This window comes from Spinacia oleracea, chromosome 5 (assembly GCF_020520425.1).
Source record: "Spinacia oleracea cultivar Varoflay chromosome 5, BTI_SOV_V1, whole genome shotgun sequence".
In the NCBI taxonomy this organism is placed as follows: domain Eukaryota; kingdom Viridiplantae; phylum Streptophyta; class Magnoliopsida; order Caryophyllales; family Amaranthaceae; genus Spinacia; species Spinacia oleracea.
Window position 1 is genome coordinate 95142755 of NC_079491.1, and position 72089 is coordinate 95214843.

At 39.3% G+C, this 72089-nt stretch overlaps 3 protein-coding genes and 3 long non-coding RNA genes across 7 annotated transcripts; 2 read left to right on the forward strand and 4 right to left on the reverse strand.

Annotated features, from left to right (window-relative positions):
- Nucleotides 1-11921: 11921 nt before the first annotated feature.
- On the forward strand, nucleotides 11922-15944 carry LOC110799334 (uncharacterized). Its single transcript, XM_022004586.2, has one exon. The coding sequence runs from the start codon at nucleotides 11922-11924 to the stop codon at nucleotides 15942-15944; it is 4023 nt and encodes a 1340-aa protein (XP_021860278.2).
- Nucleotides 15945-22463: 6519 nt separating this feature from the next.
- On the forward strand, nucleotides 22464-24331 carry LOC110799326 (uncharacterized). The gene is made up of 3 exons (XR_002536366.2): nucleotides 22464-22771; nucleotides 22876-22959; nucleotides 23686-24331. It is a non-coding gene; the product is annotated as an uncharacterized lncRNA (long non-coding RNA).
- A 5493-nt stretch (nucleotides 24332-29824) lies between these two features.
- On the reverse strand, nucleotides 29825-34307 carry LOC130460926 (uncharacterized). Its single transcript, XM_056828753.1, has 3 exons — nucleotides 33888-34307; nucleotides 33720-33794; nucleotides 29825-30100 (listed from the first exon to the last, which is right to left on the reverse strand). Exons 1-2 carry the CDS (start codon nucleotides 34221-34223, stop codon nucleotides 33747-33749), a joined length of 384 nt encoding a protein of 127 aa, XP_056684731.1. The 5' UTR covers nucleotides 34224-34307; the 3' UTR covers nucleotides 29825-30100; nucleotides 33720-33746.
- Nucleotides 34308-34428: 121 nt separating this feature from the next.
- LOC130461709 (uncharacterized) lies at nucleotides 34429-36884 on the reverse strand. Its single transcript, XM_056829889.1, has 5 exons — nucleotides 36843-36884; nucleotides 36391-36657; nucleotides 35785-35997; nucleotides 35610-35702; nucleotides 34429-34545 (listed from the first exon to the last, which is right to left on the reverse strand). Exons 1-5 carry the CDS (start codon nucleotides 36882-36884, stop codon nucleotides 34429-34431), a joined length of 732 nt encoding a protein of 243 aa, XP_056685867.1.
- A 4312-nt stretch (nucleotides 36885-41196) lies between these two features.
- On the reverse strand, nucleotides 41197-52072 carry LOC130460927 (uncharacterized). Its single transcript, XR_008921153.1, has 4 exons — nucleotides 51993-52072; nucleotides 47801-47972; nucleotides 42346-42403; nucleotides 41197-41342 (listed from the first exon to the last, which is right to left on the reverse strand). It is a non-coding gene; the product is annotated as an uncharacterized lncRNA (long non-coding RNA).
- A 1926-nt stretch (nucleotides 52073-53998) lies between these two features.
- On the reverse strand, nucleotides 53999-57315 carry LOC130461887 (uncharacterized). 2 transcript variants are annotated; one of them, XR_008921848.1, is made up of 4 exons: nucleotides 57178-57315; nucleotides 56847-57073; nucleotides 55298-55564; nucleotides 53999-54345 (listed from the first exon to the last, which is right to left on the reverse strand). It is a non-coding gene; the product is annotated as an uncharacterized lncRNA (long non-coding RNA). The 2 variants fall into 2 exon arrangements; XR_008921849.1 differs by having other exon boundaries at nucleotides 55293-55564.
- Nucleotides 57316-72089: the final 14774 nt, after the last annotated feature.

Sequence of the window (72089 nt, forward strand, 5' to 3'; positions counted from 1 at the left end):
ACTCGCAGTTAATCGTCAGTCAAGTAAAAGGAGAATATGAGGCCAAGGATGACGCCATGATAAAATATCTGGAAAAGGTCCGTCAAGAAGTTCAGCAGTTGTTTAACTTTGAAATACAACATATACCCCGGTCTGAAAATAACAAGGCAGACGCTTTATCCAAGCTAGCAAGCTCAGCATCCTGCGACACGCCACGTCGTGTGTTTTGGGAGGTAAAACAGTTCAAAAGCATTGACGCCTCGAGAACAGACATCTTAGACCGAACATCCACCTGGATGGATGATATTGTCAACTTCAAAATGAATGGAGTACTCCCTGATGATCCCAAGCAGGCAGAAAGATTACAAAAGAAATGCACCTGGTTCGAGATATGGAACGGGACTCTATACAAAAAAGCCTTCTCACGGCCTCTTCTTCGCTGCGTAACCCCCGAGAAGGGGCATGAAGTACTGGAAGATCTTCATCAGGGATTATGCAGCTCTTACATAGGAGGGAGGGCCGTGGCAGAAAAATCCCTAAGAACCGGATACTATTGACCCACTCTCAAAGAAGACGCTCTCAACTTGGTCAAGCGGTGTGATAAATGCCAACGATTTGCTCACCTAATTCGACGGCCGGCGCAGAAACTGACGCCAATCACCAGCCCTATACCATTTTCCAAATGGGGGATGGACTTATTAGGTCCCTATACGACGGCACCAGGAGGATTGCGTTATGTAATAGTTGCCGTCGACTATTTCACTAAATGGGTAGAAGATGAAGCTTTAAAAAACACTAAGGCACAAGATGTGAGAGCATTCATCTGGAAAAACATCATCATAAGATTTGGCGTGCCTCAGTCTATTGTCTTCGACAACGGGCCACAATTCAAGACGCCCAAATTGGAAGATTGGTTGACTGACCATGGTATAACAGCATGTTTTGCATCAGTAGGACGCCCCCAAGCTAACGGACAAGTAGAAGCATTCAACAAAATCATCTCTGAAGGGATGAAGAAGAAGCTTGATGAGGCAAAGGGCTTATGGGCCGATGAGTTACCCAATGTTTTATGGTCTATACGGACCACGGCAAAAAATTCCACTGGAGAAACACCATTCTTGTTAGCTTATGGGGCTGAAGCCGTCCTACCCATTGAAATGTGTGAACCAACTCTGCGCGTCATGTTGTTTAATGAAGATGCCAATTGGGAAATGATGAAGGCGGCCTTGGATTTCTTACTAGAAACAAGAGGAAACGCGGCTCTACGACAGCAGCTATACAAACTCCGAATGACGAGGGAGTACAACAAAAGGGTTTCTAGAAGAATACTAAAAGTCGGAGATTTTTTTCTTAGAAAAATGGAAGCCGTCGGACGCGCCAATGAACAAGGGAAACTCACTCCTACTTGGGAAGGTCCATATGAGATTTACGAGGAGGTTCAAGACGGAACATACCGGATCCAAGACATGCAGGGACGTCCGATCTTATGTACATGGAATGTGGATAACCTCAAGAAGTACTTTTTCTAGATTAACACTTATGTTATCTTGATTATATGTTTTGTAAAGACGTCCAGAACCTAGACGCACCATGTAGCATGCTTTAAACATTAAATGAAAAATTCCCTGTAAGCCGGCCTTGCTGGGAAATCTTTATGACAAATATGTTATCAAATTCCTTGGAGAAATGCAAACTAACGTTCTCCCAAGAAATAAAGACTAGTCGTTTAAAGGCCTAAGAAGTGGCCCAGATTAGCACCCTCGCTAGGCTGATCACCTAGAACACAGGGGTCATCCATTTCTAAACATAGCTATATAAAGTAGCTAAAGACCTCGGCAAAAAGACCAGGGCAGGCATCTGACGTCTCAATTCAGAGGCGTCAGATATAATCGTAGAATCAATCACAAAAACAGATGACAAAAGCTAAAAAGCAATAGGACGTTCAAGAGACGCCATGTCATTCCAAAAAATTAGTCATAATTACAAAAATTATGCACAATGCCACTAAGCAAGGCGTCACAAAAACAAAGTTCAAAATAAATACATGACACCTAGGAGCTCTCATTCCTCATCCTCGCTGGGAACAAACTCAGGAGGAGTGCGTCCTTCCTTCTGAGCCTTCTCCACCTCAATCTGATAGGTGAGGAACTTCTCGAACCAGCTGAAGGGACGTTCACTGGCAAATTCAGCATTCCATGCAAGCTCCATGCCCCTTCGGGTTGATTTCTCACCTAGCATGGCCGACTGGTCGAGAACACTCTTTGACGAAGCAACCTACTTGCGAGCCGCCTCCAGCTGGACCTCCAACTCCTTAAACTGAGTCTAAAGACGAGAAAACTCAGCTTCCTTCTCCTTGATTTTCTTAGAAAGGTCCTCCATTTCAGAAAAGTTCTGATCAATTTGCAAGAGACGAGCCGCGTTCTCAGCATTTTGGGAAGCCAGGGCGGTGGTCACAGCGTCAATCTCCTCCCGCCTGTCAAAGCGAAGTTTCTGCAGCTCAGCAAAATGCTGATCGCCACACTGACTGGCCAGAAGACGGTGTCGAGCCTCTTCATGCACCAAAGCAGTGCGCCACTTCTTCAGCGAGTCCAGCAGAATGAACATCTGCACAAAAACAGCAAGAGTAAAACACAAGAGAAACAAGAATATGTAAATAGTAAAGGCATAATGAAACTCACATCCAGTGCCGAGGATTGCATAGCGGCAAGCATATTCTCGGCCGCCTCGGGAAGAGTCTCAGCATACTTGGGAGGAATGGCATTGCGCATCAACGTCATTATCCTCCTTCGGTCATGAGAGTTGAACCCGCCTGAAGAAGGGATCTGATCCAATTCAGCATCAATGTCTTTCTGAGGGTCGGGAATTTCTATGGGAAAAACAACGGCCTTAGAATCCCTGGGAGAGACTATAGAACTGCTAGACGAGGAACGGCAGGTGGTTACGATGTTGGAGTAAAATTTACCCCCAGAATTCCTAGCTCTTTCCGCCGCCTTCAGAGGAATATTCCGGCGGACAGCTTTAGGAATCCCCGCAAGAGGATCGGCCGTCGCTCCAGCTTTCCGGAAGCTAGGAGAAGCGGATGCAGCCTTGGGGACGGCAAACACCTTAGGAGCCTTCGAAGCCGTTGACTTGAAGACGGGTTTTCCTATGCCGCCAGCCCTGCGCTTAGAAGAAGGTGCCGCGTCCGTGGCCGCCTTCCTCGCCTTCTGAAGAAATGAGAACATATAAGTTGCAAAGAATAAAGGGAATTACATAGGAAGGCCTGATCAATACCTTCTCCTCAGCAGGTGGGGGAGCCATCTGCTCTGGGACGGCTTGCTCGGCCGCCTGCTGACGCTGCCAAGCCTTATAGGTGCTGGCGTCAAGTACCTTTGCCAGCCAGGACAACATATCCACTTGGCCTTTGGAGGCATCGTCTAGCTTATCCATGGCCTCGTCTGAAAAAACAAATAAAGACATTAGTATAGTTTTGATGAAACAGTGAAAGATTGGAAGTATAAATACATTACCTCTCGGCATATACGGACACAAGCCTACAGCCGAGAGGAAAACGGGATCGCCCAGCTGATCCAGATGAGGCAACCACCCCTCGGGTATGTAGGCCGTCTTGTCCTTAACTATGAGCGGCTTGGCCTTGAACAAAGACGAGATCCGTTCCCAGAGAGCGGCGGAGACCGGAGGGAAAGAGCTGCCCTTTCCAACCAAGTTGGGCTTGACGTTCCAACGTCTCATCCGCTCGCACATCTCCAAATTTGTGGTTTTGATAACCACCCACTTTTTCCTCCAGTGATGCCATTTGGACGCCTTTCCCACGTCCGATAAGCTCCCTTGTAAGTAAGAATTACCCAACCCGCGGCGGCTTTTGAAACTTGGGACATGGAGGCGATCCTTAGGAACGCCAGGAAGGAGGGAGTGATACCGTCGAGCTCACAACGAGCGATATAGCCGAACACACCCGCCCAAGAGTTGGGAGATATTTGGTTCAGGCCAATGTTGAAGCCATCCAGCAACTCCACCACAAAGGGGTGAGGGGGGAATCTCATACCAAGCTTCAGAAAAGAGCCGTACACGGAGAATTCCCCTTCCACCAGTCCAAAGCTGGTGCAGTCCATACCAGCTGGCATACGAAACTTATATTCCGAGCCTAGATTCAGAGACCTCCCATAGTCCTTCCCCTTGAGGGTGAGGAAGTTCAGCCACGACTGAAGGGGGAAGATTGCGCTGGGGTGAAGGTGACCTTCCTCCCCACCTGACGTGCTCGTCGGCGCGACATCGGCGCGCTCAGTGACGTCCTCCTCTATGGGAGAAGAAGATTCCCCTTCGAATTGCTCTTCGTCCTCTATTCGTGCCATGAAATCCCGCACAGGCTGAAGACTTGGCTCAAGACACGGGGCATTACTCGAAAAGAGAAGGCGTCAAAAGGACAGGTTGACGCCCTCAGTTTGACGTACCCCTTGCATAGTTAAGAAAAGAGAAGTGGGAAGGATCAAAATCAACAAACAAATTTTCCCAAAAGAAAGCATTACCTGATAGATCAAAGGGAGTTTGTGAAGAACTTTGATGAAGAACTGCAAGAACAAGGCTTTGAAGATTGTGGCGGCGCTACAGTGAACTTCGGTGGATGTAAAGACGCCGGAAATCGCCTCCTCTTATAGCTCTCAAATAATCGCTAGAAATGAGGGGGAAAGTCACTCAAAATGGCCACTTATTTATAGAGGGGTAAGAAATGATTATCCATGCCACGCGTCGTCATCCCATTAAACACTCCAAGAGCAGTGAAAACTAACGTCTGTTTTCACTCCTCATGAGGGGCAAATGATGTGGGCTTGAATATCTCCACCATAAGGCCCAAAGAAGCCACAATGACCAATACAGGCCAGCTGGGCCCAAGTCTAAGAAGTAGGCTCAAACCTTGGTATCTAAACGAAATAAGAGCACGACCTCATTATGGAAAGCCCATCTTCTCTGGGAAGCCAGGTCCAATTTGCAAAAGGCTCATCATTGTTAGCCAAATGACACGTGTCCTAAATCCCCAAGGGGCACGCACCCCACAGCTAGGGTTGAGGGATCAGTTCCCAAGAAACCCTAGCACTATAAATAGCTCAGATCCCAAGGTAAAGGCAATCAATTCATTCCCACCAACCAAGAACTATCTTTGCTCTACCATCTCTCTACAAATTACTTATCTCTCTAGCCTATACTTACTTAAGCATCGGAGGGAATATTCCTACGGGAATATTCTTGTTTTGCAGGTTTCCAGAAGTTCGTGCCAGGTCATACTTGATACCTCCGAGGAACGCGTGCCACGTCAGCACCGTAAAAGATCCCACAACAGATATATTTTTCACGTCCACACCCGCTAAGATAGGTATATATCTTCCCTCAAAAAAAATTAATAAATAAAAATAAAATAAACAGGTATATATCTAAAGCCGTACCTGCTCGGCTGCTCCACCATCCAAGTGGATATCCACCAACTAGTTTTACCCGTCTGTACATGCCTGTCACCTAGTACTAGAGCACTAGCTTTTGGGGCCTAGGAGAAGCCCGAGTTATTACATTAATAACATTCACATTTATTTATGTATTTTCTCTTTGCAATTATAACATGAAACATGTAATACTTTAGTGGTAAATTTTTTATTATTTAAACTCAAAGTCAAGGGTTCAAACCTTACTCTCAAACCATGTTTACACATATCTTCTATGTTTATGAAGATTACATAGAGCGAACAACTCATAAACAGAGCGCCATACTACAAGAAAAAGGGTTTTCGTGGTGATTATTTTGGCCTATTGTAGCGAATATATTAGCTATGAAAACATTCCACAACAATTAGCTATTCGAGGCGATAGCCACCGTTGCTATAGCCGTTAGTAGCGATTATTACATTCAATGGGGTAGACCAAAATAATCGATACGAAATACTATGTATAATAGTATCGCTTATTGTAGCGATTATAATCGTTACAATTCCCTTATTTCACATACCAATCACATTAGTTTTAGCGGCAAAAGAATCGACGTTGTTGGTAGCTATAGTAGGGAATGCAATAGCTGTTATAAGATACCTATCGTATTGATTATAATCACTACTATACGCTATTTATTGTTGCAAATTTAAGTGATATTATTAATTTCATAATTGATACATTTGTTAGGATAACAATCCAGATTGACAGTCTATAGCAGCGATTATAATCGCTACAAAATACTTTATAATGGCTTGTCAAAAGTTGCCGCTATCAAGCATATTGACAATTATGATTATACATGAATATAAATTTAAAATCCTAGATAATTATAAGGTAAAAAATAATATCAGAAATAAATAACTCATATATTTAAGTCATAAGTCATTACATAGGTGATATATAATTGTCTAATAGTCTTAAAAACTTAACAAAATGTTGCCTAATAATCTCCAGATGGCAAGATAAATAACTAATCAACTACTACAATGTAACAACGAAACAACTAATATAGTATAAGTCGATAACGTCATGTGCGTCCCCAAATAAGTCAGACTTCATCACTGCCAAATAAGAGTTATCTGCAAGTCAAAAAAAATGTACGATAATTAATATCATTTTTATGGAAATATTTCTCTATAATTAATACACCGCAACATACAATACAAATAGCAAGCCACCCAAAAAAGGGGCAAAATTTCAATAAACAAAGTAGCAAACTAATACAAATTTGAATATTAAAAAATAAAGGGTAATTCCATAATCTTAATATAGGAAGTAAAGATCAATGTATTAGTATGAGAAATCCATGATAAATAACCGTTTATTTGAATTATCTATCATTCATCAGCAAAAACTTCACAAAATCATGAATATATTTAGAAGTGATTTCGTATGGAGCAACATTTCTACCACAGTTACAAGTAGGGGATCAAACGCTCAAACGCTGAAGAAAAGTTGGTCCGAGATTCAGGCAGACGAATAGCATAGTCCATTAACAAAAATCAACTACTTGTAACTGATCTAACAATAACAAATACAGAGCACAAGTCAATGAGACTGAATCAATAAGAGGAGAGAAAGAATGGCACTTAGACCTCACCAGAAATCCCCCATGATTCAATTTCTTAAAAATAAACAATTTTCAAAGTCATAAAATAATTTTCAGGAGTTAAGCTAATAAATGGGGTCTAATCTTTTGAACTTTTCACCGTTTAGGACCTATACCTTTTTTTTTCACCGTTTGGGACCTCATTCCCTTTTTTCGGCCAAATTTAACTAGAGTACATTAAAAAGTTAGGTCCTTGGGTTAAAAGGTTAAAGTAAATCAAAAGTTTGAGGACTAACCTTTTCGTTTTTTCACCTTTCAGGACCTGAACTTTCTTTTTTCACCTTTTGAGACCTCATTCAAGTTTTCATGCAATTCCAATTCAATTATTAAAGTTTCTAATCATTAACATATAATAAGTTCAAATTGAAATAATATGTAGCTTAATTCATAAATTTAGCCCATATATAAATTGATTTGGGTATCAAATAATCTAATGAAATAAAGAAGCAAATAATTATTTACAAGCTGATCATATTTTATATATTCGGTTATGGTATCCAATGACAATAGAAGAATTAAGAAATTTATATAGTAGAGTACGATATTCATACAATTATACTCAAAGGTTTAAGGGGATGGTGGAACTAAAAATACACTACGGAATTTTCCGCCTCGGGACCCAAGTTGTTAGGAAGATCCGCCATTGATGGTATATCCTCACAATTATTTGTGGTTTGTTTGAAGAATATTAATAATGTCCACACAAAAACGTAAAAATAATAAAAATAGGTTAATTTTAAACGAATTATGATTTTGATCACAAGTTAATATATCATACTATTTCTTGATTGTTTTATGACAGTAAAGACAATTGGATTATTGATGCTCACATTTGATGAGGTACTTAAATGATTTATGCTTAACTTGATCAAAATTAATCAGCAATTTCCGAATTAAAATTTCTGACCTCAAATTTTCTATAAACATATTCAAATCAGTTGTTATTGGATTACGTAAATTAAGTTTCAACTATTAAAGGTCTTATGAATGAGTAAATATTATATATGATGTTTGGAGAAGAGTACTATGTAGTTTTAATTGTATGATGGGGTTTGAGAAAGATGAATTATTATTATTATTATTATTGTTAAATATATTAATAACAATTATTACATAATAATTAATAAAAATAAAAATATTAATAACTATTATTATAATTATTAATTTGAGCGATAACTCTTTTTTTTTTTTTTTGCATTTTCTGAATTTTTTTATAGTAAATAACGTTGGTATACAAAAAATGGATATGAGGTCCCAAAAGGTGAAAAAAAATATTCGGGTCCTAAACGGTGAAAAAATCAAAAAGTTGGACCCTAACCTTTGTCTTAATTTATTGTTTGAGTGATAGTATGGTTAACGGTGAGTTAAACTATGATTAACTGGCCGGAAAATGAACATGAGTCCCCAAAAGGTGGAAAAAAAAGGTTGAGGTCCTAAAGGGTGAAAAAACCAAAAGGTTGGACCCCAACCTTTAACTTAACTCTAATTTTCAGCAATAAAGAAGCTCTAGAATATTCAATTTTCCATACTGTTCAATGCTTTTATATCTAGTACAAAAATTCTCATTTGCGTCGCCATAATTTCCTCGCTCATTGTAATGTAAGACCCAAAAATACTAATTTAACTTTAAAATATCACTTACGTCGCTGTTTTACTAACCTATGACGCAAATGTAACAAATGCGAGAATTTTTTGTCATCTACGTCGCTGTTTTGCTAATCTACGACGCAATGTACCTCTTTATTTACGTCACACCTCATTAACCTGCGACGCATAGCTAGGAATCTAGGATACTCCGTTAGGTTACAGAACCTCTCCATCACAATATCTCTGCCTCCCCTCTCTTTCTCTCTCATGTTCCTCTCTCCAGATCTCCATTGTTGAGACATCAACCTCTCTTTATGTCTCCTAGATTTGAAATCTCCTCTAACCATCCTATCCCTATTTGTCTATTTTCTCGGAACAATCAAGCTCGAGAAGAGGTAAACTCCTAGATTCCGCCGCCACGTCTCGAAGCAGTAAAACTCGGGTTCCAGTGCGTCGCCATTTGCTGCAAATTAGTTATTCGTCATCAAATCGTATGTTTATAACAACAAGTATGGTGCGGATTCGTTTAATGTTAGAGTTTTTGGATGAAAAATTATGGTTTTATTGGGAGAAAATTCATTACTCTTTACTTGTTGGGTTGTATGTTTTAGGGATTTTGGCTGGCAATTTTAGGTTTAATTTGTTGTTTGATTGAATTTAGGGCAATTTCGGACTAGTAATTTAATTTTTGTTAATTAAGTTTTGGATTTGACTGATTTGTGTAGCATACATAATCTTTTTCTGATGAACTGTTATTTTGCACCATTACAGTGCGAGAGAAAGAACAAGAGAAAGGCGAAGGCCCTCGGGCTGGGATAGGTAGCAAAATTGAAGTTGGTTATGGTTATCATTGTAGCTTTTAGTACAAAAACGTGCGACTTGTAAATCTGTAACACTATTTTATATCAAGTATAATTAATTACTTTGAGCCTTTCTTCCCAAATTCTGTTTCTCTGTTCTTGAAAATTTGATTTCTACTCGCGTATGTTTGTAAAAAAAATCTGCTCCAATAGTAAAAAAGAATCATGTTCGGGCCCCCCCTGTGGGACCCACTTTCTACACAAATTACCGAAATACCCTTTTAGGGGAAATTACTGAAAATGCCATCAAACACAAACCTCTTGATGGGCTCAGAACAGAAGTTAGGAGCCCATATCTCAGCCTCTTACAGGCCCAAGACTCCATACCCCTATACTTGCCTATATTTACTAATAATGCCATCCTGCATTACTATAAATATGTCTCACCTAATCATTACTCAGGTATGCAATTATTCCTACACTGACTCTCTCACTACTTTCTCTTTCTACAAGAACTGACTTGAGCGTCGGAGAGGGTTTTCTCGGGAACCCCCCCGAGCCAGTTTACGTTTGCCGTTTTTGTAGGACAAAACACAATCGATTGGAGGAAAACGACAACCTGGTTGAAGAGGCTTCCCCTATTTTCACACTTAGCATTTTCTTCGCAGAAACAGTTGGCGCCGTCTGTGGGGAAGTCAACTACAAGCCATGGTTAACACTCGACGAACCAGGCAACAATCATCCTCTCATCGATCAGAGTCCCATCCTAATTATGTGCTGATGCCTACTCCGGGGAACGGAGATGATCATGATGGCGACCAGGACCATGAGAACCAGCAACCCCATGTTGAAGGCGACCTGGGGAACTTGGCCACCCAAAAGGATCTGGAACATTTGGCTGCTCAGGTCAATGAGGCTATTCACAACCTCCAACGGAGGGGAGAAGGACCTTCAAGGAAACATCCAAACCACCCTACTAGCTCAAGGGTGAGCACAACATCTCATACCATCCACAGGGCACAGCCTCGAAGTGTGATGGACATGCTAGGAGACAGGGGTGGGGCACAGCCTCGCCCAAATCAATCAAGGGCCAGTCAAGATGCACGCCGGATAATTGAAGAGCGACGGTTGCACAGAGGAGACCTCGATGCTCGAGACCTCTTACACAAGAGGCGCCTCGAACAAGCCAGAGAAGCCATCAGGAATGATAGGATCACCCGAGGTCTACCCCCTCTAGTGTCAGGACTACGGTCTCTGCACGAGACCACCCCACTCCTTCAAAGCAAGTCGAGCCAATCGAGGTCAGCTCCCGAAGGACATCTCCCAGGAGGCAATCACCTTCTCCCACAAGGAGGCGGCACTCACTCCCTAGCCGGACTAGAGGCCATTCCCCCAGGCCAAGGACTTCCCTCCCTGAACAACATCCAAGGGACCATTCATCCTCTCATCGCCCTAGACCTCGTTCACCTTCGAGAATAGAGAGGAGCCCTCCGCGCCGTGAGCGAACATACTCGCCACCCCCAGAGAGCAGAGGTAGGCGTACCTCCCCAAGAGGAAGGTGGGACTCCCCCCAACCAAGAATTGATAGGCACAGACCTACCTCATCATTGCAAGAAGCCCTCACCCCATTCTCCCAAGAGATAATGAACACCCCCCGCCGGGATAAAGTGAAGGTCCCTACCATTGAAACTTTCGATGGAACTACTGACCCAGAGGAGCACATGGCTGCCTACGCAGCCCAAATGAGCGTCCAGACCGGGTGTGGAGCCACTTGGTGCAGATACTTCCCTACTACCTTGAAGGGTCTGGCCCTTATCTGGTTCAACAAGCACGTGGCAAAAGGAAGTATCAAGAGCTACAATGAACTTGAAAGAGTTTTCATCAGCCAATTTGCGGCGGGTCGGAGACACCAAAACACAAGGGTCAACTTAATGGCAGTCAGGCAAGGAGATACGGAGACCCTTCGCAATTATGTAAAGAGATTCAATGAAGAAGTCCTGAAGATACACAACCTTAAGGACGAAACCAAGTTCACAGCCCTCTTGGCAGGTCTCCAACCGGATGACTTCAAGTTTGAGCTGATCAAGTCTGGGGTGTCGAACTTCGAAGAAGCCATGGAAAAAGCCCAGAAGCACATCCAGGCCACAGATGTGTGTAAAATCAGTTGGGGAGGTGAGCGCAGTACAAGGAAAAAACAAAAGCCAAGTTGGGGAGAGGCCTCGAAATCGGAGAAAAAGAAAAATGGCAGCCCCGATCGAACTCAACCCTCCCTCAAAAGGCCAGTGATAGCCGAAGACCATGGCGAGGATCCGAGGTACAACCGCAACAGGCGAGAGATTTACCTTTATCTAAAGGGAAAAGACATTCTTCCCAAGCCCCCTGCAATCCGAACGCCTGAGGCAAAGCGAGACAAGTCGCAGTAGTGTGAGTTCCACCATGAATGCGGGCACACCACGAAGAATTGTAGGGAGATGAAAAGGGCGCTAGACCACTTGGCTGATCAGGGCAAGCTGAATGATTACTTAAGGAAGAATCCTACCCCGAAAGGAAAAGCCAAGGAAAAGCAATCCGCTAGTGAAGATACGGGGGATTACATTGGAGTGATAGCTGGAGGCCTAGCCGCAGGCGGGTCTGTTAGCAAGGCAAAAGACAGCTTATGGGCACTTGAACACCAAGTCTTGAAAGTATCATCGGCTTCTCAGACAGCACCGGTGATGATCTTTGGCGGGAGCACTGGCCGGCCAATCCAAGAGTCCCATGACGATCCCCTAGTAATCGAAATGAAAGTTGCCAACTCAACAGTCGGGCGAGTGCTGGTAGACAGTGGGTCGTTTGCCGACATTATCACTCTGAAATGCCTAGAAGGGCTCAAATATTCCAAGGATGATCTGAAAACCATCTCCCAGCCGCTCATTGGGTTTGGAGGACAAGCCGTGCATCCCCAAGGTACCATCAAGCTACCTGTCAGGTTGGGTCCTAAGAACAAAGGAAGACGACTACTGGTGGAATTTCTTGTCGTGGACATCTCCCTACCATATAACATCATCTTGGGCCGACCTCTACTAAACAAAGTAAAAGCCGCAATTTCTGTGTACCAACTTCTCATGCAATTCGAGTTGGAGGATGGCACTGTGGGAAAGATCTTTGGAGATCAGCAAGTGGGTAGAAGATGCTATGTCAACAACCTCAAAAGGGTGTCAGACACCCCCCAACCCCCAGCCAAGAAAGTCAAGCAGGAAGAGACCCCACTAGTCCTATTCACCGACTGTCCCTCGGGATATGATCGCCCTAAGCCAGCAGAGGCAGATAAGGAAGAGGTACTGCAAGAGGGTACAAATCGGATGGTCAGAGTAGGCACAGGCATTGAGGAAGCACTACGCAATGAAATCTTGTCGGTCCTGCGAGAATTTAAAGATGTCTTTGCTTATACAGTGGAAGAGATGCCGGGGATAGAACCATCCATCATGACCCATCACCTTCACATCAAACCAGAATATAAACCCGTCAAGCAGAAACTAAGGCATCAAGGGGTGGAACGCAATGCCGCAGCCGTAGCTGAGGTAAAGAAGCTCCTAGAAGCCGGATTCATCAAAGAATGCCAATACTCAGAGTGGCTGGCAAATGTGGTGCTAGTCAAGAAGCCGACAGGCGCTTGGAGGATGTGCGTCGACTTCACCGACCTTAACAAAGCCTGCCCGAAAGATGACCATCCCCTACCCAAGATTGACAGGTTGATCGATTCAACAGCCGGCCACGCCTTATTCAGTTTCATGGACGCTAATGCGGGGTACCACCAGATCCCTATGGCTGAAGAGGATCAGCCCCACACGACCTTCATCACTAGCCAAGGCGTCTGCTGCTACAAAGTCATGCCCTTCGGTTTGAAAAACGCCGGAGCCACATATCAAAGATTCATCAACAAAATCTTCGAGGGGCAGTTAGGTAGAAACGTCGAAGCCTATGTCGATGATATGATCGTGAAATCAAAAGCCAAGGCTGATCATGTCAAAGATTTGAGAGAAACCCTTTCAACACTTAGAAAATATGGCATGAAGCTCAACCCACAAAAATGTGTTTTTGGAGTCAAAGGGGGGAAATGCCTAGGCTTCTTGGTGGATGAGAGGGGCATCGAAGCCAACCCTGATAAAATCCAAGCCATACTAGACATGAAATCCCCTCAAACCGTCAAACAAGTCCAAAGGCTAACTGGATGCATAGCAGCCATGGGGCGTTTCCTCTCAAGGTCGGCAGACAAGAGCTTATCATTCTTCAAAACTCTCAAGGGGAGTTCATTTCATTGGGATGCAGAAGCCGAGATAGCCTTCCAACAACTCAAGGATCATCTGTCCAGCCTACCGAAACTTGTATCCCCCCTACCAGGAGAGCCCTTATACTTGTACTTGGTCATGTCCAAATATTCATTAAGTGTTGTCTTGGTGGCTGAGCGAGAAAAGACCCAACACCCAGTGTACTTTGTCAGCCATGCCTACAGAGGAGCCGAGTCCAGGTATTCTGACATAGAGAAACTTGTATTCGCCCTCGTAATGGCCAGTAGAAAGCTCAAACCCTACTTCCAAGCAAACCCCATCAAGGTTCTCACAAGTCAGCCAATTCGGAAGATCATTGAGGGGAGGAATCGCTCAAGTAGAATGACTGACTGGGCTGATCAACTCGCAGACTTCGGATTAGAATATGAGCCGAGAAGAGCAATCAAAGCTCAAGCCCTGGCAGACTTCATTGCTAAATGCACCAACCGCCCTGAGCAAAGCCTCGATTCCACACCTTGGATCCTGAACGTGGACGGGTCCTCCTCCAAGTCCGGTAGTGGAGCTGGTATCCTCATTGTGTCTCCTTCGGGGGAAAGGTTCGAATATGCTGTGAAGTTCGATTTCAACGCCTCAAACAATGAGGCTGAATATGAAGCCCTCATCCTTGGCCTAGAGTTATGTCAAGTGGCTGGAGCAAGCGCCATACATGTTTTCTCAGACTCACAACTCATTTTGGGACAGATGACGGGGGAGTACGAAGCCAAAGAGGATAGCATGCGGATGTATCTAAACAAAGCCAAGAACATGAGCACCGCACTGGCCGAGTTCCAAATTCAACATGTCCCAAGGGGAGAGAATACACAGGCGGATGCTTTGGCAAGGATGGCTAGTTCGGCTGAAGGGCTTACCCCAAGAACCATCATGTGGGAGGTGTTAAGAGAGCCAAGCATTAACAAGCCCGCGGTCAACTACCTCGACCGATCCAACACTTGGATGGATCAGATAATAGCCTACAAGAGAAGCCAAGAGTTGCCCGAAGATGAAAAAGAAGCAGCCCAAGTAAAGAAACGAGTTGAATGGTTTGTATGGTATGAAGATAACTTGTATAAAAAGTCCTACACACACCCACTCCTCAAGTGCATTACCCCCGAGGATGGTGATTATGTGCTAAGGGAGATACATCAAGGGGCGTGTGGAAGTCATCAAGGGTCTCGAACCACCGCTGGAAAGGCACTCAGAGCCGGGTTCTATTGGCCCACTCTCCAAGCAGATGCGGAGAAGCTAGTACGTCATTGTGAAAAGTGCCAAAAATACGCTCAAGTCCAAAATCTACCCTCCAACAAACTAACAGCCATCATTGCCACACTACCCTTCGATCAGTGGGCTATGGACCTCCTAGGCCCTTTTCCCGCCGCAACGGGGCAGAGAAAGTTTTTGTTGGTCGCCATCGACTACTTCACCAAATGGATTGAAGCCGAGCCCCTTGCCTCAATCACAGACAAACAAATTCAGAAGTTCATTTGGAGAAACATAATCACTCGCTTTGGCGTTCCTAGGGCCTTGATATCCGACAATGGAAGGCAGTTCAACAGCAAGCCCACCGTGGCATACTGTAAGCAATTTGCTATATGCACCTACTTCAGTGCTGTATCACGGCCACAGACAAATGGTCAAGCAGAAGCCGCAAACAAAATCATACTCCATGGACTCAGAACCATGCTAGAAGGGTCCAAAGGGACATGGGTAGATGACCTTCCCGGAGTACTCTGGTCTGCCCGAACCACAAACAAGGACGCCACAGGGCGGTCCCCCTTCGAGCTTGTGTATGGAAGTGAAGTTGTTCTCCCTGTAGAGGTGGGCATTCCAAGTCCAAGGGTAACGTTCTACGACTATGAGGAGAATGAGAAAAAGAAGAGCCATGACCTAGACTTGCTTCCTGAAATAAGAGGTGATGCCTTGCTCAGATCCATTGCCCAAAAAAGAAAGATGACAAGGCACTTCAACAGAAGGGTTAAGCATAAGCCCATCAACCAAGGAGACTGGGTGTTGAGGAACATCGAATCAACGGGTAAACAATCTGACATGGGAAAGCTAGCTCCTAACTGGGAAGGACCCTACAAGGTAACTAAACAAGTAAGGCCAGGAACCTTCCGCCTCGAAACCCCTGAAGGCAAGGCTCTCTCTCGACCATGGAACGCCGATAATCTCAGAAGGTTCTATGTCTAAATCTCATAGATGTTCCCGTTTCCCTAAGAAGTACTTAGTTTCATAGCTCTTAGCCGTAGTTTTCAGTGATGAACATGGGGGCATAGTGTATGTAAGCCCGCCATGGACTAAATAAACATCCCATCATTGTAAACAAAGCTTTATATCTTCAAGGCAATAGTAAAGAGCTCGGCTAGTAATATTGCTTATCGAAATCTTGTTTCTAGAATGTTATAAGCAGAAGCCAAATATCGACCAGGCAAGTGCCACCCGCGTCAAAAGGGAAAGACAAGCCAATCTCAGGCACATAAGCCCATACTTAGCGAAATAATCTAAGTCATTTACAAGAATGGCGCCTCATAGTTCGCCCAAACATGGGGCTCATTAGTCCCTTTGGAGAACGACAGCCCATTCCTATACTTAGTGAAATAATCTAAGCCATTTTCAAGAATGGCGCTTCAACGTTCGCCCAAGCATGGGGCTCATTAGTCCCTTTGGAGAACGACAACCCATTTCTATACTTAGTGAAATAATCTAAGTCATTTTCAAGAATGGCGCTTCACAGTTCGTCCAAGCATGGGACTCGTTAGTCCCTTTGGAGAACAAAAGCCCATTCCTATACTTAGTGAAATAATCTAAGTCATTTTCAAGAATGGCGCTTCACAATTCGTCCAAGCATGGGGCTCATTAGTCCCTTTGGAGAACAACAGCCCATTCCTATACTTAGTGAAATAATCTAAGTCATTTTCAAGAAAGGCGCTTCACATTTCGTCCAAGCATAGGGCTCATTAATCCCTTTGGAGAACAAAAGCCCATTCCCATACTTAGTGAAATAATCTAAGTCATTTTCAAGAATGGCGCTTCACAGTTCGTCCAAGCATGGGGCTCATTAGTCCCTTTGGAGAACAACAGCCCATTCCTATACTTAGTGAAATAATCTAAGTCATTTTCAAGAAAGGCGCGTCACATTTCGTCCAAGCATGGGGCTCATTAGTCCCTTTGGAGAACAACAGCCCATTCCTGTACTTGGTGAAAAAGCTAAGTCATTTTTAAGAATGGCGCTTCAACGTTCGCCCAAGCGTAGGGCTCATTAGCGAGTTAATCTAAGTTCAAAAACAGAGAAAGTTGAACAGATGGAAAGACTAAGTGAAAACAACATCAAAAGCCAAACCACGGCCAGACATGTTCAAAAGTACAACAAAACCCAAATCAAAGGCATAACAAGTCAAGATACATCAAACGCCGCACCTACGGCGAAATCCGAGAAAGCAAATAACATAGTAAGAAAGCAAAAGCCTAGAGATGAAAAGGCGCGCACGCAGGCGGCATGACAGAAACTACTCAGAAGCAGAAGAACAACCAAGAGAAACACCGGGCTTCCTCACGTGGTGCAGAGCCTCTCGATCACTTCGAACCTTCTTCGGATCACCCCGAGAGGTACGGGTCGGAGGCCCCTGGGAAGAAACCACTCTAGAAGAAGGCTCCGCAGCTGGACCTCCAGCCTCCGCTGTCATGCTCTCAGTCATGGTCCCAGCAACGTCCTCCCTAGCCAATCGCTCCTGCTCCTCCCTGAGCATGTCAGACATAAGAGCCTCCTCCTCGGCAAGCTTCATGGCGCGATAATCTTCCTCGAAAGCGGCAAAGTTAGCAGAAGGAAGCCTGCGCACAAACAGCTCACGCATCTTGTCCAAAGTGGACTCCTCCCCAAGTGTAAAAGACTGCTGACCCACACTAGCCGAGTAAGCCGCCCCGGCCTCGGACTCCTTCCACGCCTCAATGTAAGCTGGGCCATCCTTGGGCTCCTTGTTTTCCTCCTGGGCTACAAGTAACTTTTCCTCAAGCTTATCTACCTGCTCTTTCTTCTTTGCATAAGAAGCCTTACATGACAGGTATCTCGCCCTCACCTTGTCATGAGAATTCTTCCACTTAGCCGACTTCTCCTCCGCCACCTCAAGCTCGGACTCCATCCTCGGATTCTCAGCCTCAAGATCAGACACCTTGATTGAAAGCTCCTCCTTTTGCTTCCTAAGACCATCAAGCTCAACCTCCATACTCCTAAGGTGATGCTTGCGTCTAGCCATAGCAGCCGCACGAACGGAGAGCTACACCATCAAAACAAAAGAGTTAACATCCAAAGCAAAGTTGAAATTTTTAAGAGAGATGTTCAAGTGCAATTACCTCAGCCCAAGCCATGTGAAATCCATCTAACTCCTCATCCTGCGGAATCCCCTCAAAATACTCATCATCAACCGGGGTGAAGAGCACGTCCAAGCTCTTAGTGAGGCGCTTGAAGCGATCTTTCTCACTAATCAACATATATAAAGGGAGGATCGTCAGAAACCCAGGGCTGACCACCTCCTGCCTTCCTTTTCTTCGAAGCCGGGGATGAGTCATGTCCCTCACCAGCAAAAGCCGGCTCAGCACCATCAGCCTAGAGGGGAGCAGCATCGTCCTCCACCATATGATCATCACCCTCATGATCCGACTCCTCAACATGAACAACCGAAGGAGCCTTCCCAGCAGGAGCTTGTGCTCGCCTCGGGCCCTTCTTAGAATCCTATGAAGAAAAACAAAAATAAACAAGAAGCCAACGACGAGTTAGAAAATGCAAGATTCGAAAAAATAAATAAATAGATGAATAGAACAAAAGCCCCGTAGTCGGCAAAAGAGAACTTACTGCTGGTGGCAGGGGAGCCTTCAAAGCCCCCGACGCCATCTTGGCCTGAATCTGTGCCCTCAACAACTGAACCTTGGTGATATGACTCGCCATGGGATCCTCACACCTGGTTAACTCTACAAATACCAAAAGAGAAGCCAAAATGAATCATATAACATGCATCAAAAAATAAAAACCAACATACAACAAGATGTTCAGGGACCCCTCGGCACCATACCCTTCGAATAGCGGTAGTTTAGACCGACAGCACACATAAACTCTTCGTGTTTCAACTCTCCTCGACCAGGGACCCAATGCATAGGAAGAACACTCACTGTGCCACAAGGCTCGATGATCATCCGACTCCGAAGGTACAAAGCCACCAAAGCCTCAGTATCATCCATCTGACCCACTTGACGGTTCATGTGCAATTTAGGCTCAAGTAACGTAGGTACCAAGGCGAAGTCCCAAGTGTCAGGCTCCTGATTATATACATACACAAACTCCCCCCGGAAAGTGTGCTGATTGGATACCAACCCACTGATGACCTTGTACCCCTTGCGAACAGAGAAACTCCACCAGCCATACCCATTCGGATCTGCCACCACAGGCCCCAGACGGAATAGGTTCCGCCACAATCTCAAGGTGGGCCTAACCTCCATCATATCGCAGATTATAAGGAAGCAAAGGACAAAGCCCCAAGAATTGGGAGAGCCATTACAAATGGCCAACCCATAACAATTCAACAATTCTGGGATAAAAGGGTGCAGAGGAAAACGTAGACCCATCTCTAAGCTAGCAATATACACAGCTGTACAACCCGGAGCAGGTGTAGTAACAGTACCCTCCATACCTGGCTCCACCAACATATAAGGGGGCTTGATCCCATACTTGGACGCAAGACCAGACAAACGACAACTTAACCCATTACGAAAAGGCGCACGAAGAACGGTGGTATGAGGACCCACTACTTTTACACCCCCTCCCCCACCAGGCGGGGGAGGGTCATCACCCGCACCCGCAAGCTCATCAGACGCCATTATTGTAACTACATTGTTTAATAAACATGAATCAAAGCAACTCCTTTGGACTCGGGGAAAAGCCACCGTTACCTCTCTAGGGCCCGGGATCCGATCCTCGTCGCAACAAATTGAGCCCGACGAGAAATCGGAGATCACAACTCCATCAGGACGACCGAGGGGTGTGAATAATCTAAGTTTATTACTATGGCAGGTTCCCCCAACAAACCCCCCTCAGTCCACATCATAGACTGAGGGGAAGGAGTGGGGGATGTGTTCGACTCCGATTGGGGCTTGGAATTATTATCCATCTACAAGCCAAACCCCAATGGCCTACACTTATTCAAAACAATAAAGAGGAGGCGAAATCAACGCATACCTTGGCTAAGTAAAGAAAATTCCGAAAAACAAGAGCCAAGTCCACCGTCCCTCACGCCCACAAATCTCGTGCCCACGTGCAACAAGCGTGCGCTACACCAATAACCACGCCCGCCCTCGTCCGAGCTAACAGCCGCGCGAAGACACCCCACCAACAAGGATAAGCTACGGCAGCAAGACCCAACCCTTCTTTGCGCGAGCAAAATCGAAGCCACGCCCAAAACTCCTTCGCCCCCTTAACTCCCACAGCAACCGCCCAATAACAAAAAAGAAGCCCTCCCCTCACAAAGTTTTTCAGAGCTTCTCTCTCTACTTTCTCTCTCTTGGAGTTTGTAAATGTGAGATGTGAAAATATAGAAGAGGAGGGGTGCTATATATAGAGGGAACTCCAACATAAGGAGGAAACCCTAACCCTAACTACAATTGGGCCTCACACTAAAAAGCCCAACTCATAAACAATCCCTAAACACACAAACAAAACAAAAAAACCAACAGCCACGATTCTACACACGGCTCATTTCGAAAAAAAAAAAAAAAAAACAGCAGCCACGCCAAATGAAACCAACAGCCACGCCCACCCGCGTGACACTCGGCACCAAGGCTCTGCGAGAGAAGCAGCCCAAGGCATTCACATATCGGAGCACGCCAGCCATACCTTGCCAGAACCCGACTGACAACCTTAGGCAACGAGCGCCTAGACTTGGTCCACTCGCCTGGCCCTTCAAGGCCTGGCACGCAAACGATCGCACTCCCGCAAAAAGCAACAGCCAAGCCACGGCTGTCCAAAAAAAAAAAAAAAAAAGGACAGCCACGCCCAGTGAAACCAACAGCCACGCCCGCCCGCGGATGGTTGGCGCCTCTTGCTCGGCCAACAAGGAAAACCACAGCCCAGCCCCGCGCACCATTCGCTCGCACACCCGCGCGCCGCGCACATGACAAGACAACAGCCCCGCCCAAGCGTTGCTTGGCGCCTAGTGCATACACCTCCGTGCTCCTTCATCCGAAGAAAACAACCGCCACGCCTGCGCGCATACTTGCCTTTACCCGCCCACCTTGCGCACATCCGTCACTGCTCGTCACAACATGCCCGCCCATCGCATGAGTATCACTCGCCCCTCTTGAGCGGGCAACATCGCCCAGAGCGAAAAAAGAACCAAAGTGTTCGCCCAGAGTTGGGGCTTGGCATGCCCTCGCGTGCCCAAGAGCAGCCCACGGCAACACTACCCCGCACTCAACCTGCGCGCCATGTGCAAGAGGAGCAACAGCCACGCCCGTGCAGGAAACAACCGCCCATTTATGGGCTGGGCGCGATCTCATGCGCGACGTACAAGGGCAGCCACGCCCACCCCTGCGCCCAACGCGAAAAAAGAGCCAAAGTGATTGCCCAGAGTTGGGGCTTGGCATGCCCTCGCGTGCCCAAGAGCAGCCCACGGCAACACTACCCCACACTCAACCTGCGAGCCATGTGCAAGAGGAGCAACAGCCACGCCCATGCGGGAAACAACCGCCCATTTATGGGCTGGGCGCGATCTCATGAGCGACGTACAAGGGCAGCCACGCCCATCCCTTTGCCGCAAAACAACAGCCAAGCATGCGCGTCATGCATAACAAGCGATAGACGTCGAACACCCGCCCGGGACCACTCATGTGCTTGCATTGTAAGACAAAGCGTCATCAGTCGAACGAAACACCACGCAAAAACACCAGTGCCGAGGTTCTGTTCCGCCAAACTCCCGAGCCTTCGACCAAACTCACAAGTTTGGCGTGGGGCTAATGTTCAGGCCCCCCTGTGGGACCCACTTTCTACACAAATTACCGAAATACCCTTTTAGGGGAAATTACTGAAAATGCCATCAAACACAAACCTCTTGATGGGCTCAGAACAGAAGTTAGGAGCCCATATCTCAGCCTCATACAGGCCCAAGACTCCATACCCCTACACTTGCCTATATTTACTAATAATGCCATCCTGCATTACTATAAATATGTCTCACCTAATCATTACTCAGGTATGCAATTATTCCTACACTGACTCTCTCACTACTTTCTCTCTCTACAAGAACTGACTTGAGCGTCGGAGAGGGTTTTCTCGGGAACCCCCCCGAGCCAGTTTACGTTTGCCGTTTTTGTAGGACAAAACACAATCGATTGGAGGAAAACGACAGCCTGGTTGAAGAGGCTTCCCCTATTTTCACACTTAGCATTTTCTTCGCAGAAACAAATCACATATTCGTAAATATTCCCCAATACTAGGATAAAAATTCTCCTTTCTCATGGTTTATTGACTCAAGTCCTTACCTGAAACCATAAAACCAACTTATTAAAGGGTGTAAAACGATATAATTTCGCCTAATTAAAAATCACTAACCTAAAACATCAGTCTTTTTAGTATTTGACTGGCTTTTTATTATATTTGTTGCCTTTTAAAAAAATAAGTGTTTTATAACGTAAGAAGTTAAGAATCTTGTTTTTTTGTCCCAAAAAAGTAGCAACAAATTAAAGAATCAAAGCTTGAATCGGCATAAGGGGCAAAAATGAGTCCTCTCAAGCCACTGTGTGATACAGTCCGTAGAGTATATATGAGCACAGGGTAACCTTATCACCTCCACACCTTCTCCAATCTTTTCCAAACAAATCGAACATTCCCTCTCCTCCCCAAACTCTGTAACTCTCCTCTCTAAATGTCTTTGTTGTAGTATCTACTGATAGGTGCCTTTCAATTTGTAAATGTCTTTCAGATCATTGTTGCTTGCTGCTTGCTGCTTTGAGGCAGTTGTTTATTGCAAAGAATATAGGTGACTTAATTCATTCCTCAGTCTATATAATATGAAACATGTTTTAATCTAAGTGAGACCTTTCTGAATTAGTCCCTGAAGATCTTGTTTCATCCATTCTTTAGGTTGCGATGTCATTAATTTGGGGATGGGTAATGGTGCTTTCAGTGCTTGAAACGGTCAAGGCATTTGAGAAGGCAACAGGAAAGGTAATATTCTGTTTCATTTTTGTCTTAATTAGTCTCATAACTATACAATTCCTGTTATATGTGTTTTTATTTATATGATTTATGCAGAGTTACTTATTATGCGGTATGTTAGAATCAGAATGCATGATATCACTTGTTAATCAGTGTGCTTATGTTTGATTATACTTAATCAGTGTGCAAAGAAAAGGTTCCAGGTAAATAAACCGTTCATCCAAGAATACATTTTCAGGTGTTACTTTTTATTATGTTTAAGATGAAATTTTGATGAGCAACTGGAAAATTAATACACTGGAAAATGAACTTTGATTGATACACTGGAAAATTACAGAAATGAAGGTTAGATTCCAAGCATTCGAGTGGCTTGGAAGTGTTGGCACACTCCCAAGATAATACACTAAAAGTAAATTTAACTTCATAATCTTTAGTCTTATTGATTATTTAATCTGAGAGAGGGAAGGATGGACAAAGCGTTATTAATAATTAATAATGATCTAATATATTGAACTCAAACCCTGTGTTGTTTCTGTACATTTGAATCTTATGCATTCCGTCCCTTCATTTTTGGGCATATAATTTATTTTTATATTTTTTTTGGGAAAGAACTTAGTTCCTTAAATCATCGGATGAAATGATGAATACTCAAAGTCAATGTAGCATTGTTGTAGCATTGTTTTTGCCCCGTCTAGCTTCACTCAAACTTCTTTTAACATTTCTTTCTGTGTGCAGCCTGGACAGAGTTCAGAGCATCAACGTCAGATGACGTTGCTAGAATCTGGTACCCCAGGAGTCCCTCCTTTTGGTGCTTTGAGTTCTGGCTTCACTAATCACTAACCAGACTGCTTCTCCACCTATTCAAGCATATGCTGGCCACCACCACCAACAACATCCGATGCCACAGCATTGGTAATCCTCATCATTCGCATTTTCCAAGACAGAATCACACTGCCACTCCAGAGCAACAAGCCTTTATGCGTCTTCAAAGAGACCGGAAGATTCAGCAAAGACTGTTGCAGCGGCAGCAACAACAACAACAGCAAGAGCTTCCCGCATTAGGTGCATTGATGACACATGCCCAAACTCCTTCCCAGCTACCTGCATCATCTTCTGTGCAGAATGCTTACCAGAATTACCAACTGCTTCTCAGCCGAATTCATCCTAATTTCTCTCAGGCTCCCATTTGATGTAATTTCTTCTTCTTTTTCTTCCTCTCTTTTTTTTTCCTATTAATTTTTTTTTATAATGACAGAGGCTTTCGAGAATTTCGAGCACATGTTTTCTTTTGTGTAGTTTGTGTTTGCTTGCTTGATGGTTTTACTTGATGATCCTCTTTATCGGTAGAGTGTTTAATGGGAAAAAGAGAGCTAGAAGAGTAGATATGTTACTCTGCTAATAAAGTGTGACTGATATGTTGCGATCTTGAGAGGACAATCCCAATCTTGCGATCTTGAGATTAGACTTCGTTTGATAGGTGATTACCTGAGCGTTGCCTTTATAGCCTCCTTTTACGGTGCGACGGTTGGTCAACGTCAAAGTAAGCAGTTCTCAAACAAGTAATCTCAAATCACTCAGGTATTGAGGATTTAGTGTCTAATAATTTTAATGAAATTTACTTATGACAGATTTTCATCTCTTACAGTAAAGTTTCATAGGTCTGTCCGATACTAGTGTTCCCAAAGTAAGTATCTATGCAAATGATTACGACATTGCCATGTCCACATAGTTCAAGAAACAGAACTACTAGTCATCTTGCATTCTAGTCGTCTAACGTTTTCTATGCGTCCATCTTTATAGAAAACTCCGACCAGGGACCATTTTCCACTTTTGACATTCAAGTTCACTTGATAGACATTTCTTAGTCACAGGACTGGTCCTGACAGTCTATCTTGAATATTTCGTCAAATTGAAGGGACTCATCATTTAATAAACCACAAATTAAATGGAAAAATGAATTCTATTCATTTATTGTGAATGATTAACCAATAATGTTTTACAAAGAATTAAACTCTAAAACTTTAAAACATTAAACAAGGACATCAAAGCCATTCTCCAATACGCTTGATTCCCATAGCTGCAGTGTGCGAGTTGTGCTTCGCCTGCGGCAGAGGTTTAGTCAATGGATCTGAGATGTTGTCATCAGTTCCAATCTTGCTTATCTCGACTTCTTTTATTTCAACGAACTCTCGTAGAAGGTGAAATCTACGAAGTACATGCTTGACTCTTTGGTGGTGTCTAGGCTCATTTGCCTATGCAATAGCTCCGTTATTATCATAATATAGGGCTATTGGTCCTTTAATGGAGGGGACTACACCAAGTTCACCTATGAACTTCCTTATCCATATAGCTTCCTTTGCTGCTTCACGTGCAGTAATGTACTCCGCTTCCGTTGTAGAATTCGCAATGGTGCTTTGCTTAGCACTTTTCCAGCTTACTGTACCTCCGTTGAGGCAGAAGAAAAACCCAGACTTACAGCAATGTACACGCACTTTTCCAACATCCGTGCGTGTACATATCATAGCATACATTATTGAACCAATCAATGATGCATATGGAATCCCATTCATTCGTCTACGCTCATCATGTGTTTTTGGGCACTGAGTCTTGCTTAGAGTCATTCCATGAGACATGGGTAGGTAGGCTCGCTTGGAGTCTGCCATCTTGAACCTTTCAAGCACCTTATTGATATAAGTGCTCTGACTAAATCCAATCATCTTTTTAGATCTATCTCTGTAAATCTTGATGCCCAGTATGTACTGTGCTTCTCCTAGATCCTTCATCGAAAAACATTTCCCAAGCCAAATCTTGACAGAGTTCAACATAGGAATGTCATTTCCAATAAGTAATATGTCGTCGACATATAGTACTAGAAAAGAAATTTTTCTCCCACTGACCTTCTTGTACACACAAGATTCGTCTGCGTTCTTGATGAAACCAAAGTCACTGACTGCTTCATCAAAACGTATATTCCAGCTCCTGGATGCCTGCTTCAATCCGTAGATTGCTTTCTTTAGCTTGCATACCTTTTTAGCATTCTTTGGATCCTCAAAACCCTCAGGCTGTGTCATAAACACAGTTTCTGTTAAAACGCCGTTTAAGAAAGCGGTTTTGACATCCATCTGCCATATTTCGTAATCGTAATATGCAGCGATTGCTAACATTATCCGAATAGACTTTAGCATTTCAACTGGTGAAAAGGTTTCATCGTAATCCTTACCGTGGACTTGCCTGTAACCTTTTGCAACCAATCTAGCTTTGAAAATTTCAAGTTTTCCATCCTTGTCCTTTTTCAGTTTGAAAACCCATTTGATTCCTATGGCTTGGTAGCCATCTGGCAAATCGACCAAATCCCATACTTGGTTTTCAGACATGGAGTCTAATTCAGATTGCATGGCTTCATGCCATTGCTTGGAGCTAGGGCTCATCATAGCTTGTTTGTAAGTCGCAGGTTCATCACTTTCAAGTAATAGAACATCATAGCTCTCGTTCGTCAAAATACCTAAGTACCTTTCCGGTTGAGATCTATATCTCTGCAATCTACGTGGGGTTACATTTCTAGATTGTCCATGATTCTCACCAGATACTTCTAAAGATCTCTGAGTTTCATCCTGAATGTCATCTTGATCATTCTCTAGAGTTTGTTGTTTGACTCGAATTTCTTCGAGGTCTACTTTTGGAAATGTGATTCTTTTCCAAAAAGATACCATCTCGAGCAACAAACACCTTGTTCTCAGATGTATTGTAGAAGTAATACCCCTTTGTTTCCTTTGGATAGCCCACAAGGATACATTTGTCAGATTTTGGATGAAGTTTGTCTGAAATTAATCGTTTGACTTATACTTCACATCCCCAAATCTTAAGAAAAGACACATTTGGAGGCTTTCCAAACCATAACTCATATGGAGTCTTTTCAACAGCTTTAGACGGAGCTCTATTTATAGTGAGTGCAGCTGTATTTAGTGCATGTCCCCAAAATTCTATTGGAAGTTCGGCCTGACCCATCATTGATCTAACCATGTCTAGCAAGGTTCTGTTCCTCCGTTCCGACACACCGTTCCATTGTGGTGTTCTAGGAGGAGTCAATTCTGATATAATTCCACATTCTTTCAGATGGTCATCAAATTCATAGCGCAGATATTCACCGCCTCTATCAGACCGCAGTGCCTTAATCTTCTTGCCTAATTGATTCTCTACTTCACTCTGAAATTCCTTGAATTTGTCAAAGGATTCAGACTTATGCTTCATTAGGTAGACATAACCATATCTACTGAAGTCATCAGTGAAAGTGATAAAGTAGCTGAAACCACCTCTAGCATTTGTACTCATTGGTCCACATACATCTGTATGAATTAAACCCAATAGTTCAGTTGCTCTTTCTCCAACTTTAGAAAAAGGTTGCTTTGTCATTTTGCCAAGTAAACATGATTCGCACTTACCATAATCCTCTAAGTCAAATGGTTCTAGAATTCCTTCCTTTTGAAGTCTTTCTATGCGTTTCAAGTTAATATGGCCTAATCGACAATGCCACAGATAGGTGAGATCTGAATCATCCTTTTTGGCCTTTTTGGTATTTATGTTATAAACTTGTTTGTCGTGATCTAATAAATAAAGTCCATTCACTAATCTAGCAGATCCATAAAACATCTCTTTAAAATAAAACGAACAACTATTGTCTTTTATTAAAAAGGAAAATCCCTTAGCATCTAAGCAAGAAACAGAAATGATGTTTTTAGTAAGACTTGGAACATGGAAACACTCTTCCAGTTCCAAAACTAGCCCAGAGGGAAACGACAAATAATAAGTTCCTATAGCTAATGCATCAATCCGTGCTCCATTTCCCACTCGTAGGTCGACTTCACCCTTGCTTAACCTTCTACTTCTTCTTAGTCCCTGTGGATTGGAACATAAGTGTGAGCCACAACATGTATCTAAAACCCAAGAAGTTGAATTAGCAAGTATACAGTCTATAACGAAAATACCTGAAGATGGAACGACAGTTCCGTTCTTCTGATCTTCCTTTAGCTTTGGACATTCTCTTTTGTAATGGCCTATTCCATCACAATAAAGACAGCTTGATGTGGACTTGTCCTGCTTTGATTTAGCATTGCCCTTGGACTTTCCACCTTTCTTGAACGGTCTCCCTTTAGCCTTGAGTATATCTTTTGCTTCACAGTCCAATATTATCTCAGCCTTTCTGACAAGGTGAACAAATTCTGCAACTGTTTCTTCTCTTGGTTCACTTAGGTATAGTTGCTTGAAGGGACCAAACCCACTGTGCAGTGAATTTGAGCAAGATATAGACTGCCATCCTTTCGCTTATTGGTGTTCCTAGCAGACTTAGGCGATCAAAATATGAAAGCATAAGATCCACATGGTACCTTAGTAGGACGCCTACCCTTTGTTTAGTGCGAAGGAGCTGAACATGTGTTTCTTGGACCTCCATCCTATAACACCTGTTGGGAGAACTAACCTTTAGACCAGACATTGATTCAATCAACTCATGGACGTTCAGGTTCCTGTCCTCCGTGCTTCCATGACAGATATCCCTCAGATTCTTGATGAACGTAAAAGGTTCGTAAGCTACAAACCTTCAAGCCCATTCATCAGGGATATTGTTTAGCATGAGACTCATAACCTTTTTGAGATCCGCATCCCAGACGGCAAATCTTTCAGGGGTCATGTCTCTGGCATAGTAGCTTGGCATGGGATGTAATAGTACATACTCAAGTCCATTGAGTCTGACTATTTCAACTAGCTTAGCTTCCCATTCAAGAAAATTTGTTAGGTTCAGCTTGACCATAAGCTCAGAACCCATGATGATGTTTTGATTGTTGTTTGCCATAGTAAAACTACAATTGAAAAAGAATAAACAAATAAATAATCATTCACAGTTTCTCTTAATAAACTTAAATTCTAGCATACATGCATAATTTAATGTTCATTAAGCATTTTATTCAAGTTATGTGTTCCGGCAGGTGTGAATAAAATGATTCCAAGATCCTAAAACCCATTGAAGAATTAAGCACATTATGTATTTAGACTCAATTCTAAAATCTTTTAGGTAAGCAAAAGCCTTTTGCTAATAGTCTAGAAACTACTCTTGGTTAATAGGTACGTCTAAGAGCTTATTAGGTAAACCTATCAATTTTGCCACGACATAAAAGGACTCCTTACTTATACCGTTGAGTTTCACCAAAACTAACATGTACTCACAATTATTTGTGTACCTTACCCCTTTAGGATCATTGTGACGCTTTTTGGGACAAATTGCGACGCTCTAAAGTGTCGCTATTTCACATAGCGACGCTTTGGGAGAGGGTCGCTATTTTCATTGCCGCTATTTACTGACACTTTAGAGCGTCACTATTTGCAAAACAACAATGTATTTCTCCGTCGCTATTTGGGATATAGTGACTCTATAGGGAGTCGCAATATTTAGACTATATAAAGCGTCACTATTTGCACGCGTATAGACACATTTTTCCGCCACTATAAACCATATAGAGACGCTTTAGACACCCGAAATATATAGACTCTTATTAGAGTCACTATATGTTTACTTTCGTGCGAGGTCTCCCCATTCCCTCCAAAATAATTTAGACCCTTTGAAGCGTCACAATTTGCATCCTATTATTTTTCATATATACGTAATAATTTAGAGACCTTGGAGCGTCACAATTTGCATCATATTTATTTTCATATATATATATATATATATATATATATATATATATATATATATATTATTTTTCATGAATTATCTATAAAAAAATATATCGACCATAGATAATAAATCATAATCAAATACAAATATTAACTTACTACGTACGTACTATATATATATATATATATATAACATCATGCTATGATTCATATATATACTTAAGTAGTTAATTTAGAAAAAGTGATAAAAATCATCTATACATTAAATTAATTCGCAGAGTCTAGTCAAACTGAAATAAAAGCGATAGTTTTAAAACAAAAATAACTTTCTAACTAGCATTATCATTTTTTCTACAAGATAGTCCAAAACTAAATAAAAACAAGGTTACGAACAAGTAAACCTATCCTTATGCTAGCTTAGCTTCAAGATAACTTGTTCATCTCTTGATCTACATTTACTATTACCACTTGAATCATCAATAATCTGCAAAGAAAATTTATGTCAAATATATATGAATTGAGTATGATGAACATTCCATAAAATCAAGGGAAAATTAACAGTAATCCTAACCAGCTTGATCCTAACTACTAGTGGTCTTCTCAAAATAATACCAACTATCAATCAAGGGAAAAATTAAGGGAAAAATGCATGATTATTAAAAATATAGGCATGAACAATGAATTGTTGTCCAAATTGAGTTGAAACCCAAACAACAACCAACACAGAACAGTATGCCTGACTGACTGCAAACCTGCAAAACTATGCAACAACAGGACTGAGCAGCAGCAGTCAGCAGTAGCAGTAGCAGCAGATTCAGTTACTTCTCATGTGATCAAAGCTGTAGATTCTTAATCTTTCGAGTTTAGTTCCTCTTGTCAGTTATAGATTTAGATTAAGACCTCAAGAACTTTCTTTTTTTCTTTGATATAGTATTCATTAAATTATTGTCATCTTGAACTTGTTCAGCCAAGCAGATTACAGATATGGGTATACGCTGTATACCATGTTAGCTAAAAGATGGTTTTACTTCCATATCAAAGAGCTGAAAAGAAAATGTAAATAAAGTTCAAATTTTCAAAATGTCTACTCTTATATATATTCAGGCGTAAAGAGAAGCAAAGCAAGTGATGCTTACAAGTACAATAGCTAAAGAATTTGTGCCTTAAATGGTGGAACAAACTGGGTTTGTAAAATCTGAAAAGACCAGGAAGTGAAATACTACTACGTACCAATTTATAGTTGAACTACTACTACTACTACTACAAAAAAGTCAGCAATTCAACAACAAGGTCAAGAACAATGTTAAAGAATCATGATTAGTTGTTTACCATTTAGCAAATACCAAGTCAGTAACTCAGTCAGGCACAACTACGGACTACCAATCTCATGAATCCCTAAACAACACCTCAATAACAATTCAATTACTACTCAATTCAGTCACTACTAAAGTACTAATCATAATCTAATAATCAGTAGTCTACTGGTTGGGTGCTGATATATTGCAACAGATTCTTGCTTGGTGCAACTGGCCACATTTTCCTCTGCTTCTTAATTCTAAAATACAATTAGATAATGTGACTAATTATTGATCAGTCTTGGAAAGCTGTGGCATGTGAGCTTGTGGCTAATGATTGATAATTTACTTACACATGTTCAGGAGCTCTTATCAAGTTATGCATCCAACTACAAATGTAAGACATCAATGGACTAGAAGACATCTACAAGCTTGGCCTACATGTCACAACAGTGGACTAGAAGACATCTACAAGCTTGGCCTACCACAAGACAGCAGAATTCTTGGCCTACCACAGTCATGGCAGACTAGCTGAGTTTCATGGCACACTAGCTGAGATGGTTGCCAAAAAAAAGACTATCGAGCTATATCACCTTAGAATGATGAATCACCGTAAAAAATACTAGCAGACTAGCTGTAGTTATGTATCGTTCTCTTAAGAACAACTGCAATATGCTATTAGTATCTCTAATGAAGTATGTGAAATTGTTTCTAAACATGAGTCACATCAATATTCGCAAATGAAAATACAATGATCTACCTCAATTGGAAATAACATTATTCGCGAAATGAAACCAGCCCAGCATACTCAGCAGTACAACACCAACTCCTCCCAGAAAACCGTGAGTCCAGAAACTTAAACTACATCCCAAAGCACAGGAAACATGCAGCATACAAGATATTTGAACCAGCTAGCCATGCACACTCAATCACAATTTAAGAGGGTTCGGACTTCAGAATAAGGAAAAATCAGACCAAGGGAGAAGGAAAGACGGGGAAAATTTCTAACATGGTCACACAAATAGGAAAGCCAAAAGAACCACTGATAAAGCAAGGAATAGATTACAGTTCGTAAGTGTCTAATTCTGGTTCGCAGGCACTAACTACAAGAAAAACATTCTTTTGTACTTTTGAAAACTTACCCAAGAAAAAGAACAATTGTCTGCATGTGTTGATAGCAGCATTGTCTATACTGCATATTTTAAACAACATCATCAGTGTTCAATCATGTTAGTGCAAGTTCACCGGCAGTTAAATATCCCATGGAAAATTATGATACTATGGAGTATATTTTAAGTCATTCAGCTATTTTGAATTTTAAAATAAAGCTCATAATCTGTACACATATAATAGCTTCTTAAATTCCCTGCGGCAAAGGACGCATGGCTAATTCTTGATATTTAGTATTGACAAAGCAGTAAAATTTAATTTTGAATAGACCCACTTCAAAATGTAGAAATACACTTTCAATAAGTTAGAATTTATTTGTGTCTACACAAAACATGGCCAGAACGATAAGCAATTAGAAAAGCAAGAACGCAGGGGAACTATGCCACAACTAGGCTAGACCAGCCGTAGCAATAGCAATAGCAGCAGCAGCAGTAGCAATCTACTCGCTTTTACTTAGTCCTATTTATGCCAACTTTTTGTTCTCAATTTATCATCTTCCACCCCATTCCACGGGACTCAATTATATTTAATAATTCTCTTACTCTCAATCTCTTTCCTTCTAAAAGAAAAAGGTAGTAAGGTAACCACTTGAGTATCTTGATTTCTCCTTAGTTTTTGTTGTTAAAGTAACTAATCAGGAAAACGGAGGTTGTACCATGTGGGTCAATTGCAATTTGCATTTTCTACTTGTGAGGAAAAGGCAGGACGACTAAACTCTGACAGCATGGGGTAGGATCCATGCTAAGAAGCTAGATATTATTGTATTAATGTTTCTTCTGTTTACATGTCTACACTAACTCAAACTAGAGAAAGATGGAACACAATAGTCAACTTCACCAAGAACGGCATACTGCTGAGATGAAGGTTTACTGCTGAGACCACTCTCACCAAGAACGACATTAAATCGCTTAGAAAAAGAGAAAAAGAGAACCTATGAAGTGAAACCGACCCTTTCACATCAATTCAAATACACAATATTCTGTCAAGCACAACAACTTTGTAGGTACATGAAGACATGAAGTAAGAATTAAACAAATTAAAGGAAAGACATCCAAAACATCAATAATGACAGTAGCATTTTCTGTACTGAACTTGTTAAGACTAAGTGGTAAGATCTAAGAAATTCGGTGATAGAAGAACTAGGAAATGGCCATCCAAGTATTCTTTACAAACTCGACTAATTTTTCATAATTACTTCTCAAAAGTATACAACGGCCAAGTTAGAAAAGAACTGATCAGAACAGAACTGATCTGACCAGTTATGATTATTTTTTATAAGATTAGTTCTGCTCTAACCAGTTTTGTTTAGATCACTTTTGTTCTGATCAGTTAGTTCTGTTCTGACCAGTTCTGTTTAGATCAGTTATGTTCTGACCAGTTTTGTTTAGATCAGTTATGTTATGATCAGTCTGTTCAGACCAGTTCTGTTCAAGCTTATATTTTCACCTGCTGATAAGAAGGTAATGGTCATAATAAGGTAATATCAACATAATACCTTATTATGATAATACTAAATCTAAGCATCTACCTTCTAATCTCACCATCATCCATAAGTAATCGACAACTATAAAGCTTGTTTCAGCTATAAGTTTATCTATAAAGCATGAAATGCAGTTAATTAATTCCTTATGAAATTACCTTGCATTTGGCAATAGTGTCAAAGTCTCATTTCTCGGCCTGGTTGTCACCATTGCCACCAGAATCATCAGTAATCTACAAAAAGCATTTTAATATGTAAATTAGATATGCCACATTTCAGGTAATGATACATGATGCTCAATTAGAATAATTTCCAGAAATAACTACCATATTTATTGCTGATTCCGCACCATCTAAAAGGTTCGATGAAACATTCCCTTTGCGTACTTCCTTCAAAACTTGTCCCAAAAAAGAAGCAATCATTTTAAATGATTGTGTTGTTTCTTCAAACTTGGTGTTCAGAACTTGATTTTGTTGCGCAAGGTCCTCATTTTGCTTCTTGACAACTGATATTTCACCTTTCATGTTATCCACTTCCATAGCATTGTTGTTAACATAGCTTGACCCTTCTTTCCTCAGCAAACCTTCCACTCCAAAGATGTCGCTTTGCTTCACTCCAAATCCATAATTCAGAGGACGTTTAGGTACTTCACCTTTATACATGAGCTCATTAAAGACTGCATTCTCAATTTCAATTACGGGCTTTGAAGAAGAGGAACTCGCAAGATTTTGTTGGACCTTTTTGTTGGCATCCTCCTGTTATATAATATGTAAAGATCACTCAAAATCTATTAACCAAAAATACTATGTACAAGTAAAGAAAAAAATAAATAGACTTCAAGAGACAAGATTGATTTATATAATTAGCTCAATGCAATGATACCACAAATTGATGAGGAAGTGTGCCCTCTTTAAAGCTTCCATCTTCTTTGGCGTAAACTGATTTGAAAAATGCCAATTCGCTAAACTCTCCTTTCTTCTCTTTCTGCAATTTCAGGAAAAAAATAAATTGAAAACTGAAATTTTGAAGTTCTTAAACCGACTATCACTATATTTGTTTAACACTTTGAGTTGTTATCGCCGTAGTAGGGTTGCTGGGTGCATTGCCACTTTGCAAGGGGTGACAGAGTCGGCAACAGAGGCAGTGACATCAGCAAGCTCTCTGCTAATTGTGTCGGGCTAAGGGGAATTCAGGAGTACGTTTCCTTGTAGATGCAGGGAAGATAATAAATAGAAGAAATATCAGCCAATAGTTGCTTTATACCTGTATTCAGTTTGTTTTGTTTCTGTAACAAGTGGCAAATATTAGTTCTAGTTATTAAGATATTAGGTAAATAAGTTTTTGCAAACTTGTTTGCAGGTACATCAACATTATTAGAAGTGAAGGACTTGAGATATCATAACCAGCACTTGATCCTGTTAAATCAGTGGTTCATCACCCTATTACTGCTCACAAGAAGAATAAAATACTGCCTTTGTTGTTTAAATTGAATAGTTTTTGCAGCTTCATGCACTGCAGATGGACTTCATTGCCTCTGCTTTCTGATGTTTTCTACTTTAAACTTGGAGTAGCCACGCACACCCGCTCCCATCCCCAGACCACCCTCCAGAATCATACTTCTTAGTTCCTGTTAAAAGTTGACTCTATTTGACAGTAATAGTGTCAGGTAACCCCGTTTCCTGATCCTAAAAGCTCTAAGTTCATGAGAATCTAGGACAACTATCTCCAAAACGTTTGAAGATTCACATAATGTATACTTCTGCAACATGGTTTATAACAGAAACGGAAAGTAGGAAGATTTTCCCAGCTGCTGCTTTCAATTCCATTTGCCCGCATAGCCAACTTTTCTACATTTCTCTACTTTAACATTAGAAAACTAAAGAATGTCCTTATGTGTGAGATTAGATATGCATATACGAGTAAATATTACTCTTATTTGTTTATGAATTTTAGACTTTTATATCACTCTTATTTGTTTATGAATTTTAGACTTAGCACCTATAGCAATTGAAATGCTACAAACCAAATAGCTAGGTTGAAAAGCATACCATATCAACTCTTCGATTAGCAAAGCTTGTAGCACCACTGTTGTGCTTATTGCCTTGTAAAGCTCGAGCATTTTTTCCCATTTCAGATTTTTCCTAGTTTCATGAAACCAATGTTAGCATATATAGGTGAAACAAATAAAACTTACTAAATTTAGGATATTTTGGGGTCACAAACCATGGCCTCTGGTAAAAGCCAATAATCTACCAATTCCGTCCAACTCCTAGTGGACACTCCATCAGGCACGTTGGCATAGTTCTCTTCTCGAGATTTATTCACTGGATCGAAAAAATCCTTCTTCAATTTGTATCGATGATTGTTCCATGGTTTGTCAATACGCATCACTAGTGCCTTGTTAACTAGAGGTCCATCAGGTAACACAAAATGTTTCTTCAAAAAAAAAAGGAAAAATTAAGTTACGCCACATTAGTAAACAGTAAAGTAGAAAGAGAAATTCAATACTCAAGCATGGATGATTATGGTGTAAACCAATGTTAACAAAATAATTTGCCTAGCTAGTTCTGATCAGATCAGATCAGACTGATCTGATCTGTCTGATCTGATCAGCACTGATCTGATCAGAACTAGCTAGGTGAACTTAGTGATTCTGCAGAAACTTAACCTGGGGTCGGAACCCCCATGACCAAATAAAAACCTGAAAAACGGGCAACTGATTGATGAACACAGATGGAAACAGAATAAATTTAAAGCTAATTACACAGTTAAACAAGCTAAAATAAAACTACAATTAACATAAGTGTTAAGAACAATAAATCCACATACCCGAATCATTGTAACAACATTAGTTTTTAACTGATTGTTCACAGCACGCCAACTTGGGACTCCCACTGGACAAAGTGAATCATTTTTTGCAATATCTCCAAGGAAGCTCACAAGGATCTTCCCACCTTTTTGAATAGGTTGGTTGAATTCATTGAGCTTGACAATGTATCTAAACCCCTTTGCATCATGCCAAACGTCTCGAGGCAGAACTGGTCCCTTTACCAGATGTCGTATTCCATCAGCATCTGTCACAGGAGCTAAATCAGACTAAAAAATCACCAAGGTCGACAATTTACAGTTTGCATATTTGATGTAGAGACATGTTTACCTATAGCCACTAGTAGAAAAAACATTTGTTGCAGCCCCCTTATTGAAGGGGGCATAGAGAAATACGCTTCAACAAACAATCGGTCAACGCGGGTCAAATATTATAAAGGATTGTTGAAGCGAACATTTTTGTTGTTCGCTTCAATAGCAATTGTTGAAGGGGGCATTAAATGTTCGCTTCAACAAATAATCCTCGCATATACTCCAATTTTAACTTCTCTCTCCTCCTCATTTCTTCGGTTAGCCTGAAAGATTAATTTCTCTCTCTTCTCTCCCCTCTCCTCTCTCCCGGTTCAAAACCCCTCAAACCATCCGCCCCTTTCCCTTTCCATGGAAGGTCTATATTCTCTCCCTCTCCCTCATTCTCTATAATTTCAAAGAAGTGTCTTCATAAACGCCCTCGATTTCGTTTTCTTTCTCTCTCCTCTTTCAACTTTTTTTCTTCGGGTTAGATCTAGATATTTCAAGCGAAAACGAGGGAGTGCATTTCAATCCACATCGGTCAAGCTGGTATCCAGGTCGAAAATTCTTGCTGGTAGCTTTACTGTCTCGAGCATGGTATTCAGGTATAACCTCTCTTCTTCTCTAAAGATCTATCGTTTCTGCTTTCTTTTTTCTTAATTTTATGCTGATATTGCGAAAAATTGATGTTATGGGTGTTGAATTCGTTCAGTTTGATCAGTTGATTGTTCATGATGAATATCGTTGCCCCATTTCTAAAGAAATTATGAAGGACCCTGTTATTTTATCTACTGGCCATGTTTGATTCCTATCTGGATTTTTCTTTAAATTTCATGGGTTTTTGTTTAACTTTTCTGGGTTTCGATTGAATTTTTCTGTTAATTTTGAATTATTGTTCTTGGGGAATAGAGATTGGTTATTTTATTTTAATTAATTTTCCGGATAATATCAATGTATGAATTTTTGTGGGTTCGTTTTCAATTTTTCGCTGGAGTGTCTGTTTGGCATTTTCTTGAACACTACATGAACTATTCGTGTTTGGTGAACTGAAATTTTCTATTAGGTTTTGTATTCTTAATTATGAGTATTGATTGTTTTTTTTTGTGAAGAATGCTTATATAAATTTGAGAACTTGTAAATAAAATTTGGTATTGTTAGCATGAATTCTTATTAGTGTGCCCTTGAATTGTGTTTTGCTACCTCATTGAACGCCTGTTTGTTTGAGTATTTCATTCTAGTATGAGAATTTCCTTGAGGTTATGCAGTTATCTAGAATTTTAGATCTAATACTGTTGTTATGTACTAGAGTCCATTCAATGTTTTTGGCTGTTGAGCTCATATATGTCGAATTGACAGTCCTTTTATCCTCTTTATTTCCTGTATAACGTTAATGAACTGGTTGAATTCTTTATAAGCCTTACTAAAGTAGTTGAATTTGATTGACACTTACTTATTACTTTTACTGGATGCTATTCTTATTGGTAATGTTGTGTGCACTACATGTAGATGTAGATATGTTGGTTATGATTTGTATTTGCTGCTTTCAACTGTCACCCATAAAGCAGATTGGTGCTTTTGTACCTGCTCTGTGTCGGAAGGTGACTAGATTAGAACAATCCTCAATGCCATTGTCCTCGTTAGATGAATCAACTCTCACGTAGAAGCCTGCTAGAAGGCACAACTATATATGAATATAATCAATCGTACTCAATACAATATTGTACATTGTACGGGTATGAGAAATTAGGTTTTCTATGTGTATGTGTAGCTTCTTTTTCAGTTCTAATTAATTGGACAGTACAAGGTAAATACAATTCTTTTGTCTCGGTGGCATATCTCTAGATGTATTTATAATGTAATAGTCTAGTTCTCCTTATATTAATCAAGCTTTAGATAAGGAAACAAAACTACCATCATAGAAAAATTATAAAATTGTATCAAAAATTGTTAAACACTAGTAGCAGGACATTGATGAGCAGTTACGCTAATTAGTTGCTGATAATTCCTAGATCCACTTAGGGCAGGGAGGGGTCAGTAATTAAATGTGCTTAGGTCTAGTTATAACTTAAGTAATATCTCAAAATCTGGCTTCCAAGCAAATAGTGTTTTTAATACAGATGCCTGCTTCAGGACATCAATAGTTTTATCTATTTGAACTATGTTGCCTTATAATCCTTTTATAGCTATTTAATTCATTATTCCTACTGGTTTTGCAGGAGGCATTGGATATCTATAAGAAACTCCCGCCCAAACATTACAATACTAGCTGGGTTCTTTCCCAGGTATAATCTAATTTCCTTATTTCATTCTGCCCTGCAGTATGAGCTATCTTTCTTTTTTGCTAAGAACATGGAAAATACTTTTTCTTTCCGTAATTTTTGACAATTCATCTGATGATAAGTGCTAAAGGTCTTATATGTTTGTACTCTTTGTAGTCTTGTAGAGGCGCTCTTTGTTTATCTTGTAATGTAAACCTAGTGGAGACTAGTTGGCGGATAGCCATTACTATTTACTCTAGCATTTAGAATGAAATTATCTGTTTCTAGTGGATCAGCATGTAATGGCATCATTTTAACTCTTTCAGACCACCTGGCAAAGCTTTGCGTTTTATTGTTATTGTTCACTAGATGATGTCTTGCTTTTTTTTTTTGCAGGTGTGTAATGGATGGTAGATTAATTAGTTGGAAGACAGGAAAGCATATGTCGTCAATTTGTTTAGTTTAGATTTGCTTACAGTACTTTGATTTATTTCACTTTGTAAGATAGTATTTTGTATAATGTAATAGTATACAAACTCATATCTCTTGTACTCCTTATTTGAATAATAATAACGAGACGTGTTTAGTATTTCTAGTTTTTTGCCTCCCAAAAATATTTTGTTCGCACTAATCAAGACCCAAATCATAAGAAATAAAAAGTAAATCATACAAAAATGCAATTTTCTAGCCATCTATTGAGGCGGGCAAAGGTTATGCAACGTCTCAATAGGGCCCTCATACAGGTCTGTTGAGGGGGGCATTTAAGAAGTGAGCCTCAACAGAGGAGGCTGTTGAGGCGGGCTTCTGTAAAGCCCCCCACAACAGGTCCTTATTTTTCGCTTATCTGTAGAGGTTGTTGAGGCGGGCTTTTGAAAGCCCCCCACAACAGATCACCTGTTGAGGCGAACAAAGCCCGCCTCAACAGATCACTGAGCTGTTGAAGCTACGTCTGTCGCAGCGGGCCTTGTTCGCCTCAATAAACCCAAAATGCCCCCCTCATCAGGTATTTTTTCCACTAGTGAGCTATAGCCTCCACCTTCTCATCAAACTCCCTCGATTCTGGCCAATTTGGAATAATGATTCGATGTCGAAGTGTTGGTTTCTTCACAGCAGTATCACTTCCTTCTCCTTGATCAAATTCATTTTCACTCTCAGAAGCCGATCCTTCAAATTCGTCCCAGTTGTAGTTTGGCATAACTTCACTCTCAACCTGATTGGATGGAGGAGATCACAGAGGTTGAATTGCATTCTCACTCACATGCATGTATGTTGGAGGCAACTGACCTTCTTGCTTCCCGGTTCTCTTTTTCATTGCCATGGTGTCTGGTGGTGTAGGAGATTGTGACATCACATGTTTTGTTGCTCCCAAAGGTAAAACAAATGCTCTTTTCTCTAAATGTGGTTTGACACTTGTAAAAGAAGATACCGGCTGTTGTGTAGCTTTTTGAGGTTGTTGTGTAGCTTTGTGAAGCTGATGGGTAGCTTTTTGAGGCTGATTGGTAGCTGTTTGAGGCTGTTGGGAAGCTTTGAAAGGCTGCAAAGAAGGCTGCAAGGTAGCTTTGAAAGGCTACAACACAGGCTGCATAGTAGGCTGGTGTGGATTCGGTGTTGACGCTTTTTGTGTTGCAATTTCAGTCAGATTGGGAAACGTAGGTCCTTTATACCATCTACTTTGTGTTGTTCCTGTAAGAGTGGGCGGAATTGGTTGTTGTAATGGGTTAGAGGATGGTTTTGTCTGGGTAAAGGATGGTTTTGATAATGCCTTCAGTTGTGGCTTTGAAACCATGGAAGTAGGCCGAGGCAAGGATGATTGTGGTGCAACCATGGTTTTTTTAGCAGCTACTGGTTGCTTAATGGGTTGTGATACCGTCCCAAATGTCTGTGACACTCCAAGTGTTGGAGGACTGAACGGTCCCCAGTTTTGGGTGGATGGATCAGAAGATTTTGGGGACTTGGATGCAGCAATGCTCGACCCTTCGTCAATAGCTACCAATGTTCTTTTAGTCCTGTAACTCATATTTTAGTTCCTGTTCAGAAAGTAAGAAACACAATCAGCCATGAATAAAAAGGTCATTAAACCAACTCAATTGCTACAAGAATGAATCACTAAATAGGATAATAGGTATTCACTCAAAGTGACAATCATACACGTTAAATCAGTTTAACATTTTCACATAAACAAGAATTACAATGAGCAGAAAACTCAGTAAATATAGAAGCAAAGTGCAAATCTGATTGAGAAAAAGAAATTCATCCTGGCTCTAATTGGTCGTTAGCTCACGAGTGATCTAGAGTCTAGAATATACAAGTCATAGACTCAAAAGTCTGAAACCTTCAAGGAACTTGAAAACTTTATATTGGAAGGCCTTTTGCTCCGTTCATCCCTTTATTAAGTTTCATTATAACCTGTCACATTACAAGCATAAGCACGAAACAAGATAGAGAAGGCAAACCAGAAACGAAACAACTAACGGAAACACACTGAAGATATTATCAGAAAGTGAAGATATTAGCACTATGGAAACAACCAACCTCCAGGTGGCTACCAAATCTCCCTGGAGGTCGAATTAGCAATATGGCCCCTACGAATGTGGATGCGAATGAGTGTGTAGCAGCTTGGTGGAATGAGGAGGGTGATGGATGGAATTTGGAGGGATTGATCTCACATCTTTGGGTGCACGAACAGGAAGCTATCAAGATAATGAGGGTAGCAAGAATTTTGTTTATCTCCCTTGAACTCAAATTATCCCTTTATTGGTTTTAACATGTATTTTGTTTCATGTTTCTGCAGAGATACTTGAAATTTGAAGAATCTGCAGGTGACCCTGCGCGTGTTCAGATTCTGTATGAACGTGCTATCACTGAGTTTCCTATATCTAGTGATTTGTGGACTAACTATGCACGCTATATAGAAAAGAAGCTCAAGGTACTTTCTCAATTTCTGATTTTAACTGTTTTGGTTGAGAAATCTGCTAGCTAGCTTATTGTCAGTTGCCAAAAAATAATTTTTTTCAGTTCTGATGGATCAAAGAGATGATCTCATAGCTGGCACACTTCCTTTTTTTTGGGTGTAGTTTAGACTAAAGTTATAAGCAATATTTTAGTTGCCCTACACTCATTTACTACACTTTTGCTCTACAGTTATGAGGGAAAGGGCAAGATGAACCTGCTACACCCTCCTTTTCTGAGATTCAGACTACAGTGAAAACTCTCAATTTTTATATTATCATGGCATCAGGCAAAAGCTAAAGAACAATCTAAAACAAGTCATCAAACAAATCAGGAAGCTGTGAACCAGCAAAACAACATCAAGCAACAACTGCATGTCTGACATGTATTAACAAAATGATTTGGCTACCTTATTAGTTATTCCCCATTCTGTTTTGAAAAGAAAGGAGGGGAACCATACCTGGAATAAAGATCTTTGCTGCTTGATTCAGAGAGCCTAAATCAGTAATATCCTGAGCCTGTAGTTTTAAGAAAATGATTATCAAGAGAGTTATACATTCCATAGGAGAGAAAACAGGCGATAAAAGGATCAATATTACAATATAAATGAGCTTAGAGAAGCTTGAAAAAAGCTAGCTATAATTATATAAAGTCGGTGGTCACATATGATTCTCAAAGTCAAAAGACATAGAAAGAGGATCCAATGGGTGATCCAGCAGCTTAGTATAGTAGTAAATGGCAGCGTTGAAGAGGTGGATGCACATTGTTAATTGTTAACATGAATGCAGAACACACACATCTAAGGGAGAATCAAGCCTGAATTGCAGAACTCGAAACAGACATAAACATAAATGAAGAAGTAAAGAGGTAACGTGTTGATACTGGTGTAATATTGGAAACTACTGGAGTGATGTTTACTGTTATAAACAATGAAATCTAGTGAATTGTTTTTAGCAATATTTTACATTGGAGTCATTTCATGACTAACTCACAGCATTTCACTAATCTTACAGATTCAAACCGGTTTGTCTGTGTGGTTCTCCTTAGATAGCCAGGCATGATATTTTGGAAACTCTGACAGATACGCTTTGTCAAAGGGGGTAAAACTTTCAGAACCAAGACAGATGCATACAAACAAGAATCAATCTTTTCCCAATAAACCTTATTGTTTAGTTATAATGGACCAACCCACCCCTGACACACATTTTCTTTTGTACCACAGGCGCAACAAAAAAAGGAAGAAAAGAAACCACAACACTGCAACAACAATGAACCAAATCAAATACAAAAGGGGGAAATCACAAAAAATAAAGATAAATTGCCCCCTTTTCACGGAATAACGGTATAAAAATATCTGTATCACCATCAAAGAAACTAGTAGTAGGGTACTTGGACATTAGTAGACAATAAAATAAGTGAGTATAGATTAAGTATATAACTCATTATTCAACCAGATTAAACAATATGACTCACAACGTCATGAACAAAAACAAATCCAAAACAAAACAATAAAAAATAAGCATGATCAATTGGTCCCACCCTCTTCCTCTACTGGTAAAGAATCCCCTAAATCAAACACATCTCTAGGCTTGTTCTTAACAACATGCAACCATCCCTTTTGTATCTCATCTTCTATGTAAAAAACTTTTTTTGCTTGAGATGAGAATACAAATGGATCATCTTGCAACAATCGTCCAGAATGCATCAATTTAGAGAAATTGACACATACTCCGCCATTTGGATATGCTTTTACACCCCTATGAATGTCTACCCAATCACAACGAAACAATACAACTTTGTAATCTCCGTAATAATCTAATTCATAGATATCTTTCACTTTTCCATAGTAGGCATCTCCATCCGCTTCGACCATAATTCCAGAATTTTGTGTCAAAAGACGAGAATCGCGATCCGTGGAAAGGAATTTGTATCCATTGATTATGTATCCTTTTAATTTTCTACCATAAGAATGCAAACCACCCGCCAAAGCTTTTCTTAGTTTCCCATCTTCGGTGGTTGCATCTATGTAATGTACCTACGATGATACATCATTAAATCAAATACATTTTTTTTAAAATAAGTATGTATTCACATTAAAAGAACTTAAGTAACCTTATTTTGCAGCCACCCTCCAAATTCATTGATGATCCAGTTACTTTCATCACTCTCCGTGACAGGAATTTGTATGTTCATTTGACGTTTCTCGGTTAAAAATTCACTTCATGGAAGAAGAACAAAAATAAAAATCATCTATTATAACAATTGATAATTCAAAAGAAAACCAACATAATACTTACTCCAGATCCCCTTTTATCTCATCAGAGTGAAGCAAAATGTAGCGATGAGCTTGTTTTAAGCTTTTGTCATCAAGGTGAATGCTGACCTCCTTCCCAATAACTCGACCACCGGAATTAAACAAGTAATCATTGGGATTTGGAATGTCATCATCCATCCTTTTAGGTATGTTGAAGATGGTCTTAACACCTTGAAGATATCTCGAACAAAACCTAATTGTCTCCTCTAAAAGGAAGCCTTCTGCAATAGATCCTTCAGGTTGGGCTTTATTGGTTACATGTGATTTCAAATGGGACAAGTACCTTTCAAATAAAACATTTGTACTTAATATATGATAAATGTGAAATATTAAATAAAAAGAATATAATTTAGACGTGTAAGATATTAACCTTTCAATGGGATACATCCATCTGTATTGCACTGGTCCACCAAGTTTAACCTCCACTACTAAGTGAATCAACAAATGGACCATGATTATGAAAAATGAAGGCAGAAACTCCTTCTCCAACTCACAAAGAGTTAAAATAATTTCATTTTGAAGACCATCTAAATCATCTGGATCAATAGTAGTAGAGCACAACTTCTTGAAAAAGGAAGACAATCTAGCCAACAAGTCAATTACTTTTGTAGCTTTAGAGGCCCTTAAGGCAACGGGAAGGATATCCTGCATTAGAACATGGTTGTCAATGCTTTTGAGGTTAATCAACTTCCTTTTCTTCATATTCACACAACTAGAAAGGTTGGATCCATATCCATCAGGAACTTTAATTTTCTGCAAAACATTTAGGAACCTCTCCTTCTCCTCCGTAGACATAGAATAGGAAGCCGGAGGCATGCATTCACCTCCGTTAGGATTAGTACTCAGCCAAAGGTGAGACTTTATTCTCCATGCTTCAAGGGCTTCTCGATCATTCCTACTATCTCTACTCTTATCCATACTAAGAAGAGTTCCCAAAATATTCTCAGACACGTTTTTCTCAATGTGCATCACATCTAAATTATGCCTTAGAAGATTATGCTCCCAATACACCAAATCAAAGAATATGCTTCTCTTGGTACCAAAGTCACTTTCATCTTGGACATCATCGTCATCATCGTGTCCTCTTTGCCTCTTTTTCGGTGGTGCCTTCGACTTTCCGTAAACATGATTCACCTTTTCTTGCTGCCTCAATATATCAGTGCCGCTAGGACGAGATGGGGCTTTACCCCACTCATTAGTTCCAAACTTCTCACAAAACTTGTCACCTTGACATCGATATGGGTGATCTGCAGGTAACCATTTTCTATAGCTACAATAGCAAATCTTGCTCCCAAATCTATCAGAAGGCGTGGAATCTAAGCATATAGGACATGCATTGTAACCTTTTGTGCTCAAACCAGAGAGCATTGCATAGCCGGGAAAGTTATTAATAGTCCAAAGCAAAGCCGCACGCAAATTAAATTTCTCTCCGGCAAAAGCATCAAAAGCTTCAACCCCTGTCCACAGCAATTTCAATTCATGAACTAATGGCTGCAGATACACGTCAATATCATTTCCGGGACTTGATTTTCCAGGAATAAGCGTGGACAGAATGAAAGAAGACGGTTTCATACATAACCATGGTGGAAGATTATAAGGAATCAACATCACTGGCCACGTACTATAAGTGGTGTTCATTAAACGGTAAGGATTAAAACCATCACTCGCAAGACCTAATCGAACACTACGAGGGTCTAATGCAAAATCACTGTGACGCTCATCAAATTCCTTCCATGCTAAGCCATCTGAAGGATGCCTTAAAATCTTCTTATCATCTTCACCCAATCGCTCTGTATCATGCCATCTCATATCTTCTGCTGTTTCTGATGACATGTAGATTCTTTTTAGTCTCGGTATAAGAGGGAAATATCGCATTACCTTAGCTGGAACACCTTTCTTACAAGTATCCGTACCTTGATCACTTACAACGTTGCCCCTATCCTTAGTTTTCTTCCACCTCGATGTACCACAAACATGACACTTGTCTTTCTTTAAAAATTCACCCCAATACAACATGCAATTATTCGGACAAGCATCAATCTTTTCATACCCAAGGCCCAAGTGTTTTATCATTTTCTTACTGTAATAATAAGAAGAGGGAAAATCAAGTATTTGAGGAAATGCATCTAGAATTAGCTTCAACAACATATTGAATGATTCTATGGACCAGTGATTCATACACTTCAAGTGAAACAAGTGTAACAGAAAAGATATCTTTGAAAAATTGATACACCCCTCGTATAATTTCTCCTCAGAAGCTTCAAGCAACTTCTTATATGTCACATCTTCTTCTATTGTAGAATAATCATATTCTACATCTGTGTCATAGGCCACGGGCTCCTCAATCCATTCATCATCCTCTCGTGCTTCTAAATTTGGGCAATTGGGAGGCATATTAACACTAAATGCTGATCTTAATAGCCCTCCCATATTATCTCGACCTACAAACCCACTTTGGTTATCAAGGGATCCTTCACTAGTAATCCCTCCATCACTCTCAAACATACGCTGAAACGTATCCCCTTTACCATGAAAAATCCAATCCTTATATGGCTTATAAAATCCCTTAAACAAAATATGCCTCTCCACTTCATTTACGGAGAACCATTTCTCTACCTTACAGTTCTTACATGGACATCTAATTTTTCCTTCGACTAGATCTTGCTTGGCAAACTCAATAAATTCCATACAACCGTCGATATATTCACGATGACCAGTGGGTAGATCGATCCAACTTTTATCCATATCTATACGAAATTAGTTGAGTAATTAGTAATATACGTCGGTCGCAGAATAGGAAATTTTTATATGTACTTATTAAAATATTATGATCATTCTTAGAACCTTGATATATCACACGAGATTAATTTAAGTCACATAACACCTCCGTACACAACTCTTCTTAATTCATACCATAACTTATGGTTTTTTGTTTAATCATTCTTCCTTAGTGACTAATATTTGTGATCTATCTTCATCTTCTAAAAGTTATTACCCTCTATCACTTTCATATTATATTTTCTTTTTGCGTACAAGATCATACTTTCAACTTCACATGAATTTGCTAGGAAAATAAAGCATGTGATTTTAGCGCACAAGGTGATACTTTCAACTTCACACGAAGACAACAATATAAATCCATTTTTTAAAAAGAGTAAGAGTACCTTAAGTAACGTGGCATCACATAATCATAATTTATGGTAAAATTTCTTGGATTAAATGTAATTAAGCTAAGCAAAATTATGCAGTGGGGATAATGTAATTAGACAAACAATACCAACACAAAATGCCAAAGCTAACAAAAATACCTACTTACAAATTTGAAGCTATTATATCAAAACATTTGAAATTAAATCAACAAGAATACAATAGAAAGATCCAACTTTTGCATGATTGACGTAAGTTATGATAGCACAATAAACGTCGGTATATGCTCATGGTATATATATTGGACATCGAGGAAATGTAAAGCCACGGAAATTATATTCTAACACTTAACAAACCTAACTTGCAGAGTTGTAGCCCACCCTTGTCCATACAAAATTAGGGAAATAACAATTGTCCAATAAAAAACCTAAAAGGGACTTTATAGTATACATACCTCTAGTATCAAAGAGCAGATGCAACGCACGAACCGATGCACGAACCTACGAACAACGCTAAAGAATCGCAGGAAACCTTGAACCGGTGTAGCAACGCACGAACTGATGCACGAACCTACGAACAACGCTAAAGAATCACAGGAAACCTTGAACCGGTGTGGTCGGCGAAACCTGATAATGTTGATAAATTATGGTCAAAATATAAGGACAACAACATTATCAGGAATTTAAAATCTAAAAAATATAGGAGATGAAGTTATCAACTTAAACAGAAAACACTATAAACATATCAATTCATGACCATGAATGCTCCATGAAAATGAACAAATGTAGGGAAGCAATGTGCTAAGCGCAGGTCAAAGAAGGGAGTTTTTTCTACATGGAAAGTAAAAGCAAATATTATCTGCAATCTACTCTGCGATAAGGGGATCAAGCAATTGAGTTTACGAAAGTCGTTATTGTGGGGCGACAAAAATACCAGAGGAGAGAGAAAGGAGATAGTGGTGAACGTAGAGGGACAAGAGAATAAGTGAACTGATCAGAAGTGAACTGATCAGAAGTGAACTGATCAGAAGTGAACTGATCAGAAGTGAACTGATCAGAAGTGAACTGATCAGGATTGATCAGTAAGGACTGTTCAGAACTGATCTGATCAGGACTGATCTGGACTGATCTGATCAGGATTGATCTGATCAGGACTGATCTATTTTCTATGTCGTCTGAGAGTGCAAGTGTCACAGTCCATAGAAAGCTAGCTATTCCATTTATTACTCAAAAGTGATCACCATACTCCGTATTAAGCAGCCATATTATCTCATATTCAAGGAAGTTGACAGAACACAACACATAATTAAAGAGACTCCCAAAAGTTTTATAATAATATTAATCCTACCTTGTTATGTCTAATCTAAATATTAGTCATTATAGATTACTCTTCTATTATGACTCATCAATTCCACGATCAATTATTTATAACTTGTACACCGTAGCAATCAGTATGTATTACTCCATTTCTTAAGCTCTTAGCTAGTGTTTGTTTAAATAATGAAATAAGAATAGTAATCACAATTTTGGATCAGATTCTATTAATTTGTTAAGAATAGAGTTATTCAAATAGAACGATAATCTCATGATTGAGCTTGAACTGATTTAGTGAAACACTCCTATCCGGTGCAATTGCATAACCTCTAAAACTTTTTCTGTTAATGTTTCCCATTTTTTCCCGGTTATGCGCAACACATGATGTATATAGTTAAGGTTCAATAGTTATATTAGCAACACCAACATAAATTGGGATATTTTCCAATTCCAATTACATTATTTATGTGTGGGATAAAGTAATTAAACCTAAACAACACCAACACAAATCAGGAGAAGAAGTGAACTGATCAGAAGTGAACTGATCAGAACTGATCAGGATGGATCAGTAAGGACTGATCAGGACTGATTTGATCAGGAATGATCCGATCAGGACTGATCTGATCAGGATTGATCAGAGCAGGAATGATCCGATCAGGACTGATCTGATCAGGATTGATCAGAGCAGGACTGATCTATTTTCTATGTCGTAAATAGCCTAGGACTGATCTATTGTCATGTAATGCATGATCTATTTTCTAAAATCAATAGAGATAAAAAGTTCAGGTATGTAATCAAAAATACTCTAAATAGCTCTATAGAGAAGCACCAAAAAAAGCTAGGTAACGACTCTTTACCATAAACCCTTACTCGCAAGATCAAAATAATTCAACAGAAGAATACAATGTCGTTCTTACTAACAATAGAACCTAAAGTGTAGCCAAACCATCCATCTCAAAAATTTGCTACTGTTACTTTTTACTCGATACATGTTGAAACTAACTGTTATGTTATTATCAAAGCTCGTAGTCATAAAAACCATTTATGCATGCTGCAGTTTATTGGGGCAAAGATGGGGGCCTCAGGACTACAAATACAAACAGAAAGTGGCCTAATTAGCATCCCTAGTAATATCTGATGTGTTGTTGTGGAATATCTTCCTAGAGGTGCCCTAAAGAAATACCTCATTGATAATCGAAGGAAGAAGCTAGCTTTTAAGGTTGTCCACCAGTTGGCGCTTGATCTTTCTAGAGTGACAAATAATTTTGCAAACTCAGATAAATAATACCGGATGATAAGCTATAGTTCAAAGCTACTCTCAACGTGGCATGATAAACTCAGATAAACAATAAGCTAGTGCGGATAAGATAATATTTGGTTAGCTATGACAGTTCAAAACCGGATGATAGAAACTTAGAAATGGTTATCTGAGTTTATCATCCCAGCTATGACAGTTCAAAAATCAAAACCGGATGTTCTATCCCTTAACTCAGTTAAGCTATAGTTCAAAGCTACTCTCACTTCTCTGTGTTTTGAACTACATATATTCAGATTAGGGTGCTTACTGCATAGGTTTATTCCTTACTCCATACAACTGGTAGTCAAACCTATATTTGGTGCCAACTAAAGCAGGGAAAGGCAAAGAAATTTATAATAAAGACAAGCAAAGTGCTGATAAGATAAGATCTTTAACACTGCGATACACTGCCACTACCTAATACTACAGTTATGACATATAGAAAGCATGCAGTAGCTTAACATAACGATGACAGACAGACAATGAGCTTATCAGTCACCTAATACTAAGTTCTGCTTTGTAAAGCTCAGTTATGTTTTGTGCAAAGTTTGTTCAGTTCTTTTCTACTTACAGTCAGTCCATCGGTCACACATTTCACATAATCAGTCACAGAAAACAGTGTAGCCTCAAAAGAAGTTATAGATAACAGTAGAAAATGCTAAGTGAAAGGGTTCAAATAATTAGTATAAGTTCTATAGCGACAAATAATTTTGCAAACTCATCCAACCTAATATGTTGTGTTTTCAACAGGTTGAGCTATCTCCATTCTGAGAAGATTGTTCATAGAGATGTAAAGACAGAGAACATGGTACTAGATAAAACTAGGACTCTGAAAATAGCAGATTTCGATGTAGCCCGTGTTGAGGCGTCAAATCCTAGTGACATGACTGGAGAGACAGGAACACTTGGTTATATGGCCCCCGAGGTAAGTCTGTCACACTTACCTCTTTTCATTTTTAACGAGGATTGAGTTATGGGATGCAACTGAACAGTTAGCTCCAATTCCTTCCCCTAGTTTTTAGTTTTCTACGAGTTATGTTTGCCTAAATGGTGGCGTAGCTCAATGATTAAGCTGAAAAATCTCATTCTAGTACTATAAATTGCTTGGAAGTTGTATCACCGTCTTCAAAAGGGAAAGAATGGACTGGAATATCCATATGTATGGATTGCTTGTTTGGTTTCACTGCTATGTTAACTTACCCCTACGGCCCTACTAGAACAAAAAAGAAAACAACTCTTCTAAAGTAACATGAGGAGCTGTTGGAAACTATGAGTAGAGTAAATATGTAATAAAATTTACCATGCTACTATCATTTCCAGAGAGTGGCTTTTACTTTAGCATCTTGTTGTCAATGTATTTCGGAGTGTGGTTGATTTAACAAAGGAAAATACAAACTTTTATAAAGGCGGTCTTACGCAAAAGACCGTCTTGGTGTCATATAGGTTACGTAAGCTCAACATATATATATATAGATTAATCATAACAACTCTGAGTTTTAAAGCTAGTAAGCTCAATATATATACAGAATAATCAACAAGATGGCAACCACTACGGCATCTGGATACTAATCATCAGGAAAGCTGTCATATAGAACTAATATAGAAGTGCCATATTAATTAGCCTCTGTTTCTATTACTACTTTTAACTATTACTACTTTTAACAAGTATGTGATTCATTAAATCATAGAAACACTAATGAAGAAATCAAAGAAGAGAAAAGGCCTCTCTAAGGTCACAACATGCACATTTGATGCACCAAGTTTCTCACTAAAGACAACCTAAACTAACCAAGTACAGCTAGGTGTCTTAAAGATTGACAACAGATTTTTCATACTAAGTACCAGATATCTTGGTCAGAGATTATCACCTAAATCTCACTAAATGTCTGTGTGTCTTTATACAAAGCATTGCCATGTATCCAAATTTCAAAGATTCTAGGCCAACTAAAAGTTGCAAATTTAAAACTATGGAATCACAAAAGTACAAAGTAATTCAAGAAAGATACCGCAGAAAATTAGAAATAGATAGACAATACCTACAGTAGTAACAACACGGAAGAAGAAGTTAGACGTTCACCACTTTCCAACTATCGTCCAAATTACCAACTATCTGCAATTGAAAACTAAAATAAATGAAATAGCAAACACTCTATAAGCGGTATATAAAAAATCACAGAAACTAAGAAGACCCATTCTAGTTTTTTTCTTGAATTAAGGATGCAATATAACATGGAAAACTTAAAGGCATATGATTGACATTAGAAATTGACATGAAAAAACGTGAATTAACAATATATGACGGAAATTAAAATAGTGAATCAAACCTAAACATTGTTATATGATAAAAATCAAATAGTGAAGGCGTGAAGCAGACCAAAAATACCTGGCGAATATATCCGGCAACACCGAGGATGAAGCAGCAATTAAGAAACCAGAGTATGCTTGAATTTCTCCAATTAAAAACCAGAGAGAGCAACGAATTTATCTTGAATTTGTTGGGCGAATTGTGAATTCAATAATTGGGATTTTTCATGAATTTATAGGATGAGGAGTGAGATAGCTTATACTGGGAGATTTGACTTTGCTAACGTAAAGGTTGAAGATGGAATTCAAGGAATTCGTTAATGGCCGGTGCTAAAGGCGAGGAGGAGAGAGACGAATTCATCGGAAATCTGACGAGGGTGGTTAGTTTTGTAACGCAGCAAGGTATGTCGGTCGGAGGAGGTTGAGAGAAACGTGGGAGGTGAGTTGAGAGTTAGGCGGGATTCTGCGAAAAAAGCAGAGAGTTAGGCGGGATTTTTTGCCCAAAAATTCAGTTGCTTTGCTGCCTCACAAACACGTGCAACACACATGTCTTTTTTTGGTAAATATCGACGCTTTAGAACGTCGAAATATTTTGCGGCTCTCTAAAGCATCGCAATTTACAAATTAATATTCGCGCCCCAACTTCCTTGCGACTCTTTGTTAGACCGTCACAATGATTCCGTCTCAATATGTACCTCTTTTTTGTAGTGTCAATAAGTAACACCTCGTTGAGCGTAAAACTATTACTAGATTGATGTAATGGTTATCCAAGTAAGTGTTATTTTGGCATGGCACCTTTTAACTCAATTTTAAAGTTTGGAACTTAAGGCTCTTACTATGTTGGTTAGATTTTAAGTGAACTAAAATCCTTAATCATGCAACATAATCAAGCTTCAATCTCATGCATATTGAAGACATATTTAAAAGCAATAAATAACTTAAAGCATGCATAAGATAAATGTGATCTAGTATGGCCCGACTTCATCTTGAAGCTTCAACTTCAAAGTCCGTCTTGAAAATGGTTGGAAACTTCGTCTTGAATTTCACCGTGGGAGGCGCCATTTTCTTCAAACAAGATCAGCTATAATTAAACTAATTACAACTATTTGATGGTACGCAGACCATATTTAAATTGAAAAACAAATTTTGGTGCATTAGACCAATTACATTCAAATTAATGGTACGCATACCATATTTTCTATCCTATTTGGGCCATACTACACCAGTGGAAAAACAGTCATTTGTGTCGGTCATTTAAGCTCATTTGCGTCGCACATTGGTGCAACGCAACTGGCTGCGACGCAAATGAAAAAAGTCATTTGCGTCGCACATTTGGGCGACGTAAATAAGAGTCATTTGCGTCGCACTTTAGCTAATCTGCGACGCAAATGACGTTTTTTTTAACATATTGAAAAGTCATTTGTGTCGCAGATTAGCTAAAGTGCGACACAAATGACTTTTTAATATGTTAAAAAAAACGTCATTTGTGTCGCAGATTAGCTAAAGTGCGACACAAATGACTTTTCATCATGTTAAAAAAAAGTCATTTGCGTCACAGTTTTAGCTAATCTGCGACGCAAATGACTTTTGGATATTCTAAAAAAAATGAGCTGCTGATTTTATTTAATCCATAGATTAAATAAAATAAGCAGCTTTCGGTACTAGTATATTCAGAGCATAAAAATAAAAGTAAACTAGGTGAAAATTTCGACAATATTTCCTTTGTAATTTGACCCTCCCCAATACCGGGAATATTATAATTCATTAATATATACCTGTCAAAAAGTTTACAACCTAATAAAAGGCAAATTCACCATAGATCAACCAACAAGTTGATAACCTAACTACACTTTAAACATAAGTGTAAATATTACAATAAACTAGCTAAATATCGACATTGCTCATAAAGTAATCAGCCCAAATATCTTTAAAGAGAAATTATTAACAAACTTGGTAACAATTACTAATTTGGAACAACAATCTTGCTCTTGATAAGAAACTGAGAATTGTCACCTTTGATCTTCAAACCATAGCAGAAAACGCCACAGCAGACGAACTCTCTTTTGTCAAAATTGTTTATGCAACCTGCTTTACCATATCAGAATAACCTAATGTTAGAAACACGTCTACAATTCCACATTAACACTCAAGCATCTATACTTCTTCAATATCAGATGAGACAAAACTTTGCTTTATGGGGCTATCTTTTAGGGACGGAGGGAGTACAAAGTATAATTTTTCTCTAAACTTCAAGCTACTATTCTAAAAGTTCTCCATTGAGTGAAAAGAATACTATAGAACAAAGAAGGAAATAAATACCGCTGATTGTATTCACTAATCAGTATCAGAGTATCTTCATGATAATTTAGGCTCCATGGACACTAACATCCCGAATTTTAGGCTCCATGGACACTAATATCAACGATTATGATTGAGTGAGCACAGCCAAGGGCGGAGCTACTGGGGCGGATAGGGGTAAACGCCCCCACAAGAGCATGAAAACCCTCTATATAATATTCAGTGCATAAAGAGTCATTAAACAAACTTTGTCCCCAACTCCCCATTGGTCCAGCGATTTGTGGAAGTTTTGTGCTTGAGATGTTCACATCACTTTATTTCATCTAGTTTTCCTTTTTTATGCATTTTGTTTTTTTTTTTACTCCACATCTTTAGAACACTTTTAAATTTTGTTGTTCTATCTTTTATCTTAAAACTTTTTTAAAAAATTGCCTAAAATCCATGTGTAACACATTCTTTTTGTAAAAAGTGTGTAATTACTATAACAAATATCAGATTTAGACTTTGTGTATTTATATACCGTACAAAATTAATATAATACTCCCCCACCCCACCCCCACCCCCCCCCCCTAAAATAACTAATTTCTGGCTCAGCCATTGAGCACAACTCGGAAAATCAGAAAGGGCCTCATGTATCATAGATGTAGAATGCCTACTGCCTAGTAAGGTTTACTTAATAACATTGAAAGAAAGTTAACCTAGCCATCTTGATAAAATAATAACTTCGTACTTACTTTACCTTGCTGTTATCAGAAGAATGTTCCTCAGCAGAAAATTCTGAGGATGATACTTATACCAGAAATTTCCAATCAAGCGGTTGACCCCAGAGGCAATAAGGCCAATTCAACATCGTCATCTTCATGATCTGATAATCTTCTGGGTTTGAGAGGTCGGCGAATAAACCATAAGAAGCGACTTAGTGGATCCTGCAGTCCTTCCATCTCATAGTGTCCAAATCGCCAATCTTGGTCAGCGTAAGGGTGCCATACAGGTTCATCAAGACCCCCTTTTAGAAATAAAAATAAGGAAATTAATGGCCAATATATAATGGGATATAAGGGGGGGGGGGACTATCTCAATAGGAACACAATGCAGAGAGAAAATATATTTACTTGTGCATGATAAACCCATCCTATCATCAAATATATTTTCTAAACACGAAACACAAAGCATTATCTAAGATTGAAATTCCATTCAAATGGGTAAACAATAATCTCCATAACAATTTTGTGACATGGCCCCCACTATCTTAGTAAATACGTAGTAGGTCCTTTCATTTAGAACAACAATTGATGGCCAATATGCAATGGGATGTAAGAAGAGAAAAAACTATCTCAACAGAAACACCATGCAGAGAGTAGCAACTTACCACACAGACAAACTTCAATACGAGATTTTTGGTAATGTCATTGCATCATAAGCCATTATCTTGGGCAAACCAAAGAGTGTTTCTAATAATATCCACCACATCTATTTCTATCCTAGGAGGCTAGGACAATGGCCTTAAACACCATCACAGTAAGACAAAAGCATTGTTATCAGGCTATACACTGTATATATTTAACCTACCAGTTTATCATAAACTTATCATGAACTAGACCAAAAGATTTGGGTATAACGAACCTTGTTCTCTTTGCCACAGAAACAAAAAATCTTAAGACTACAGAAGTTATAATCCTTATAGGAACACTCATATAACCAAGAGACCAATATAAAGTGAAGCATCAAATCAAAACCCAAAAACACCGAACTATCAACCTAATGTCTCTAAAATTAGATAAGTAAACATAATCTCACCATTTGAGAAAAGGGTTCCCAAAACAGAAGTTGTCACCAGTAAACAAAGCTTTTACAACTCCATCGTAACACCTCTGTAAATGGATGGCAGACGATTATTAAAGAAATAACATAAATTGGATGTCTGGTATCTCATATCTCATAAGGTTGGACCTCAACTCAAAATAACCCCTAGAAAAATCAATTTTTCCACAGAAACAGGAACACCAATCAAACTTCCACCATGTTTACATAAATCAAGCTATTTAGTCTTAAGAACGAAAATGGAGACACAATCGTCAACCATTGATCATTAATCCAGTTCAATTTCCATTCAAAGTCAAGTTCAATCACAATAAAACAGAATCAAGAACATTAATTTCAAAGCTGAAGAAAAAATGAGCAAACTCAATAGAATTCAATCGAAAATCCAAAATTACATAAACTGAAGTTCAAAACCCTAACTAAATGAAGAATGAAGGAGACAGATGGAAGCATTACAAAATTCTCACCTCCGACTAACCGTCCCGCCTCCTTCCTCGATCCACCTCGCCGCCGTCAATCTAGTTTCTCCAGAAACCTCCGCCGTCAAGCTTCCCTTTCCAAGGATTTCAAAATAGATGCTTCGATTGCGACAGTAGCAAGGGTGCGACACCGGCGGTTTCAATGACGCTTCCACCTCCGACACCCTCCTCCACCTCTTCTACGGCCCCGATTCTCCCTCTTCCATTGTCGAAACCTATGATTTATCATAAAGAATTGAAGAATCAAAAACTTAAACAAAAGTGAAAGTTCTAAAACCTAAAAGAATTGAAGAAAGGAGGAAAGAGATGGAAGACTTACCTCATTTACAAACCAAATTTTTGTGCAAGAACCTTGCCGGAGGAAAATTTGAGCGGCGAGGTTGAGGAGAGAGAGGCAGAAACTGGATCGGTTTTGAGGAGAGAGGAAGAAGCAGGCAGTTTAGGAGAGAGAGAGTGTTTGAGGAGAGAGGTAGAATTAGGAGAGGGTGTGTTTGAGGAGAGAGGTAGAAACCCATTGACACGTCCGAATTTTTTTTACCTCATTTGCGTCACAGAATTACTAATCTGCGACGCCTCTAAAGAGTCATCTGCGTCGCAGATTAGTAATTCTGTGACGCAAATGAGGTAATATTTTGCGTCGCATCATTACTAATCTGCGACGCAAATGACTCTGAGATTAGTAATTCCGCGACGCAAATGACTAATTTTAATGCTTAAAACTGTCAATTGCGTCACATGTTTAAATGTGCGAGGCAAATGTGGTGATGCAAATGATTGTTTTTCCACTAGTGCTAGTCACTTCATAACCTGCAAAACAGTACATATACAACATATACCATTCACCCATTCATTATCATGAATGGCCCACATAGATGGTTAGTAAAAACATGTTGTATGCATCACATAAATATTTGCAGCAATTAATCAGGGCACCAGTAATCTACCAATTATTCAGTCCTTATTAATTCTAATCAAGTTGTTTAACCTTAAAGGATTTGTAGACCTAATCAAGAGTTTTATGACTAAAATTGCTCCTACTTAAACCAATAACTTTATATGCTTTACTAATTTTAAACATAAAAATGTATTTCTAGTCTAACTGGAAACATACAAGTTTAATTAAAATTTAAAGATCATATAAAATTATAATCGAATCCATTTATTTAATTTATTTTTCAGTTGAATTAAATGAATTTAAATTAATTCAAGGTTTAATTTTAGTAAAATAATTAGTATAAAGAAAAATTTATAATAATTATAATACTCAAAATTAAAATCCGAGAAAACAATTTAAATTATTAATTTTAAAATTAATTAAAATTATTTCCGAACTGAAAATCTCAAATTAAAATTCAAAACGACTCAATCGTAACACGCCGAGCACTTGGGCTTGCGCCCAAACCCCATCGTTTGCACAACCGATCGCACATTGCCAGCACAACGACACCTCACACACGCCCCATGGCCACGCACACACGCAACCTCGAGGGCCACGTTGCGCGCAGCTAGGTGCTGTGTCGTGGCTGCCTACCTTGCGGCAGGCTTGGTGCGTCGTGGCGCAGCGCTGCTGCCCACACACATCTCGCTTGTTGCTGTGTGCCCATAGCCCTCGCCCATCGCCCTGCACGCACGCCCAGGCGTAGAGCCTTGCGTGCCGCATAGCTCGTTGCTCGCTGCATTCGTACCGCACGGGCGACGAGCTCCCTTGCTCGTCGTCGCGTGCCCGCACTATACAACACCCCTTAAGGGTAACACGTAGCTTCCTTTGCTTTGTGCGTGCAACATTTATGGGCGTTTTCATAAAAATTTAAAATTTTTAATTTAAAATTAATGACAAATTAATAAAACATATTAATTTCATAATTTTAGGGCTAAAAATCGAAAATTTATTAATCAATTAATTTCCGATTAACATGGATTCAAATCTAGGTCATAAAAATTTAAAATTTAACACAAATTAACAATTTTTATGGTGGATTTTAATCATGGATATCTAATTAAATTATTAATTAATTATGAAAAACAAATCAATTCTAAATTATTCGAATTTCAACAAATTAATCATAATTACAAATTAGGTTGTATAATTAACAAGTCTAGGCATTCAAATTTGTTAAACATATACTGTAGGTCAATCAAAAACTCAAGATTTATCAACAAGAATCGCAAATATTCAATTTAACATCTTAAATTTACAAACTTTTGCGTTCGAAAAACTAAAACCTTCGAAAAGTCATACTTATGCTTCGAATTTGGGAATTCTAGGTTCGGTCGAAAAATAGTGTTTTTGTCAAAATTTTAGAATGCCTTTTACATGCGGAATTGACACAAAAATCACTCGATTTGGATGATTAACAAATATTCTGCCGAAAAACTGCGAACATATAATTAAATAAACGCAATTTGCAATTAATTACGAAAAATAATCATCCCTTTTAATTCCTTGCAAATTTGTAAAATTTAACCATGTTCATGCAATTTAGATTATGAAAATAATAAGAGACTCGTGATACCACTGTTAGGTTATGATACATATGACAAAACATAAATCATGCGGAAAACCTTAATGCCAGGAAACATATTATTTACATATAATCATTTAGCATAATTCAGATGCATACACTTTGTAGCGTGCCCTCCCTAGCTGCGCCCGAACCGAACAAGAACAAGTCTTTAGGACTCCAAGTGTCGTCCCTCCGTAGATAGTCCACAGCACGTCCGGATCCGCCTTAAGCTTGACCAACTAGAATCACCCTTAAGATTCCTAGGATTTTCGGCTAAATAGGTTGCAAGTGTTGGGCTGATTTTTGCTCCAAAATCTTACCTTTGAATACTTCAATTGTGTGTATAAATCTTTGACCCTAGGCACCTATTTATAGTGTTATGGAAAAGGAATTATAATCCTATTAGAATACAAATTTATTTAATTATAATCCTACTAGGACTCTAATTAAATAAACTTTATCTATTAGGATTAGATTTAATCATATGACGAATCCCGGTAGCCTTAGGATTTCGAGTAACACACACGAGTGGCGCACAAGCACCGCACGCAGGCCTTACGGCCCATGCACAGCGCAAGGCCCAGCTCGTCGCTGCCTTTGATCCGCGAGTGCGCCCAAGGCCTTGGCTGGGCCTGGCCTTCGCGCTGGGCCTGGTCGAGGCTTGGCGTGTGTTTGTTGCGCTTTGGCTTGCTGGGCGATGGCCCGGCTTCGTGCTGGGCCTTCGTCTGGCAGGCCTCGTCCGATGCTAATTCGTACGATACGCTTCCGATTAAATTCCCGATTCCGGAATTCATTTCCGATATGAACAATATTTAATATTTCCGATTCCGGAATTAATTTCCGTTTCGAACAAATATTTAATATTTCCGTTTCCGGAATTATTTTCCGATTTCGATAATATTTCCGATTCTGACAATATTTCCGTTTCCGGCAATATTTCCGATTCCGGCAATATTTCCATTTCCAATAATATTTTCCGATACGTACCATGTTTCCGTTTCCGGCAACATCTACGACTTGGATAATATTTATATTTCCGATACGATCCATATTTCCGTTTCCGGTAATATCATCGTTTCCAGAGTATTCATTTCTTGCTTTTGACGATCTCAGCTCCCACTGAAACCAAGATCCGTCGATTCCGAATATCCATAGATGGAGTATTTAATGCCATTAAGTACTTGATCCGTTTACGTACTATTTGTGTGACCCTACGGGTTCAGTCAAGAGTAAGCTGTGGATTAATATCATTAATTCCACTTGAACTCAAGCGGCCTCTAGCTAGGCATTCAGCTCACTTGATCTCACTGAATTATTAACTTCTCAATTAATACTGAACCGCATTTATTAGACTTATCATTAAATGCATACTTGGACCAAGGGCATTATTTCCTTCAGGATGGAATGAACCCATTTGGGACACTTAGTACCCAATATAGCACTTGGCCGGTTCTTCTCACCATATACAATTTTCCTCCTTGGTTATGCATGAAGCGTAGATACATCATGTTGTCGCTCTTAATCTCTGGGCCTAAACAACCTGGAAATGACATAGATGTGTATCTAGAGCCACTTATTGAAGATTTGAAATTGTTGTGGGATGAAGGGGTGTTGATGTTTGATGCATACACCAAAACCAATTTCACTTTACGTGCCATGATTTTTTGTACGATAAATGGTTTCCCGGCTTATGGAAAATTTTCAGGGTATTCTGTAAAGGGAAAGAAGGCATGTCCAGTTTGTCATGATGATTTGGTCTCGAGGCGCCTAAAATTTTGTGGGAAATATGTGTACATGGATTACCGGATGTATCTTCCTGAAGATCACCCCTTTCGAAAAGAGAAGGAAGCTTTTAATGGAGAAGTGGAGATGAGAGAAGCTTCTGCCCCCTTATGTGCGTGTGAAGTTTATGAACGGGTTAAAGACATTGAGACAGAGTTTGGTAAGCCTTATAAAGGTCAGCCAAGTGGTGGTTACAAGAAGAGGTCTACCTTTTGGGATCTCCCATATTGGAGAGATTTGGAAGTTAGGCATTGTTTGGATGTAATGCATATTGAGAAAAATGTTTGTGATGCCATTTTTGGGACATTGTTGAATATGCCAGGGAAAACGAAGGATGGGCCTAAAGTTAGACAAGATATGGCTGCTATGGGGCGCTCCGAGTTGGCACCTCAAGAAAGGGGAAAACGCTGGTACCTTCCCCCAGCTTGCTTCACCTTGTCTAAAAAGGAGAAAGCTAGCTTTTGTGAGTCTTTGCATGGCTTGAAGGTCCCTGCTGGTTACTCTTCAAAATTTCGTAGACTTGTGTCCATGTCTGACTTGAAATTAGTTGGAATGAAATCTCATGATTGTCACGTGTTGATGCAACAATTGCTGCCGGTCGCAATTCGAGGGATATTGCCGCCACAAGTGAGGTATACCATTACAAGATTGTGTTTCTTTTTCAACACAATTTGTAGCAAGGTGATCAATCCAACAATACTGGATGATTTGCAGGTCGATGTACTTGAGACCATGTGTCGGTTTGAAAAGTATTTTCCGCCATCATTCTTTGACATGATGCCTCATTTGATTATTCATCTTGTTCGTGAAATTAAGCTTTGTGGGCCATTTTGTATGAGGTACATGTATCCCTTTGAACGGGAAATGGGTACCTTGAAAGATAGAGTGATGAATCCGGCCAAACCTGAAGCTAGTATTGTCCAACGAACCGTCGCGGAGGAAGTTGCTGCATGGGTTTCTCAATATATGGCACGTTTGAAAGAAGTTGGAGTACCAAAGTCTAGACATGATGGGAGACTTGGGGGTCAAGGTACAATTGGCAGGAAAAGGATATCAATCGGTTCGGAAATGATGTGTAAGGTTGAGCTGTTTGTGGTGCAAAATCTTAGTGAAGTCCATCCATACGTGGCTGAGCACATGAACTTTCTTAGAGAGCAATATCCTTCAAAAAATGGTCCTCAACTGATAAAAGAGCATAATCGTTCGTTCCTCACATGGTTCAAGAGTCGAGTGATGGATCAATTTTCCGACACGCCTAATGAGGTATCTGACATGGTGAGATGGTTGGAATATGGTCCTAAATGTCAAGTCATCTCTTATGAGGGGTACGACATCAATGGCTATTCTTTTTACACGAAGCGACAACATGACAAAACGACGATGCAAAATAGTGGTGTTACGGCAATATGTTTGTCTTCAGAGTATGCTAGTGTAAAAGATAGAACACTGTAAATAAGACGAACTCTTACCATGGAGTCATTGAAGAAATATTAGAGTTGGAATATAATTTTTTTAAGATTCCTCTATTCCGGTGCAAGTGGGTTGATATTAGTCGCGGTGTCAAAAAGGATGAACATGGGTACCTGACACTTGTAAACTTTAGTCGAGTTGGGCATCTTGCAGATCCTTTCATATTAGCATCACAGGCAAAACAAATCTTTTACATGGTTGACCCTGCCGATCGTAGTTGGTCAGTTGTTCTGGAAGGCAAAAGAAGAATACTTGGCGTTGAGGATGTAGATGATGAAGAAGAATATGATGAGCAGTTTAATGAGATTCCACCTTCCTCCTGGCATATCCCTCATATAATTGACGATGTTGACATGAGTTATAAGCGCCGAGATCATGATGAAGGATTTTATGTTGAAAAAGAGAAATAGTGAGATAGGTACTATTTTGGCAACTCTTTTTTTCACCAAGTTAATTTGTAGATTAGTTAAAAGTTGGGTTCGAAAACGTCATTTTTGCCTAAGTATGACCTAGAACGACCCAATTAGCCTTAAATGTGGAATAATAGATGAGTACGAGTCTTAGAAAGTTATAACTATGCATATGAGACATGTAATAAGTTTGAAAACATTCCTTCGGTTGTTTAGTTAAAAGTTGGGTTCGAAAACGTCATTTTTGCCTAAATATGTACTATAACTACCCAATTAGCCTTAAATGTGGAATAATATATTAGTACGAGTCTTAGAAAGTTATAACTATGCATATGCGACATGTAATAAGTTTGAAAACATTCCTTAAGTTGTTTAGTTAAAAGTTGGGTTCGAAAACGTCATTTTTCCCTAAGTATGACCTAGAACGACCCAATTAGCCTTAAATGTGGAATAATAGATTAGTACGAGTCTTAGAAAGTTATAACTATGCATATGAGACATGTAATAAGTTTGAAAACATTCCTTTGGTTGTTTAGTTAAAAGTTTGGTTCGAAAACGTCATTTTTGCCTAAATATGTACTATAACTACCCAATTAGCTTTAAATGTGGAATAATAGATTAGTACGAGTCTTAGAAAGTTATAACTATGCATATGAGACATGTAATAAGTTTGAAAACATTCCTTTGGTTGTTTAGTTAAAAGTTGGGTTCGAAAACGTCATTTTTGCTTTCTAAGACTCTTTGATTTTCCAATTAAACATAAACTTCTGCTCCCGTTAATTTTGCAGTTTGGAAAAATTAGAGTTGTGATGCTTGGGTAGAAGAAAAAAGAGTGGAAACAATCCAAGATAGTCAAATCCGTCATAGTACAGGTAATTTGAGCTTGTTTTGGTGTACCGTAAGGGAAATGGGGTGCGAAAATCTGCACGGAACTGATCAGAGCTATGCACTGATCTGCACATAACTGATCTGAGATGAGCAGATAAGTGCACAGAACTGGTGATCTGCATAGCTCAGATCAGAACTAATCTGCACAGCCCTGATCAGTTCTGTGCACTGATCTGCACAGCTCAGATCAGAACTGTGCATATCAGTGCACAGTTCTGATCAGAACTGATCAGTTCTGTGCACTGATCTGCACAGCTCTGATCTGAGCTGTGCAGATCAGTGCACATGACTGATAAGTTCTGATCAGAACTGTGCAGTGCTCAGATCAGTTATGTGCAGATTAGTGGACAGAACTGGTCAGAATTCAGAACTGATCAGTTCTTTATTTTTTTTAAAAATCCTGCTTTTGAAGGTAATTAATTTTGATGATTTTCCAAACTACAGTAGCGTCAGGCATGGATGAAGATCAACACGCAAATTCAGGGCCATCTAACGAATCACCGAATCAAGTGCCCCAAAAGAAAAAAAAGAAGCCAAGAGGCCCTACACAAGGGCTAAATTTCATGTCCGGGGTTCCAAGAATAATTGAATGGGATCACTTGGACCGGCCCACAGGGAAATGGGCAACGGATTACAAGAATCACATTGGCGAGATAAGTCGCGCAAAGGTTTCAATATTGATCAGAACCTGGGAAGATGTTTCACAAGGAATAAAAGACACTTTGTGGGAAGATGTCAAGGTAACCGGTTTTATTTTGGAAATTCAGTTGTACATGTCTACGTGTCTTTCTCATGTGCTAAAAGACTTTCTTGTTCCTTTTATTTTTCTTTCATTTAGAGAGAATTTCATATCACAGATGAAACTAAGAAAGAAGTTGTCTTAAGGAGTTGTGATAAGCGTTGGAGGGAATTCAAATCAAGATTGACGACTGGTTGGATCTGGGGTACAAGAAAAAGGCCAAAAGATGAAAAGATGCCTTATGATTTGTATAGTTATATAACTGAGGATATATGGAAGGAATTTGTGAAGATACGTACCTCCTAAGAAGCTCAGGTATAAAAAATTATTCTTAATTAAAGTCTTTGTATAATCTAAGTTTTATTTTGTTGTAATAATTTCTTCGGATATTTCATGAAATACCCCCGAGTTATGAAGTAATTCACCAAATGCCCATCAAGTTCCAATAATTCACTAAATAACCCTGACAATTGACTTAATGTCCCAAATACCCTTACTTTTAACGGTCCGTTAGTCCGCCGTTAGCCTAGTTTCATAATTCCCCAAATACCCCTATTATTAAACTTATTTCACCAAATGCCCCAAACTTAAAATTAGTTATTCTGATGTTCCAACGGCTAGTTTTTTCGTTTGAAAAGTAGTTGTTGGTCTTGCTTGGCTATAAAAACCCACTTTCTGGATGTTTCTTGTAATTTAGATGTTGTTTTTATTTGTTTTTCTAATTGCATTAGATTTGTGTCATGAGTTTTTTTTCAAATTCATCATCCACACACAATGAGTCCACATATATTAGAGTACCTAACCAATTTTGCTATTGTGATAGGAAATTTGTCATCTGAAGCTCCGATACAACACTCAATCCGCAAAGGTTGTGCTACAAGTGTACAAGTGTGATCCTTGCAACAATCTGAGATGGTGCAAGGGAGTAGTTGAGCAAGAAAACAGAGGGCAACAACATGAAAGACAATACATGGGAAGCTTAGACGAAGGAGAAAGTACTGAAAATAGGGGAAACAGTAAGATGCAATAGGACTTGAAGCAAATGAAGAAAAAGCTAATATTGTAATGTCAATACAAGGCATCTTACTTTGATTTTGAAATGAAGAAAGGCTAATCCTATTTATGTCATGGTTTGGGATGGACAGGCAGAACTTAGGACTCGGGAGAGTAAGCAAGTACTTTTAGCAAAGAAAGGTCAAGACTTCAGAGAACTCTTAGCAAAGAATTTGGGAGGCAAACAACATGTGAAAGAAGTCCGAGGGCAGGGTCTTATTATTGGTATAGAGTTGGATGTATAAGTTGGCCCGCTAGTTGATGCTTGTCGAAATTCAGGAATGTTAAATTGTTAATATTAACTGCTAGAAAAGGAAAATATAGTGAGATTGGTTCCTCCACTGACCTTATTAGAACAGGAGCTCGAAACAGGTTCTGAGATTCTCCTCAAGTGTTTCCCGTCCCTGGGTTGAAGCGGTGGAGTTGAATTTGTGTACGATGAGTCGATGCCTGTCAAATTTCCTTGTGACATCAATAGATCCAAAGCTCATAATTGGCATCGTAGCTGTAAATCAGGAATAAGTTTCCTAGTAGCTTCTCTTTGGATTATGCCTTGGGTTTAATGTACAAATTGTCATTTCAAGATATCCCACTCGTTAATTAGAACATTGATTTTCTTTGTTGCTTGGATTCATTTCATAAGTATCTTTCTCCCTTATTATAAGGCTTAGTTTGTTATTTTGATACCTATAAATTACGTAGCTTTGTATTGAGTGGAACACACAATCAACATTATTATTTTCTCTTCGTACTACGTTTGTTCAAAATTAGCCTTTAGATATTATCACAACTTTAGTGGATCAAGAAGGCATAAGAAAACAATAAGCAATGACTAATTTTCAAACGAAAAAGCTAGCCGTTAGAACATCAGAATAACTATTTTTAAGGTTGGGGCATTTGGTGAAATTAGTTTAATAATAGGGGTATTTGGTGAAATAAATTTTTAAAAAAGGGGCATTTGGTGAATTATGAAACTAGGCTAACGGCGGACTAACGGACCGTTATCCGTAAGGATATTTGGGGCATTAAGTCAATTGTCAGGGGTATTTGGTGAATTATTGGAACTTGATGGGCATTTGGTGAATTACTTCAAAACCCGGGGGTATTTCATGAAATATCCGTAATTTCTTTTACCCCCCTAAAATTAGGAAATAAGTGAGAAAGCAAGTCAGAGTCAATCTTTCAACAAATATCCTCATCATATGGGACATAAATCATATGCAGAAAAGACAAGTGAATGGCGTAGAAAAGGGTACATTCCCTCAGTTTCTTCGTCATCTGATGGTTCCTCTACGCCTACAATTGCTTCAAGTTTGCCGAGTAGGACATATTTATGGCTTCTTGCAAGATCGGTAGCAGATGAGAAAGGAAATACTTACTTGCCGGATGAGGGCACACAAAAGGTCAAAGAATCCATTGTAAGTTCATTTAACGATACACAAATTTGCGTAATGTTGTGATTCCTCTAATTTCATTTATGTTCTTAAATATGAAACCAAGTGTTGAACTTTTCTCAAAACCATTTTATTTCATGTAGCATGAATGGAAAAGGAAACAAGATGAAGGGGAATTTGTTCCTAAAAGGCAGGATGATGTCTTATCTCGTGCACTTGGTAAGACTCAAGAAAGGAGACCAATAACATTTGGTGGTGGAGTAGGCATCAAAGCTGTGTGGGGGACCGGAGAGCGGCGTAGCTCTCGACGGTATGGAGATTTGGAGATGGAGGAAATGGAAGCAAGAGTGACCAAAAGGGTTAAAGATGAGACAATACAAGAGATGAACTCCAAGATGGATTCCATGGTTATGGAAAAATTTATCACACATGGCAAATGACACCGGACCAACTGTGTGCATATTGTCTTGCTCTTTGCGATTTTCTGAATTCTGCAAACTTGTTTTCTAACAGGACAAAAAATTAATATTAGACATGGAAACAATTAAAAATCATAAGAATATGTTATTCTCAAACCTACCTTTGCTGCATTAGTCTCCCAATAAGCTAGAAGTGTTTTGAAATGTGCTTCAGGCACTCTCTCCGGCGGATGTTCCAATCTCTCCTCATAGCTGTCATATGCATAATAATGTATCTTTTTAAGCCTACATTTGAATCCTCTCCAAGATTGATCAAGGGTTTCATATACCCACTCTTCAGATTCAGGTGGAAGGATGTACTTGCTCTAAATAAAAAGTTAGTGATGTATTAATACAAAAATGAAAAAATAAATCTAAATAACACATAAAATAAATAACACTCACTTTCACATACTCCCATATTTTTTCCTTGTTTGGAACTTTTTTCCAATTTGTGTAAGTTAAAGGGGCCCAATTGTAGTCATGGGCAATAGTTCCTAAGAACCGAGTAAGCTCTTTCCTATCTTTTTCTGGACCAATAGGTTGTCCTTTGTCATTACAATAGATAGGAACACGGGCTTCCAATTTGCGAGCATGGACATCAAACATATTAGTTGGTCCACGACCTTTCTTTTTAGCACCTAAGAGAAAGAAAAGAGAAAAAGCACATCATGAGAAAACAAATATCGAAAATATGAGAATTAGGCGGTATTCAATGTCATTGTTTCGATCATTCACTATTTATCCTACAAGTTTATTACAATCTGATTGAATTGGCTAATGATTAAGCATCAGTCTCTGATTGTTGTAATGAAATCAGCCAACGTAGCTAGAAAGCGTCAACTAACTTACAGAGTTACTTATTTTTTCTGCTTTGCATTAGTTAAGGTCTAAAGGTGTAATCCTCTGCTACCTATTACAGTGTGTTTGTGCCAAATACTTACACTAAACAACAAAAAAAAAAACTGTCAGGAATTGTCAGGAAATAAATGGGAACTCATGCAGCTAAAAATACAATTTAACTGTCAGGAAAACTTAAGGTTGTTATAATAGCATTAAGTCGGGTATATCTAGCTCAAAAGTCTTCCTTATAGTTAAATTTAACTTTGACCTTCAATTCAATGTCATTATTAAAGAACTTAATCTCATTACAGATTATGCAGATTATGCAGAACCACAACTAACTGCAGATTACGCAGAACTATTACAACTAACTGCCGATTATACAGAACCATTGCAGAACAACTAACTGCAGATTATTATATGGATGACATGGAACATGAGGAACAAATGGGTGTTTGAGAAGAAGAGAGAAGACCCAGGGGTAGCATGCACAAAGATAGTGCACCTCTTGGGTGAATTTGAAGCAGCTGCCAGTTCAGAATGTGCAAGAATGCCCCCTGTGGAAGCCACCTGATCAGACTCTCTACAAACTGAACACAGATGCCTCGGTAACAGATGGACAGGTTGGTTTTGGGATGATGGTGAGCAAGGGCTACAGAACAGGAGATCAAGGGCTGTAGTTTCTAACAAAAGTGACAAATGCAGGGACACGTTGTATTGCATTGGGATTTATCAAACAATTGGATATAGGTGAATGGCTTAAGTTTAGGCTTATCCACGAAAATGAACATCATTTTCTTTCCTTGGGTTCTTTGTTGGCAAGACTCGCAAGGGGAAGGTCAAGTCTAAAAGCAGACTGCACTAAGATAATATTTAGATTTTAGATTTAGAATTTGACCAGAATCTGAACAGAACAACAGATTCTAATCTGAACAGACCAGCAGATTCTAATCTGAACAGGCCATCAGATTAGAATCTGAACAGACCCCAACCAAAAACAAAGGACAAATCATCCAAATGAGCAGAACGAACAAAAAGAAATGCAGTGATTCTGCTTCAAAATTATGCAAACTGATTTAACAAGGCTGATCTAAAAAGAAAAACTAGGAAGGAGACCAGAGGGGAAAAAAGGTTATATAGCAGTAGTTTACAAACCATGTTGTCGTGCAGAACTACTTTCTCCTTGGTTATCCAATAGAACAATGGTAGAAATTAGACGCTTAGATCCTACATGGTCTTTTTCCAAATGGTGTACTTCTTGTTGTAGTTGTTCAGCTTCACTTGGATTCATATTTTGCTGCATCATAACGAAATCATCCATTTCCATTGCCGGACATAGTGGTTGCTTCTTATTCTTACGAGGAGGTTGTTCTCTAGTCCTTTCTTTCTATAACATAAAGATCAAACGTAAATGCAACAAACATTTATCATAAATAAAATTGAATAAAAAAAGAATTTTGATTAAAAAAATCAGCATTACAACCTTCTTTGACGTTGCAGCTTGTTTTACGAAATTTGCATCTTGAGAAATACCAAACTCATCGTCATCACTTTCACTTTCGGGCACGTAATCTTGGTCATTCTTTCGAGGGTTGATGTTCTCCTTCTCTTGTCTAAGGGCCTTTTTCTTTGCCTCTAGTTGAATAGCATATTTCTCTAGCCCAAACTCCCTAAGTCTCTGAGCATTTTTTTCTAAATTCTTTTGCCTTGGTTTCTCATACGCTGTTAGTTCAGATAATGATGCTGGAGCAAATTTAGAATTTTTCTTCCCTTTTGTCATTTTCTCTCTTAATCACTGCAAGAAAAGAAATACCAAAAGATTAGTCATAGTTAGCGAAACTGAAAAGAAACATAAATTATTGTGAAAAAAATGATCCCTTAAAATAAAATTCCTCCAAGCATCAAAAACTTGCACAAACTACACACTTAGTTATGCTTAGGATTGTTGAGACAAGTATCTCTAGTAGCTTTAGAATCTGCTTTTATGGCAGAACAATGCCTGAACATAAGAAGATTAAACATGAATGGTATTAAAAGTTACATCATACAAAACACAATTATGAATCCACAACAAGCCACACAATTAGAAAAATAACTTTACCAACACTATTAAGAAACAACCAGAAGAACATCAAATAATTCTGGAACATCATTACTAGCTTATAATTAATCAATGACATAAAACAAAATAATAGCATATAAGAATGTTTGATGGTAAAAAGAAAAGGCAAAATTATAAAAATAATATATTTAAGAAACTACAATCCTTTAAGTATCCTTAGTAACCCTTGTGACTCAGAAGCCAGGATATCATCGTTAGCTTCCATCCAATCCCAATCTGTATCATCAAAATCTTCATCATCGGCAAGGTCATTTTCATCATCAATATCTAATAACTCATCAATTTCTACAGATCGCACATCACCGCCAGCACTTGCATGAATATCAGTTGTATCAACAGTAGGAGCATTATTACAACTGAAATTAATAGGCTCCTCCCAATATGTATCTCCATCCATTGACTCTCCAAAATCAAAAAGGTCTCTAGGAACACTTTGACTCACATATTGAATATCGTATTCTTCAGGATCTTGGGAATAGATAACTTGATGAACTTGAGATGCCAATACAAAAGGATCATCTTTGGAACATTTCTTATTAAAATTAACAAAAATAAGCCCACATGCATCAATATTGCCAAGAAACCAATCACACTTAAATAAAACAACAATGAATTGAGACCAAAAGTCTAACTCAAAAATCTCTTCTATTACTCCATAGTAGGTAACATCTCCATCAATAGGATTTTGATCCCTTGAGCTAGCAAAACTAGAAGTTAGGGCTGTTAAAGTGACTCCACTATTTTGAGTCTTTAATCGTGAATCACGATCCCTTGTGTTGAACCTATAACCATTGATAAAATACCCAGAATACCTCCTAGCCTTAGGGTCAGGACCCTTGGCCAACCAGAAAAGTTGGCCCTGAACTTGTTCCCTTAAAACCCTTTCTTGAAACCAATCAATAAAATCATTCATATGACTTTGTGCGCTAGTCCACCTACGCTTTCGACCTTGTTGACTACTCACCCAAATTTTGTGCTCTCTGTAAAAAAAACATAAAAAAAATAAAGAAAATATATATAGATATATATACACATCAATTATTTTTTTTAAAAAGTAATTAATTCAAACTATATATATTAGAATCTATGCAAAGCAATGAAAATCAGCCATAGCTGCTGCAAAACAGCAGCAAAACAACAGCATAACAGCAGCAAAACGACAGAACTAGATGCAAAATAGCAGTAGCTAGTGCAAAACAGCAGTTGCAGTAGCACTACAGAAGCAAAACAGAAGCAGGAACTGCAAAACAGCATTATCAAAAGCTAAGTTGAGCTCTAAAGCATGAAATTAATTAGTAAGCATATAACTTATACGGAGTACTTCATTTTCTGAATTACATTTTTATTAGCTAGAGTGGTGGTTAGGTCGAGATCAATAGTTCAAGTATTGATGTTAGCAAGGATTTGTTTAATTTTTGTAAATAAACATTACTCTGTAATTGTCACCATGTAGTTATTCTCTATTTAATACGAAGTATTACGTAAAACTGTAATAGTATAAATGCATTACGATTCCTCCATTTTCCATTTACTATTCATGTGTCAAACTTAAAAGACTTTGATTTTTT

What these genes read in the sequence shown, in the direction of transcription:
- LOC110799334 (XM_022004586.2), top strand. Translation starts at nt 11,922, where the DNA reads ATGAAAAGGGCGCTAGACCACTTGGCTGATCAGGGCAAGCTGAATGAT.
- LOC130460926 (XM_056828753.1), bottom strand. Translation starts at nt 34,223, where the DNA reads ATGTATAAAGGTGAAGTACCTAAACGTCCTCTGAATTATGGATTTGGA. An exon ending in CGGAATCAGCAATAAATATG is followed by an intron (nt 33,795 to 33,887) that starts GTAGTTATTTCT and finishes TGCTTTTTGTAG; the next exon opens with ATTACTGATGATTCTGGTGG.
- LOC130461709 (XM_056829889.1), bottom strand. Translation starts at nt 36,884, where the DNA reads ATGCCCCCTTCAACAATTGCTATTGAAGCGAACAACAAAAAT. An exon ending in TTGAAGCGAACAACAAAAAT is followed by an intron (nt 36,658 to 36,842) that starts GTTCGCTTCAAC and finishes GTGATTTTTTAG; the next exon opens with TCTGATTTAGCTCCTGTGAC. An exon ending in ATGTTGTTACAATGATTCGG is followed by an intron (nt 35,998 to 36,390) that starts GTATGTGGATTT and finishes TTTTTTTTGAAG; the next exon opens with AAACATTTTGTGTTACCTGA.